Below are 72,089 nucleotides of genomic sequence, written 5' to 3'. Positions count from 1 at the left end.
ACCCTCACCGGATGTGTTTGCACTCTATTTGCTCAAGTGTTTAGGATTGATTCTCTCAATTCTCCCCTAATCATGCTTTCTAAGATTTGTTCTTCTTCTAACAATCAACATATATTTCATGCATGCATACATTTATCATGAGGTCTTTTCTTTAGGTTGTAATGGGGTTAGGGTTAAGGTAGGATGCATATTTGGTTAAGTGAGCTTGGAATTTGAATCTTTGATAAGCTTAAACTTCCCACCTAGCCTATGACATCCTATACAATTAAGTTCTAATCTAACTACCCATTCCTCACTTTTCCACATACTCATGCATTTTCTTTTTCATTTCACAACACTTATGCCTTGATCTTTATTGAGCTTCACGTTGCTTTGGTGCATTTTGTCCCCTTTTTATTTCTTTCTTTTTCTATATTTTTTTTTCTTTTCCATATTGTTTTTCTTTTCTTTTTTTCTTTTGTTTTTCTCATTTTTTTTCTATATACAAGAATCTCAATGCATAAGGTTTTACATTTGATCAATACATGAGTATGTACCCAATTCCCAATATTTTCAATAACAATACAAAATTACCCTTTTATTCACCCAATGTCCCAAGGTTCCCACACTTGAATGATACTCACACACTCTTAGCCTAAGCTAATCAAAGATCCAAATAAGGACATTTATTGTTTTTCGCTTTAAGGCTTGTAATGTGCTAAAATTAAGAACAAATGGGTTAATCGTAGGCTCAAATTGGCTAACAAAGGAATATAAAAGGGTTGGCTATTTGGATAAGTGAGCTAATGAAATGATGGCCTCAATCATATAAATGCATGTATACACAAAATAATGGACATAAAGAATCAAACAAATGAAAGATTACAATCATAAAAAGAGAATAATGCACACAAGAAAGAAAATAAGTGGTTATAAGATGTAACCACACCATTAGGCTCAAATCTCACAAGCTTGTGTTCTTAGCTCAAAACATGATCCACAATATATATATGTGATTCAAGCAAGTTTAATGAAAAATTTTCACTCAAATCAATTAAGGTGTCCTATAGATAGAAATCTTGAAAATTTTCATTATTTTGACTAAGATTATTGTGTATACATATGCAATAAGAATCCTAAAAACCTAAAATGAAATGCAAAAGTGTTGGGATTAGAAGTTTGTCACCCAAGATCGCCGAATGGTCGGACGACCTCCCCACATTTAAAAGTTTGCACCGTCCTCGGTGCACGCAAAGGAGAGCAAGGTGGACGGGTTGCTACAATTGATGAGCTCCTTCAAAAGGTTGTGCGGATGACTTGTTTGTTGCCCCATTTAGAAACTTTCCTTTCCTTCCGTATTGGTGGCCAACCCAAAAGGAAAGAAAGAAAGAAAATGAAGCCTATAACAAAGATATCAAGGCAATTAGAACATAGGCGGGGGCTAATGCCAAATAAGAGTATGATTCCCTACTACATGTTAGCTAAGCATGTGAGTGAGAAAACAATGTAAGCTAAGGCATATCATTAAGCTTGATGCAAGAGTAAAGTTAAAGCATGAAGAGTGTATTGAGCATCAAGTTCAAATGAGAAGAAGTGGGTCATGAAAGACAATATGAGGTCATATCAATGCACAAAGAACACAAGTGCATAAAAGATGAAGCATTGATTTAAAAGGATCATCACCCAACAATATCAAACAAGTCAAGAAGCATCAAAATAATGCAAGAAAGTCTCAACAATTGAGTGTAAGAATCCAACACCATTATTGAAATGACTAAAAAAAATGAAAACATGCTACAAAAACTAAATGAAAATGGGAAGAGTAGAAGTATGCGAATGTGATAAGCAAAAGAAAATGGAAGGGGAGAAAAAAAACTCTTTTTTTTTTACCGACGCGTGCGCGTTATGCGTGCTTACGCGTCGATGTGCATATTGGTTGAAGGATGCGTACGCGCCAGGTGCGCGCACGCGTGCATCGAGTTAGGCCGGAGGCATAATGTCGGCCCAAGTCTGGCACAACTCTCGGGTAAAAGTACCGGGGGTGCAGATTGTGCAATCGACGCCCGCGCGCACAGTGTGCGTGCGCGCGCATTGCCAATTTAAGATCATGTGCGCGTACGCGCCAGGTGCGCGCACGCGTGCACAGACTTGTGCCTTAGGCCCAATGTTCGCACAGTGCAGGCCTAACTCTCGGGTTTTTTTGGCTGGAGGTGAAATTTTGCATCCACGCATACGCGTACAGTACGCATCCGCGTGGGTGGTCGAAAAATGCTCAGGTGCGCGTACGCGTCATGTGCGCGCACGCGTGGATGGTGTTCTGTTTTTCAAAAAATATTTTTCTAAGTTCTTACACCAATCCAAGCCTTTCAATCCTCCAAAGAGCTACCAAAACGCCCTAGAACCTTATTCAACATACTATACTACTAACTAAACTTGATAAAACAATAAAAACAAGAAATTAAACTAATTCTACCAATATTTACAAAAGATAAAAATGAAAATGAGAATCTACCTATAATGGCAACTCAATTCACTTATTAACAAACTAAAAGAGTATGGAAAGAGTTTACCATGGTGGGGTGTCTCCCACCAAGCACTTTTATTTATTGTCCTTAAGTTGGACTTATGGGGAGCTTCTCATCAAGGTGGCTTATGCTTGTATTCATCTTGGAACTCCCACCAATGCTTGGTTCTCCATTGTGCCCCAAGATTCTTCATGGATTGAGCCAAGTCTTGATGGAGTTCTTCACAAGCTTGGGGCTCCCAAAGTTGATCCTCTTCTTGTGATCCGGGGTCCCACACTTTGTTTTCACACCCGTCTTGAGGTTGATCATCGTTATTAGTCCAACCGGGTGGTGAGTAAGGTGAATTCTCTATGAAGTGCCCAACAATCCTCCTAGACCCATCTATTTGAGCACTATTCCCACCTTTGTATTCAACTCTTGAAGTATCAACTAAAATGAGCCTTGATTTGCAACGCCAACCATGAAACATCTTTCGCTTACGCTTCATCCCACAAAGCATCCTAAGTTGACCATCCGTTTCAAGCAAGCCATACTCAAGTGGGACAATAAAGCTAATAGAAATGAATTTTACCCACTCAAGTGAAGGAGTAGATGACAACCTAGGCAAAGATGCTTCCAAAGATCTGGACAAAGCATAACCAACCCTCGTTCTTCTATTTCTAGGGACTTCCACCTTTTCACAAGATCTCTTAATCTCAATCCTTTGTTCAACAATTTCATCAAAACCTTTTCCCTTACTCAAATCATAATAGGGAGGATGAGAAAAATTTACCTCCTCAACGCTTTCAAATCCAACCGGAGAAGGTTCTTCATGCTCAAAGGATTCTTCACCACTAAGACTTGATGCTTGATCTTCATCTCCAAGGGAACTCAATTCTTTCTTTATCCCATCCAAGTCTTCATATGGAATATGCCTTGGAAGGTGTGCACTTTCCTCCTTAGCATCAATTTCAATCATCTTGGAGGGGTTTTCTTCAACTCTATGTTCCCATGGAGGCTCCGTATCTCCTAAGTCTTCTACCACTTCTTCTTTGTCTTCAACAATTAAAGCTTCCTCCAATTGTTCCAATACAAAGCGACTTCCTTCATTTCCCACCGGAGTTTCCAATCTCTCCTTCATGCTATGTTCTTCATTCGATTCTCCACATGTAGCCATGGGAGTTCCTTGAGTGTTCAAGCATTGGGAGGCTAATTGATTTGTTACCGCATCCAAGGCGGCCATGAAATTTTGCACATCCCTTTTCATTTCTTCTTGCCCTTGAACAAGAACACCAAGGGTTTCATCCATTAGAGATTGGGGTGGGTGGAAGGGTTCATCATTTTGGGGGAAGGGTTCATAGTAGGAAGGGGGTTCTTCTTGGTAGAGTTGTGGTGGTTCAATGTTTTCCATTCTTTCCACTTGTTGCACAACACACTCCATGGTTGCTTGAAATTGATCCAAGGCTTCCTTGAGACGATCCCTTGACTCTTGTTCCTCTTGGATAATATGATTAGGATCATGTGGCTCTTGGATCAATGGATATGAGTATTCTTCCATGGGAGGTTGTGGTGGAAAGTAGTATTCATCTTGTGGTTGAAAATTTTCGTTTATTGGAGGTGGTTCATCTTGGTAATAATATGGAGGGGGTGGCTCTTGAAAATATTGATGTTGGCATGGTGGTGGCTCCATATGTGGTTCATATGGTTGTTGGTAGGATGGGTATGGATTAGGGTCATATGAAGGTGGTTGGTGAAAATAGGCTTGTGAGTGTGGTTGAGGCTCATGTTGAGGATATGGTTCATAGGCATATGGTGGTGGTTCTTGAAAGTCACAAGGTGATTCACCATAGCCATTGAATTGATATGCATCATAGAATGGCTCTTCTTCATAGTGCATTGGTGGAGGTTGTTGCCATGAAGATTGATCATATGCATATGGCTCCTCCCACCTTTGATTGTCCCATCCTTGATACACATTCTCATTGAAGTTCTCATTACCTACAACATAGTTGTAATCACACTCATAGCCAAAATGAGAATTCATAATGGAAAGAGAAAATAAGGAACAAAAACTAATAAGAAATAATGAAACAAAATACTAAGACTAGCAAAAACTAGGAAACAATCCAAAAATCAAGCTATTCACAATATTCACATATATACAATAACCAATAACACAACACCATTGCAATTCCCCGGCAACGGCGCCATTTTGACGATTGGATTTTTGACGGTTTAGAATTTCTCAAATAAAATCTCGTTGTAAAGTATAGTTTCTAAACCAATCAATAATCCTTTCATACAAAAAGTTGTTTGTCACTAGTACAAACCCCTAAAATTTATAAACCGAAGTATTCAAACCTCGGGTCGTTCTCCCTAGGAATTACAATAAAGTGTCTTGTTATTGGTTGTGAGTTATATTTGGGGTTTTGATAAGAGGCATGAAAGTAAATGGCAATGAAAGTAAACTAACAACTATAAAAGGCTCTTGGCAAGGCATGAAAATTAGAAGTCCTATCCTAGTTATCCTTCTCAATTGTGATGAGAATTATTCATTGCTACCACTTAGTTAACCCTTACTAAATAAAGGAAAGTCAAGTGGATGAATTGACTTGAGCCACAAGTCCTAGCCAACTCCCAAGGAAAGACTAGCTTTAGTGCACTCCAAACCAATTAGCAATCTCTCCAATTACCAATCAACAAAGGAATTAGATAACTCAAGTGTCACTAATTACTCTACCTAGGCCAAGAGGAACAAAATCTATACTATATCTAGAAGAGGCATTTCAACAAACACATAGAGTGCAATAAAAGTAAACAACATAAATTGCAAGAATTAAAGAGAGATCTAACTACAAAGGCAAGAGATCAACAATAGAAAAGCAAAGAAGAACAATTATTATGAATTACCTCTTATTGAATTAGAAGAGAGTAAAAGGAACAATATTAGATCTATAACAAAATACAAGAACAACATAAAGGAAATTGCAATAAGAGAATGGAAGAAGAATGAATGTAACTACAAGGAATTGAGATGTAGAAGTAGAAGAAAGTGAATCTAAATCTAAATCTAAGAACTAAACCTAATCCTAATCCTAATTCTAGAGAGAAGTGAGAGCTTCTCTCTCTAGAAACTAACTCTAACTACTAAACTATACTAATTGGTAACTAACTTGTAAAGTATGAGAGTATCTTGATTCCCCTTCAATTCTTGGCTTAAATAGCATCAAAAATGAGTTGGATTGGGCCCACAAGGCTTCTAAAATCGCTGGCCACATGTTGCTTTAAGTGAACTAGGTGGCAGCAACGGCGCGTGCGCGTACTTTACGCGTGCGCGCCACCATACGTGTAGCAACTATGGCAAATCTTATATCGTTTCGAAGCCCCGGATGTTAGCTTTCCAACCCAACTGGAACCGCATCATTTGGACCTCTGTAGCTCAAGTTATGGTCGTTTAAGTGCGAAGAGGTCGGCTTGACAGCTTTCCGGTTCTTTCATTTCTTCATGAGTTCTCCAACTTTTCATGCTTCTTTCTTCATTCCCTTGACCCAATCTTTGCCTCCTAAACCTTAAATCACTTAACAAACATATCAAGGCATCTAATGGAATCAAGGAGAATTAGAATTAGCTATTTTAAGACCTAAAAAGCATGTTTTCACTCTTAAGCACAATTAAAGGAGAAGTTATAAAACCATGCTATTTCAATGGATAAATGTGGGTAAAAGGTTATAAAATCCCCTAAAATCACTACAAGATAAACCGTCAAAACGGGGTTTGTCAACGCACAAGATCCTATTGGAGGGTGACGCCAAGCCAGTGGTCCAACCACAAAGGCGGCTGAATCCAGCCATGAAGGAAGTTATGCAGAAGGAGGTCACTAAATTACTAGAGGCTGAGATTATTTATCCTATTTCTGACAGCCCCTGGGTAAGCCCTGTCCAAGTCGTCCCTAAGAAGGGAGGCATGACAGTGGTTCATAATGAAAAAAATGAACTGGTTCCTACAAGAACAGTTACAGGGTGGCGTATGTGTATTGATTATAGAAGGCTCAATACAGCCACCAGAAAGGATCATTTTCCTTTACCATTCATAGACCAGATGCTAGAAAGACTAGCAGGTCATGAATACTACTGCTTCCTGGATGGATATTTAGGTTATAATCAAATTGCAGTTGATCCCCAGGATCAAGAGAAAACGGCATTCACATGCCCATCTAGAGTATTTGCATACAGAAGGATGCCATTTGGCTTGTACAATGCACCTGCAACCTTTCAAAGGTGCATGCTCTCTATCTTCTTTGATATGGTAGAGAAGTTTTTGGAAGTCTTCATGGATGACTTTTCAGTATTTGGAGACTCATTCAGCTCCTGCCTTAACCATTTAGCACTTGTTCTGAAAAGATTGGTGAACGAAATTGCAATCACACTTTTGCAATCCGCACAACTAACCAGCAAGTGCACTGGGTCGTCCAAGTAATACCTTACGTGAGTAAGGGTCGATCCCACGGAGATTATTTTTGTTAAAATGAACTATGTTTATTTTATTAATCTTAGTCAGGAAGCCAATAAGATTATTTGGATTTAATTGTAAGAAGTAAAGTGTCTGGAATTATTAGAAAAATAAAAGAGAATCAAATCGTTACTTGTTGTGCAGTAATAAGAAAGATGTTGGAGTTTTGGAGATGCTTTGTCCTTTGAATTTCTACTTTTTCTTGAAATCCTCTTCCCACACGCAAGGTCCCTTCCATGGCAAGCTCTATGTAGGGTGTCACCGTTGTCAATGGCTACCTCCCTTCCTCTCAGTGAAAACGTTCCTATGCTCTGTCACAGCACGGCTAATCATCTGTCAGTTCTCAATCAGGTTGGAATAGAATCCATTGATTCTTTTGCGTCTGTCACTAACGCCCAGCCTTCAGGAGTTTGAAGCTCGTCACAGTCATTCAATCCTAGAATCCTACTCGGAATACCACAGACAAGGTTTAGACTTTCCGGATTCTCATGAATGCCGCCATCAATCCGGCTTATACCACGAAGATTTTAATTAAAGAATCTTAGAGATACTCATTCAATCTGATGTAGAACGGAGGTGGTTGTCAGGCACACGTTCATGGATTAAGGAATGTGATGAGTGTCACAGATCATCACCTTCTCCATAATTAAGCGCGAATGAACATCTTAGATAAGAACAAGCGTGTTTGAATGGAAAACAAGGTAATTATATTAATTCATCGAGACGCTGCAGAGCTCCTCACCCCCAACAATGGAGTTTAGAGACTCATGCCGTCAAAAAGTAAGTAATTCAGATCTGAAAATGTCATGAGGTACAAAATAATTCTCTAAAAGTTGTTTAAATAGTAAACTAGTAACCTAGGTTTACAGAATATGAGTAAACTAAGATAATTGGTGCAGAAATCCACTTCTGGGGCCCACTTGGTGTGTGCTGGGGCTGGGACTAGAGCTATCCACGAATTAAGGCCTTTCTTGGAGTTGAACTCCAAGTTATAACGTGTTTTGGGCGTTCAACTCCGGATCATGACGTGTTTCTGGCGTTTAACTCCAGACAGCAGCATGTACTTGGCGTTCAACGCCAAGTTACGTCATCTATCTTCACGCAAAGTATGGACTATTATATATTGCTGGAAAGCCCTGGATGTCTAATTTCCAACGCCGTTGAGAGCGCTCCAATTGGACTCTTGTAGCTCCAGAAAATCCATTTCGAGTGCAGGGAGGTCAGAATCCAATAGCATCAGCAGTCCTTTTTTCAGCCTAACTCAGATTTTTGCTCAGCTCCCTCAATTTCAGCCAGAAAATACCTGAAATCACAGAAAAACACACAAACTCATAGTAAAGTCCAGAAATATGATTTTTGCCTAAAAACTAATAATATTTAACTAAAAACTAATTAAAACATGCTAAAATCTACATGAAATTACCCCCAAAAAGCGTATAAAATATCCGCTCATCACAACACCAAACTTAAACTGTTGCTTGTCCTCAAGCAACAAGATAAATAAAATAGGATGAAAAGAAATTAAGAAACAATAATATCTCAGAGTTTCAAGTGAAGCTCAGATTCTAATTAGATGAGCGGGACTAGTAGCTTTCTGCTTCTGAACAGTTTTGGCATCTCACTTTATCCTTTGAAATTCAGAATGGTTGGCATCCATAGGAACTTAGAATTCAGATAGTATTATTGATTCTCCTAGTTTATTATGTTGATTCTTGAACACAGCTACTTTATGAGTCTTGGCCGTGGCCCTAAGCACTTTGTTTTCCAGTATTACCACCGGATACATAAATGCCACAGACACATAATTGGGTGAACCTTTTCAGATTGTGACTCAGCTTTGCTAGAGTCCCCAATTAGAGGTGTCTAGAGTTCTTAAGCACACTCTTTTGCTTTGGATCACGACTTTAACCACTCAGTCTCAAGCTTTTCACTTGGACCTGCATGCCACAAGCACATGGTTAGGGACAGCTTGATTTAGCCGCTTAGGCCTGGATTTATTTCCTTGGGCCCTCCTATCCATTAATGCTCAAAGCCTTGGATCCTTTTTACCCTTGCCTTTTGGTTTTAAGGGCTATTGGCTTTTTCTGCTTGCTTTTTCTTTCTCTCTTTTTGGCATTTTTTTTTCGCAAATTTTTTTTTCACTGCTTTTTCTTGCTTCAAGAATCAATTTCATGATTTTTTAGATCATCAATAACATTTCTCTTGTTCATCATTCTTTCAGGAGCCAACAATTTTAACATTCATAAAATTCAATATAAAAAATATGCACTGTTCAAGCATTCATTCAGAAGACAAAAAGTATTGCCACCACATATAAATAATTAGAATTTTCCTTATTAAGAACTCGAAAAAATTAAATTGCCTCTTTATTCTATAAATCTACTATTTTATTCATGTTTGATGATGATGAGAAAAATAATTTATAACTTAATTGGAAATAAAGCCAAAATAGATATGCTAATTACTACTACACCTATATAACTTCTAAGGTAAAATCCTATAATAATACTATCACAGAGTTAAAGCTAGAATTAGAACTTAACAACCTGTATTTTGGGAAGTGGATGTTCCTCTAGTCTGTGGGGTGCCTTCAAGAATTAATTTCTGACGCTTCAGCTCCCTTAAGTTCACATCCTTGCTCTTCCTGTTCCCTTAGGTGCCATGATCTTAATGAGTTTTAGCTCAGTGATCATGGCAAATCACACCAAACTTAGAGGTTTGCTTGTCCTCAAGCAAAAGAAAGGAAAGGAGAGGAATAGAAGGAGAGGCAGTTTTGAAAAAAAAGATAAGATGAGTTGAAAAAGATATGAGAAGAAATTAAAAAGATTTGAAAAAGAATTGGATTGGAAAAAGATTTGTGTTTATGAATTAAGATACATTTGATATTTTTGAAAAAGGGATTTTAGAAATTAGGGTTTTTAGAAATTAGGATTAAAATTTTTTGGAATTGAAACATGTTTATGCAAGAAATCATGAATTGAAACATAAAAATTAGAAAATTTGTGAAGAAAAACGAATTTTACCTCCTCCCCACCATTCTGGCGTTAAACGCCCAAACGCTGCATGTTTTGGGCGTTTAACGCCCAAATGTTGCTTCTCCTGGGCGTTCAACGCCCAGCAGATGCATCTTTCTGGCGTTGAACGCCAGGAAGTCCTTTGTCACTGGGCATTTTTCTGAACGCCCAAGATGCTGTCAATATGGCGTTAAACGCACAGAAGGTGCTTCTTTTTGGCGTTTAACGCCCAGAAGATGCTCCTTTCTGGCGTTTAACGCCCAGATGGCTACCCTTACTGGCGTTGAACGCCCAGTGGGTGCTTCTTTTGGGCGTTCAACGCCCAAAATGTTTCTTACTGGCTTTTTTTCACCAGTGAACTTCCAAATTCCCCTGTAACTCTGTGAATTTAATCAATTGCTATTTTTACCCTTTAAAGATACTTGGACACATACCTGTAAAAAAAGGAAATTTATTTAATTAGTAAATAAACTTTGTAAATGGCTGGGTTGCCTCCCAGCAAGCGCTTCTTTATTGTCTTTAGCTGGACTACCATTGAGCTCTAATCAAGTCTCAGTTTTGAGCATTCTTGCTCGAAGTTACTTTCAAGATAATGTTTAATTCTCTGTCCATTAACAATGAACTTTTTGTTAGAGTCATTATCCTGAAGCTCTACGTATCCATATGGTGATACACTTGTAATTACATATGGACCTCTCCACCAGGATTTTAATTTCCCGGGAAATAATTTGAGCCTAGAATTAAATAGCAGAACTTTCTGCCCCGGCTCAAAGACTCTGGATGACAATTTCTTATCATGCCATCTTTTCGCTTTCTCTTTGTATATCTTTGCATTCTCGAAAGCATTGAGTCTAAATTCCTCTAGCTCATTTAGCTGAAGTAAACGTTTTTCTCCAGCTAACTTGGCATCAAGGTTCAGAAATCTGGTTGCCCAGTAGGCCTTGTGTTCCAGTTCCACTGGCAAGTGACATGCCTTTCCATACACAAGCTGGTATGGAGAGGTCCCTATAGGGGTCTTGAATGCTGTTCTGTATGCCCACAGAGCATCATCCAAGCTCCTTGCCCAATCCCTTCTACGGTTAATTACAGTCCGTTCCAGGATTCTTTTGAGTTCTCTATTTGAGACTTCAGCTTGCCCATTAGTCTGTGGGTGATATGGAGTAGCTACCCTGTGGCTAACTCCATAACGAACCAAAGCAGAGTAAAGCTGTTTATTGCAGAAATGAGTGCCCCCATCACTGATTAATACTCTAGGGGTACCAAATCTACTGAAGATATGTTTCTGGAGGAATTTTAACACTGTTTTAGTGTCATTAGTGGGTGTTGCAATAGCCTCCACCCATTTAGATACATAATCCACTGCCACCAGAATATAAGTGTTTGAGTATGAGGGAGGGAAAGGTCCCATGAAGTCAATACCCCATACATCAAACAACTCAATCTCCAAGATTCCTTGTTGAGGCATGGCATAACTGTGAGGCAAATTGCCAGATCTTTGGCAACTGTCACAATTAAGTACAAATGCTCGGGAATCTTTATAGAGAGTAGGCCAGTAGAAGCCACATTGGAGGACTCTTATGGCTGCTCGCTCACTTCCAAAATGTCCTCCATACTGTGATCCATGGCAGTGCCATAGAATCTTCTGCGCTTCTTCCTTAGGCACACATCTATGGATTACTCCGTCTGTACATCTCTTGAAGAGATATGGTTCGTCCCAAAGATAGTACTTTGCATCTGTGATCAATTTCTTTGATTGCAGCCTACTATACTCTTTGGGTATGAATCTCACTGCCTTGTAGTTTGCAATATCTGCAAACCATGGCACTTCCTGGATGGCAAAGAGTTGCTCATCCGGAAAGGTTTCAGAGATCTCAGTGAGAGGGAGGGACGCCCCTTCTACTGGTTCTATTCGGGACAGATGATCTGCTACTTGATTCTCTGTCCCTTTTCTGTCTCTTATTTCTATATCAAACTCTTGCAGAAGCAACACCCATCTTATAAGTCTGGGTTTTGAATCCTGCTTTATGAGTAGATATTTAAGAGCAGCATGATCAGTATACACAATCACTTTTGATCCTACTAAGTAGGATCTGAATTTGTCAATGGCGTAAACCACTGCAAGTAGCTCTTTCTCTGTGGTTGTGTGGTGGACGGAATTGTGATTCCTATTTTGTGCCTTTTGGCATCATTGTGAAATTATTCCTTTTAGAAATTGACCTTCTTCACAACTCCGTTCAACTAACCAGCAAGTGTACTGGGTCGTCCAAGTAATAACCTTACGTGAGTAAGGGTCGAATCCACAGAGATTGTTGGTATGAAGCAAGCTATGGTCACCTTGTAAATCTCAGTTAGGCGGATTAAATATTGATTTATGGGTTTCGAAAATAGAAATAAGAAAATAAATAATAAAAAGGATAGAAATACTTATGTATATTCATTGGTAGGAATTTCAGATAAGCGGAATGGAGATGCTGTAGAGCTCTCGGACGCCTGCTCTCCTATTCCTTCTACTCAATCCTTCTTACTCCTTTCCATGGCAAGCTGTATGTAGGGCATCACCGTTGTCAGTGGCTACATCCCATCCTCGCAGTGAAAGCTAATGCTCACGCACTCTGTCACAGTACGGCCAATCACCGGTTGGTTCCCTCCCCTACTGGAATAGAATCCATTGATTCTTTTGCGTTGTCACTACGCCCAGCAGGTTACAAGTTTGAAGCACGTCACAGTCATTCAATCCCAGAATCCTACTCGGAATACCATAGACAAGGTTTAGACTTTCCGGATCCTCATGAATGCCGCCATCTATCTAACTTATACCACGAAGATTCTGTTGGGGAATCTAAGAGATACACATTCAAGCTTGTGTTGCATGTAGAACGGAAGTGGTTGTCAATCACGCACGCTCATAAGTGAGAATAATAATGAGGGTTATCTAACTCATCACATTCATCATGTTCTTGGGTACGAATGAATATCTTGGAATAAGAATAAGAGAGAAATTGAATAAAAGAAAATAGAACTTCATTAATCTTTGAGGTACAGCAGAGCTCCACACCCTTAATCTATGGTGTGCAGAAACTCCACCGTTGAAAATACATAAGCATAAGGTTCAGGCATGGCCGAATGGCCAGCCCTCTCCATGATCAAGTGACCGAATGAATAAAGAGTTTAAAGTGGTCAAAAGATGACTAATACAATAGTTAAATGTTCTATTTATAATAAACTAGCTCCTAGGGTTTACATGAGTAAGTAATTGATGCATAAATCCACTTCCGGGGCCCACTTGGTGTATGTTTGGGCTGAGCCTGATCAATCCACGAGCTGAGGCTTCTCTTGGAGTTGAACTCCGAGTTATGACGTGTTTTGGGCGTTCAACTCCGGATCATGACGTTTTTCTGGCGTTTAACTCCAGACAGCAGCATGAACTTGGCGTTTAACACCAAGTTACGTCGTCATTCTTCGAATAAAGTATGGACTATTATATATTGCTGGAAAGCCCTGGATGTCTAATTCCAACGCCGTTGAGAGCGCGCCATTTGGAGTTCTGTAGCTCCAAAAAATCCATTTTGAGTGCAGGGAGGTCAGAATCCAACAGCATCAGCAGTCCTTTTGTCAGCCTTTTTCAGAGTTTTGCTCAAATCCCTCAATTTCAGTCAGAATTTACTTGAAATCACAGAAAAACACACAAACTCATAGTAAAGTCCAGAAATGTGAATTTAACATAAAAACTAATGAAAACATCCCTAAAAGTAGCTTAAACTTACTAAAAACTATATAAAAACAATGCCAAAAAGCGTATAAATTATCCGCTCATCACAACACCAAACTTAAATTGTTGCTTGTCCCCAAGCAACTGAAAATCAAATGGGATAAAAAGAAGAGAATATACTATAAAGTCCAAAATATCAATGAATATTAATTTAATTACATGAGCGGGACTTGTAGCTTTTTGCTTCTGAACAGTTTTGGCATCTCACTTTTTCCTTTGTAGTTTAGAGGTATTGGCGTCTCTGGGGGAATTTAGAATTTGGGATAGTGTTATTGACTTTCTTAGTTAAGCATGTTGATTTTTGAACACAGCTACTTTTGAGTCTTGGCTGTGGCCCTAAGCACTTTGTCTTCCAGTATTACCACCGGATACACAAATGCCACAGACACATAACTGGGTGAACCTTTTCAGATTGTGACTTAGCTTTGCTAAAGTCCCCAATTAGTGGTGTCCAGAGCTCTTAAGCACACTCTTTGCTTTGGATCACGACTTTAACCACTCAGTCTCAAGCTTTTCACTTGGACCTTCATGACACAAGCACATGGTTAGGGACAGCTTGATTTAGCCGCTTAGGCCCGGATTTAATTTCCTTGGGCCCTCCTATCCATTGATGCTCAAAGCCTTGGATCCTTTTTACCCTTGCCTTTTGGTTTTAAGGGCTATTGGCTTTTTCTACTGCTCCTTCTTTTTCTATATACTCTTTTTAGCTCCATTTTTTTTTTCGAATGCTTCTTCTTTTTCACTGCTTTTTCTTGCTTCAAGAATCAAATTCATGGTTTTTCAGATCATCAATAACATTTCTCTTTGTTCCTCATTCTTTCAAGAACCAACAATTTTAAACACTCATAAACAACAAGATCAAAAGACATATGCACTGTTCAATCATTCATTCAGAAAACAAAAATATTGTCACCACATCACTATAATTAAACTAAATTTACTAATAATTTCGAAAATTATGTACTTCTTGTTCTTTTGAATTAAAACATTTTTCTTTTAAGAGAGGTGAAGGACTAATGGATTTTATTTCATAGCTTTAAGGCATGGTTTACATACTAATGATCATGAAGTAGAGACATAAAAACATAGATAAACATAGCATTAAAAACCGAAAACAGAAAGAAAATAAAGAACAAGGAATGAATCTACCTTAGTGGCGTCTTCTTCTTGAAGGACCCATAATGTTCTTCAACTCTTCTATGTCCCTTCCTTGCCTTTGTTGCTCCTCCCTCATTGCTCTTTGATCTTCTCTTATTTCTTGGAGAGTGAGGGCGTGTTCATGGTGTTCCACCCTTAGTTGTTCCACATTATGGCTCAAATCCTCTAAAGAGGTACTGAGTTGCTCCCAATAGTTGTTGGGAGGAAAGTGCATTCCATGAGGTATTTGTTGATGATGAACTTCCTCATGTTCTCCTTGGGGGCCGTGAGGAACTTCTCTTGTTTGCTCCATCCTTTTCTTAGTGATGGGCTTGTCTTCTTCAATGGAGACATCTCATTCTATGATAACTCCGGCTGAGTAACATAGATGACATATAAGGTGGGGGAAGGCTAGCCGTGCCATGTATGAAGGCTTGTCAGCTATTTTGTAGAGTTCATTGGAGATGACTTCATGAACTTCCACCTCCTCTCTAATCATGATGCTATGAACCATGATGGCCCGATCCACAGTAACTTCAGATCGGTTGCTTGTAGGGATGATGGATCTTTGAATGAACTCCAACCATCCTCTAGCTACAGGCTTGAGGTCCAGTCTTCTTAGTTGGACTGGCTTGCCTTTGGAGTCTACTCTCCATTGGGCGCCTTCCACACATATGTCCATAAGGACTTGGTCCAACCTTTGGTTAAAGTTGACCCTTCTTGTGTAGGGGCGTTCATCACCTTGCATCATGGGTAAGTGAAACGCCAACCTCACATTTTCCGGACTGAAATCCAAGTATTTCCCCCTAACCATTGTGAGATAATTCTTTGGGCTTGGGTTCATACTTTGGTCATGGTTCCTAGTGATCCATGCATTGGCATAGAACTCTTGAACCATCAATAATCCAACTTGTTGCATGGGGTTGGTTATGACTTCCCACCCTCTTCTTTGGATCTCATGTCGGATTTCCGGATACTCATTCTTTTTGAGCTTGAAAGGGACCTCAGGGATCACCTTCTTCTTTGCCACAACATCATAGAAGTGGTCTTGATGGCTTTTGGAGATAAATCTCTCCTTCTCCCATGATTCGGAAGTGGAAGCTTTTGCCTTCCCTTTTCCTTTTCTTGAAGGAATTCCGGTCTTGGGTGCCATTGATAGTGAATGAAAAAAATAAAAAGCTTAGGCTTTTTACCACACCAAACTTAAAATTTGCTCGTCCTCGAGCAAAAAAGAAAAGAAGAGTAGAAGAAGAAGAAGAGAATATTGGAAGAGAGGGAGAAGAGAGGGTTCGGCTATTGTAGGAGAATGTGGGGTTGTGTTGTGTGAAAATGAAGAAGAAAGGAAAGGTATTTATAGGGAGAGGGGGGGTTGGGTTTCGGCCATTTTGGGTGGGAAAGGGTGGGAAATTGAATTTGAATGTAATGGAGGTAGGTGGGGTTTATGGGGAAGAGGGGTTGATGTGAATGGTGAATGGGGTAATTGGGAAGAGGAATTGAGGTGATAGGTGAAGGTTTTTGGGAAGTGTGATATTGAGAATGAGATTTGGATTAAGATAGTGTGATTAGGATTAAAAGGTAAGGTGGGAATATGTTATGTGGGGATCCTGTGGGGTCCACAGATCCTGTAGTGGGGATCCTGTGGGGTCCACAGATCCTGAGGTGAAAAGAAATACCATTCCTTCTCCCTATAGGCATGTAACATGCCTTCATGCATCATTCTGGCGTTCAAACGCTCATATGTGCACGTTCTGGGCGTTAAACGCCCATGTGATGCTTGTTTCTGGCGTTGAACGCCAGTTTCAAGCTTGTTTCTGGCGTTCAGCGCCAGATTGTCCTCTGTGTGCGCATTCTGGCGTTAAACGCCAGGATGTAGCTTGTTTTGGGCGTTCAGCGCCAGAAAGATGCTCTGTTCTGGCGTTGAACGCCAGCCAGGTGCTCCTTCTGGGCGCTGAACGCCGGCCCGTGCGTCCTCCAGGGTGAAAAAATTTTTTCTTCTGTTTTTGACTCTGTTTTTAATTTTTTTTGATTTTTTTCGTGACTCCTCATGATCATGTACCTAATTCAACACAAAAATAACACCAAAACAAAATAAAATAAAATTAGATAAATAAAATTGGGTTGCCTCCCAACAAGCGCTTCTTTTAGTTTCAATAGCTTGACAGTGGCTCTCATGGAGCCACAAGGTGATCAGATCAACTTAAGTGTGGTATTCCCAACACCAAACTTAGAGTTTGGATATGGGGTTTGAACACCAAACTTAGAGTTTGGTTGTGGCCTCATAACACCAAACTTAGAGTTTGACTGTGTGGGCTCTTCTTGACTCTGAACTGAGAGAAGCTCTTCATGCTTACTCTCTTTTGTCACAGAGGGATGGCCTTGTGCCTAAAACACAAGGTAGTCCCCATTCAATTGAAGGACTAACTCACCTCTGTTGACATCTATCACAGCTCCTGCTGTGGCTAGGAAAGGTCTTCCTAGGATGATGCATTCATCCTCTTCCTTCCTAGTGTCTAGGATTATGAAATCAGTGGGGATGTAAAGGCCTTCAACCTTTACTAGCACGTCCTCCACTATTCCATAAGCTTGTCTTATAGACTTGTCTGCCAATTGTAATGAGAACAAGGCAGGTTGTACCTCAATGATCCCCAGCTTCTCCATTACAGAGAGTGGCATAAGATTTATCCCTGACCCCAGATCACATAGAGCTTTTTCAAGGCTCATGGTGCCAATGGTGCAAGGTATTACGAATTTGCCAGGATCTTGTTTCTTTTGAGGTAGAGTCCTCTGAATCCAAGTATCTAGTTCACTAATGAGCAAGGGAGGTTCACTTTCCCAAGTCTCATTACCAAACAGCTTGTCATTCAGTTTCATGATAGCTCCTAAGTATTGAGCAACTTGCTCTTCAGTCACATCTTCATCCTCTTCAGAGGATGAATATTCTTCAGAGCTCATGAATGGCAGAAGGAGATTTAAAGGAATCTCTATGGTCTCTAGATGAGCCTCATATTCCTCAGGATCCTTAATAGGAAACTCCTTCTTGATTGAGGAACGTCCCAGGAGGTCTTCCTCACTGGGATTTTCGTCCTCTTCCTCCTTGGTGCATTCGGCCACTTTGATTAAATCAATGGCCTTGCACTCTCCTTTTGAATTTTCTTCTGTATTACTTGGGAGAGTACTGGGAGGAGTGTCAATGACTTTCTTACTCAGCTGGCCCACTTGTGCCTCCAAGTTTCTAATGGAGGATCTTGTTTCATTCATGAAACTAAAGTGGCCTTTGACAGATCAGAGACTATATTGGCTAAATTAGAATTGTTTTGTTCAGAATTCTCTGTCTGTTGCTGAGAAGATGATGGATATGGCTTACTATTATTCAGCCTGTTGCGTCCACCATTGTTAAAACCTTGTTGAGGTTTTTGTTGATCCTTCCATGAGAAATTTGGATGATTTCTCCATGATGAGTTATAGGTGTTTCCATAAGGTTCACCTAAGTAATTAACCTCTACCATGGCAGGGTTCTCAGGATCATAAGCTTCTTCAGAAGCTGCCTCTCTAGTACTGTTGGATGCATGTTGCAATCCATTCAGATTTTGAGAGATCATGTTGACCTGTTGAGTCAACACTTTGTTCTGAGCCAATATGGCATTCAGAGCATCAATTTCAAGAACTCCTTTCTTCTGAGGTACCCCATTATTCACGGAATTCCTCTCAGAGGTGTACATAAACTGGTTGTTTGCAACCATGTCAATGAGTTCTTGAGCCTCTTCAGGCGTTTTCTTCAGGTGAATAGATCCACTTGCAGAATGGTCTAATGACATTTTCGAAAATTCAGAGAGACCATAATAGAATATATCTAATATGGTCCATTCTGAGAACATGTCAGATGGACATCTCTTGGTCAGCTGCTTGTATCTTTTCCAAGCTTCATAGAGGGATTCACCATCTTTTTGTTTGAAGGTTTGAACATCCACTCTCAGCTTGCTCAGCTTTTGAGGAGGAAAGAACTTATCTAAGAATGCAGTGACAAGCTTATCCCATGAGTCCAGGCTATCCTTGGGTTGTGAATCCAACCATACTCTAGCTCTGTCTCTTACAGCAAAAGGGAAAAGCAAGAGTCTGTAGACTTCAGGATTAACTCCATTTGTCTTTACAGTGTCACAGATCTGCAAGAACTCAGTTAAAAACTGGTAAGGATCTTCAGATGGAAGTCCATAAAACTTGCAGTTTTGTTGCATTAAAGCAACTAGTTGAGGCTTAAGCTCAAAGTTATTGGCTCCAATGGCAGGAATGGAGATGCTTCTTCCATCAAACTTGGACGTTGGCTTTGTGAAGTCTCCAAGCATTCTCCTTGCATTATTATTATTGTTATTTTCTTCTGCCATCTCTTTCTCTTGTTTGAAAATTTCTGAAAGGTTGTTTCTCTTAAAGATGTTTTTGGATTGTTGTAATTTAGCTTCTTTTAATTTTCTCTTCAGAGTCCTTTCAGGTTCTGGATCAATTTCAACAAGAGTGCCTTTATCCCTGTTCCTGCTCATATGAAAGAGAAGAAAACAAGAAAAGGAGAGGAATCCTCTATGTCACAGTATAGAGATTCCTTTATGTTAGTAGAAAAAGAAAGGGGGTAGAAGAATGGAGAAGGGGGTTCGGATTTTAGATGAAGAGAGGTGGAGAGAAGTGTTAGTAATTAAATAATTAAATAGAAGAAGAAAAAAAGAAAGAGAATTTCGAAAATAATTTTAAAAAGGGGTTAGTGATTTTCGAAAATTAGAGATAAATGTAATTAAAATTAAAATTTAAAACAAAAAGAATTTTTTTGAAAAAGAGAGGGAGAATTTTCGAAAATAGAAGAGGGAGAAGTAGTTAGGTGGTTTTGAAAAAGATAAGAAACAAACACAAAGTTAGTTAGTTGATTGAAAAAGATTTGAAATCAAAAGTTTAAAAGATAAGAAGATAGGGAGTTAGATAAGATATTTTGAAATCAAATTTTGAAAAATATAAAATTTTGAAAAGGATCAAATAAAAGATAAAAAGATTTAATTCAAAAATTTTGAAATTATTTACTTCACTAACAAGAAACTACAAGATAAGATTCTAGAACTTAAAGATTGAACCTTTCTTAACAAGAAAGTGACAAACTTCAAATTTTTGAACCAATCACATTAATTATTAGTGAATTTTCGAAAATTACATATAAAGATAAGAAAAAGATTTTGAAAATAATTTGAAAAAGATTTTTGAAATTTTCGAAAATAATAAAAAAATGAAAAAGATATTGAAAAGATAAGATTTTTAAAATTGAAATTTTGACTTGACTTGTAAGAAACAACTAATTTTGAAAATTTTTGACCAAGTCAACCCAAAATTTCGAAAATTTGGAGGGAAATAAGGAGAAGATATTTTTTATTTTTAAATTTTTAAAGAAAAACACAAAAATGACCCAAAACATGAAAATTTTGGATCAAGACACAAGATGCATGCAAGAACACTATGAATGTCAAGATGAACACCAAGAACACTATGAAGATCATGATGAACATCAAGAACATAATTTTGAAAAAAAAAATTTTGATGCAAAGAAAACATGCAAGACACCAAACTTAGAAATATTTAATGCATGGAAAATATGAATGCAAAAATGCACATGAAAAACAAGAAAAGACATAAAACAAGAAATCATCAAGATCAAACAAGAAGACTTATCAAGAACAACTTGAAGATCATGAAGAACACTATGAATGCATGAAATTTTCAAAAAATGCAAGAAAAATTTTTAAAAGCATGCAATTGACACCAAACTTAAAAATTAACACAAGACTCAAACAAGAACCACAAAATATTTTTTTGATTTTTATGATTTTATGATTTTTTTGTATTTTTATTATTATTATTTTTTTTTTTCGAAAAACATTTTTGGAAAAACGAAAAATAAAAGAAAAATTTTTGAAAAAGATTTTGAAAAGAAAATTACCTAATCTGAGCAACAAGATGAACCGTCAGTTGTCCATACTCGAACATCCCCAGCAACGGCGCCAAAAACTTGGTGGGCGGAATTGTGATTCCTATTTTGTGCCTTTTGGCATCATTGTGAAATTATTCCTTTTAGAAATTGACCTTCTTCACAACTCCGTTCAACTAACCAGCAAGTGTACTGGGTCGTCCAAGTAATAACCTTACGTGAGTAAGGGTCGAATCCACAGAGATTGTTGGTATGAAGCAAGCTATGGTCACCTTGTAAATCTCAGTTAGGCGGATTAAATATTGATTTATGGGTTTCGAAAATAGAAATAAGAAAATAAATAATAAAAAGGATAGAAATACTTATGTATATTCATTGGTAGGAATTTCAGATAAGCGGAATGGAGATGCTGTAGAGCTCTCGGACGCCGGCTCTCCTATTCCTTCTACTCAATCCTTCTTACTCCTTTCCATGGCAAGCTGTATGTAGGGCATCACCGTTGTCAGTGGCTACATCCCATCCTCGCAGTGAAAGCTAATGCTCACGCACTCTGTCACAGTACGGCCAATCACCGGTTGGTTCCCTCCCCTACTGGAATAGAATCCATTGATTCTTTTGCGTTGTCACTACGCCCAGCAGGTTACAAGTTTGAAGCACGTCACAGTCATTCAATCCCAGAATCCTACTCGGAATACCATAGACAAGGTTTAGACTTTCCGGATTCCCGTGAATGCCGCCATCTATCTAACTTATACCACGAAGATTCTGTTGGGGAATCTAAGAGATACACATTCAAGCTTGTGTTGCATGTAGAACGGAAGTGGTTGTCAATCACGCACGCTCATAAGTGAGAATAATAATGAGGGTTATCTAACTCATCACATTCATCATGTTCTTGGGTACGAATGAATATCTTGGAATAAGAATAAGAGAGAAATTGAATAAAAGAAAATAGAACTTCATTAATCTTTGAGGTACAGCAGAGCTCCACACCCTTAATCTATGGTGTGCAGAAACTCCACCGTTGAAAATACATAAGCATAAGGTTCAGGCATGGCCGAATGGCCAGCCCTCTCCATGATCAAGTGACCGAATGAATAAAGAGTTTAAAGTGGTCAAAAGATGACTAATACAATAGTTAAATGTTCTATTTATAATAAACTAGCTCCTAGGGTTTACATGAGTAAGTAATTGATGCATAAATCCACTTCCGGGGCCCACTTGGTGTATGTTTGGGCTGAGCCTGATCAATCCACGAGCTGAGGCTTCTCTTGGAGTTGAACTCCGAGTTATGACGTGTTTTGGGCGTTCAACTCCGGATCATGACGTTTTTCTGGCGTTTAACTCCAGACAGCAGCATGAACTTGGCGTTTAACGCCAAGTTACGTCGTCATTCTTCGAATAAAGTATGGACTATTATATATTTCTGGAAAGCCCTGGATGTCTACTTTCCAACGCCGTTGAGAGCGCGCCATTTGGAGTTCTGTAGCTCCAGAAAATCCATTTTGAGTGCAGGGAGGTCAGAATCCAACAGCATCAGCAGTCCTTTTGTCAGCCTTTTTCAGAGTTTTGCTCAAATCCCTCAATTTCAGTCAGAATTTACCTGAAATCACAGAAAAACACACAAACTCATAGTAAAGTCCAGAAATGTGAATTTAACATAAAAACTAATGAAAACATCCCTAAAAGTAGCTTAAACTTACTAAAAACTATATAAAAACAATGCCAAAAAGCGTATAAATTATCCGCTCATCATTGTGTAATTCTTCTGTGCGTCATTTAAAACACGGCTGGCATAGTAAATGACGTGCAGAAGCTTGTCATGCCTTTGTCCCAACACTGTACCAATGGCATGGTCACTGGCATCACACATTAATTCAAATGGTAATGTCCAGTCTGGTGCAGAGATGATTGGTGCTGTAACCAATTTAGCTTTCAGAGTCTCAAATGCCTGCAGACACTCTTTATCAAAGATAAATGGCGTGTCAGCAGCTAGCAGGTTGCTCAGAGGTTTGGCGATTTTTGAAAAATCCTTTATAAACCTCCTGTAGAATCATGCATGCCCCAGAAAGCTTCTGATTGCCTTAACATTGGCAGGTGGTGGTAATTTTTCAATTACCTCTACCTTAGCTTGATCCACCTCTATTCCCTTGTTCGAGATTTTGTGCCCAAGGACAATTCCTTCAGTCACCATAAAGTGACACTTCTCCCAATTTAAAACTAGGTTAGTCTCTTGGCATCTCTTTAGAACAAGTGCTAAATGGTTAAGGCAGGAGCTGAATGAGTCTCCAAATACTGAAAAGTCATCCATGAAGACTTCCAGGAATTTTTCCACCATATCAGAGAAAATTGAGAGCATGCACCTCTGAAAGGTTGCAGGTGCATTGCACAGGCCAAATGGCATCCTTCTGTATGCAAATACTCCAGATGGACATGTGAATGCCGTTTTTTCCTGATCCTGGGGATCTACTGCAATTTGATTATAACCTGAATATCCATCCAGGAAGCAGTAGTATTCATGACCTGCTAGTCTTTCTAGCATCTGGTCTATGAATGGTAAAGGAAAATGATCCTTTCTGGTGGCTGTATTGAGCCTTCTATAATCAATACACATACGCCATCCTGTAACTGTTCTTGTAGGAACCAGTTCATTTTTTTCATTGTGAACCACTGTCATGCCTCCCTTCTAAGGGACGACTTGGACAGGGCTTACCCAGGGGCTGTCAGAAATAGGATAAATAATCCCAGCCTCTAGTAATTTAGTGACCTCCTTCTGCACAACTTCCTTCATGGCTGGATTCAGCCGCCTTTGTGGTTGGACCACTGGCTTGGCGTCATCCTCCAATAGGATCTTGTGCATGCATCTGGCTGGGCTAATGCCCTTAAGATCACTGATGGACCACCCAAGAGCTGTCTTGTGTGTCCTTAGCACTTGAATTAGTGCTTCCTCTTCCTGTGGCTCTAAGGTAGAGCTTATGATTACAGGAAAGGCATCACCTTCTCCTAGAAATGCATATTTCAGGGATGGTGGTAATGGTTTGAGCTCAGGTTTGGGAGGTTTCTCCTCTTCCTGAGGGATTTTCAGAGGTTCTACTATTCTCTCTGATTCCTCCAGATCAGGCTGAACATCCTTAAAGATGTCCTCTAGCTCTGATTCGAGACTCTCAGCCATATTGACCTCTCTTACCAGAGAGTCAATAATATCAACACTCATGCAGTCATTTTGGGTGTCTGGATGTTGCATGGCTTTGACAACATTCAACTTGAACTCCTCCTCATTGACTCTCAAGGTTACTTCCCCTTTTTGGACGTCAATGAGGGTTCGGCCAGTTGCTAGGAAAGGTCTTCCTAGAATGAGAGTTGCACCCTTGTGCTCCTCCATTTCCAGCACCACAAAGTCAGTAGGAAAGGCAAATGGCCCAACCTTGACAATTATGTCCTCAATCACGCCTGATGGGTATTTAATGGAGCCGTCAGCAAGTTGAAGACATATCCTGGTTGGTTTGATTTCTTCAGTTAAACCAAGCTTTCTGATAGTAGATGCAGGTATTAGGTTGATACTTGCCCCAAGATCACATAAAGCTTGCTTGGTACAAGTACCCTCTAATGTGCATGGTATCATAAAGCTCCCAGGATCTTTAAGCTTCTCAGGTAAGCTTTTCAGAATGACTGCACAGCATTCTTCAGTGAGGTAAACTTTTTCAGTTTCCCTCCAATCCTTCTTATGACTTAAGATCTCTTTCATGAACTTAGCATAAGAGGGTATTTGCTCAAGTGCTTCTGTAAACGGAATCTTTATTTCAAGAGTCCTGAGATAGTCTGCAAAGTGGGCAAATTGCTTATCCTGTTCCGCTAGGCAGAGTTTTTGAGGATAAGGCATTTTGGCTTTGTATTCCTCAACCTTAGTTGCTGCAGGTTTATTACCTACAGAAGTGGGTTGGGAAGCCTTTTTAGAAGGGTTGTTATCAGCACTTGTATGTGAATGATCCCCCACTGGCATTTGAATGCTAGGGGTGGAAGCTGGAGTGGCGTTAGACGCCACCTCCTTATTTGTTACTGGCGTCTGAACGCCAGAACCATGCACCCTTTGGGCGTTCAACACCGGATTCATGCTTGTTTCTGGCGTTGAACGCCAGGAATGAGCATGGGCTGGGCGTTCAGCGCCAACATTATTCCTCTATGGGCGCTGATTGTCCTCAGAGGGATTTTGAGTAGCCATATGTTCATTTCTTGGCTTCCTGTTGCTTTGAAGTGAGGTATTTAATATTTTCCCACTTCTTAATTGAACTGCTTGGCATTCTTCTGCTATTTGTTTTGATAGTTGCTTTTCTGTCTGCTTTAATTGTACTTCCATATTCCTGTTAGCCATTCTTGTTTCCTGTAATATTTCCTTGAATTCGGCTAGCTGCTGAGTTAGAAAGTCTAATTGCTGATTGAATTCATTAGCCTGATCCACCGGACTGAGTTCAGCAATTACTGTTTTAGCTTCTTCTTTCATGGAAGATTCACTGCTTAGGTACAGATGTTGATTTCTGGCAACTGTATCAATAAGCTCTTGAGCTTCTTCAATTGTTTTTCTCATATGTATAGATCCACCAGCTGAGTGGTCTAGAGAAATCTGAGCTTTTTCTGTAAGCCCATAGTAGAAGATGTCTAATTGCACCCATTCTGAAAACATTTCAGAGGGGCATTTTCTTAGCATCTCTCTGTATCTCTCCCAGGCATCATAAAGAGATTCATTATCTCCTTGTTTGAAGCCTTGGATGCTTAGCCTTAGCTGTGTCATCCGTTTTGGAGGGAAATAGTGATTCAGGAATTTTTCTGACAGCTGCTTCCATGTTTTTATGCTGTTCTTAGGCTGGTTATTTAACCACCTCTTAGCTTGATCTTTTACAGCAAATGGAAATAGTAATAATCTGTAGACATCCTAATCCACTTCCTTATCATGTACTGTGTCAGCAATTTGCAAAAATTGTGCCAGAAACTCTGTAGGTTCTTCATGTGGAAGACCAGAATACTGACAGTTTTGCTGCACCATGATAATGAGCTGAGGATTCAACTCAAAGCTACTAACTCCAATGGAGGGTACACAGATACTACTCCCATATGAAGCAGTAGTGGGGTTAGCATAAGACCCCAGAGTCCTCTTGGACTGTTCATTCCTACTTGCTTCCATGATGGAATACAAGGGATAATATATATGTTGATTTTTTTTTAAATAAAATAAAAAAATGAAATAAATAAAAGAAATTGGAAATATTTTGAAATTGAAATTTGAATTTTTATATAAAATTTTCGAAAAATGAAGTTCAAAATTAGTTAGAAAATATAATTTTTTTTGAATTTTGAATTTTGTGATGAAAGAGAAAAACACACAAAAGACACAAGACTTAAAATTTTTAGATTTAATGCTCCTTATTTTCGAAACTTTTTGGAGGGAAAACACCAAGGAACACCAAACTTAAAAATTTTAAGATCAGGACACAAGAAAAACTCAAGAACACCTTGAAGATTCACAAGAACACCAAGAACAAAAGGAAGAACACCAAACTTAAAATTTTTAGAAAACTTTAAGAAAATTTTCGAAAATTATGAAAAGATTAACAAGAAAACACCAAACTTAGAGTTTGGCACAAGATTAAATCAAGAAAAATTATTTTTGAAAAAAAAAGATTCCAAAGAAGATACCCAATTGTCAAGAACAACTACCAATGCTCCAACCAATTGGGCAGTAACTTCAATGTTGATTTTAAAAATGTATCATATTTATGGATAACAATATAAATTTTTGAAAGTTAATGTTTTGAAAAAGCACAAGAAAAACAAGAAAAGACACAAAACAAGAAAAACTTGAGATCAAACAAGAAAAATAAACAAGAACAACTTGAAGATTAATGAAGAACAAAGAACACAAGTCGAAAATTTTAAAGAAAAATATAAAATATGCAATTGACACCAAACGTAGAACAAGACACTAAACTCACGAAAATTAGCAATTAATTAAGAAAAATAATAAATTTTGAAAAGAAATTTTTGAAAAGAAACTATCCTATCAAGACTTAATGACTCTATAACAATAACAATAAAAATAAATTATTCCTAATCTAAGAAATAAAATAAACCTTTAGTTGTTCAAACTCGAATAATCCCCGGCAACGGCGCCAAAAACTTGGTGCACGAAATTGCAATCACACTTTTGCAATCCGCACAACTAACCAGCAAGTGCACTGGGTCGTCCAAGTAATACCTTACGTGAGTAAGGGTCGATCCCACGGAGATTATTTTTGTTGAAATGAACTATGTTTATTTTATTAATCTTAGTCAGGAAGCCAATAAGATTATTTGGATTTAATTGTAAGAAGTAAAAGTGTCTGGAATTATTAGAAAAATAAAAGAGAATCAAATCGTTATTTGTTGTGCAGTAATAAGAAAGATGTTGGAGTTTTGGAGATGCTTTGTCCTTTGAATTTCTACTTTTTCTTGAAATCCTCTTCCCACACGCAAGGTCCCTTCCATGGCAAGCTCTATGTAGGGTGTCACCGTTGTCAATGGCTACCTCCCTTCCTCTCAGTGAAAACGTTCCTATGCTCTGTCACAGCACGGCTAATCATCTGTCGGTTCTCAATCAGGTTGGAATAGAATCCATTGATTCTTTTGCGTCTGTCACTAACGCCCAGCCTTCAGGAGATTGAAGCTCGTCACAGTCATTCAATCCCAGAATCCTACTCGGAATACCACAGACAAGGTTTAGACTTTTCGGATTCTCATGAATGCCGCCATCAATCTGGCTTATACCACGAAGATTCTGATTAAAGAATCTTAGAGATACTCATTCAATCTGATGTAGAACGGAGGTGGTTGTCAGGCACACGTTCATGGATTGAGGAAGGTGATGAGTGTCACGGATCATCACCTTCTCCATAATTAAGCGCGAATGAACATCTTAGATAAGAACAAGCGTGTTTGAATGGAAAACAAGGTAATTGTATTAATTCATCGAGACGCTGCAGAGCTCCTCACCCCCAACAATGGAGTTTAGAGACTCATGCCGTCAAAAAGTAAGTAATTCAGATCTGAAAATGTCATGAGGTACAAAATAATTCTCTAAAAGTTGTTTAAATAGTAAACTAGTAACCTAGGTTTACAGAATATGAGTAAACTAAGATAATTGGTGCAGAAATCCACTTCTGGGGCCCACTTGGTGTGTGCTGGGGCTGGGACTAGAGCTATCCACGAATTAAGGCCTTTCTTGGAGTTGAACTCCAAGTTATAACGTGTTTTGGGCGTTCAACTCCGGATCATGACGTGTTTCTGGCGTTTAACTCCAGACAGCAGCATGTACTTGGCGTTCAACGCCAAGTTACGTCGTCTATCTTCACGCAAAGTATGGACTATTATATATTGCTGGAAAGCCCTGGATGTCTAATTTCCAACGCCGTTGAGAGCGCTCCAATTGGACTCTTGTAGCTCCAGAAAATCCATTTCGAGTGCAGAGAGGTCAGAATCCAACAGCATCAGCAGTCCTTTTTTCAGCCTAACTCAGATTTTTGCTCAGCTCCCTCAATTTCAGCCAGAAAATACCTGAAATCACAGAAAAACACACAAACTCATAGTAAAGTCCAGAAATATGATTTTTGCCTAAAAACTAATAATATTTAACTAAAAACTAATTAAAACATGCTAAAATCTACATGAAATTACCCCCAAAAAGCGTATAAAATATCTGCTCATCAAAGATGCCAAGCGACCAACCTAGTTTTAAACTGGGAAAAATGTCACTTTATGGTGACTGAAGGGATTATCCTTGGGAATAAAATTTCAAACAAGGGAATAGAGGTGGATCAAGCTAAAGTTGAAGTAATTGAAAAATTACCACCACCTGCCAATGTTAAGGCAATCAAAAGTTTTCTGGGGCATGCAGGATTCTATAGGAGGTTTATAAAGGATTTTTCAAAAATTGCAAAACCTCTGAGCAATCTGCTAGCTGTTGACACGCTATTTGTGTTTGACACAAAGTGTCTGCAGGCGTTTGAGACCCTGAAAGCTAAGCTGGTCACAGCACCAGTTATTTATGCACCAGACTGGACATTACCCTTTGAACTAATGTGTGATGCCAGTGACCATACCATTAGTGCAGTATTGGGACAGAGGCATAACAAGCTTCTGCATGTCATTTATTATGCTAACAGTGTTTTAAATGATGCCCAGAAAAATTACACAACCACAGAAAAAGAATTACTTGCAGTGGTTTATGCCATTGACAAGTTTAGATCCTACTTGGTAGAATCAAAAGTGATTGTGTACACTGACCATGCTGCTCTTAAATATCTACTCACAAAACAGGATTCAAAGCCCAGGCTCATAAGATGGGTGTTGCTTCTGCAAGAGTTTGATATAGAAATAAGAGACAGAAAAGGAATAGAGAATCAAGTAGCTGATCACCTGTCCCGGATAGAACCAGTAGCAGGAGCATCCCTCCCTCCTACTGAGATCTCTGAAACCTTTCCGGATGAGCAATTGTTTGCTGTTCAGGAAGCTCTGTGGTTTGTAGACATTGCAAACTATAAGACACAAGGTTCTCCTTTTGTAACCATGGAGAGGAAGCATAAAAAGCTTCTCTCACTGCAGAGTCAACCAAAACCCCCACAGTCCAACTCTAAGTTTGGTGTTGGGAGGCCACAACCAAACTCTAAGTTTGATGTTGGGAGGTCCCAACCTTGCTCTGATTATCTGTGAGACTCCATGAGAGCTCACTGTCCAGCTAAGGACAATAAAGAAGCGCTTGCTGGGAGGCAACCCAGCCATTCTCAAAATTTAATTTTATTTGTTTTTGCTAATTAATTTTTACAGGTATATGTCAAAGTATCTTCAAAAGGTAAAATAGCAATTGATTGGATTCACATAGTTACAAGGGAATTTGGAAGCTCACTGGCGTAAAAAAGCCAGTAAGAAACATTTGGGCGTTGAACGCCCAAAAGAAGCACCCACTGGGCGTTCAACGCCAGTAAGGATAGCCATCTGGGCGTTAAACGCCAGAAAGGAGCATCTTCTGGGCGTTGAACGCCAGAAAGAAGCACCTTCTGGGCGTTTAACGCCAGATTGACAGCGTCCTAGGCGTTCAGAAAAACGCCCAGTGACAAAGGACTTCCTGGCGTTCAACGCCAGAAAGAAGCAACAGCTGAGCGTTGAACGCCCAGGAGAAGCAGCAATTGGGCGTTAAACGCCCAAAACAAACAGCATTTGGGTGTTTAACGTCAAAATGGTGGGGAGGAGGTAAAATTTATTTTTCTTCACAAATTTTCTAATTTTTATGTTTCAATTCATAATTTCTTGCATAAACATGTTTTAAAATATCATCCTTCAATTCCAAAAATTTTAATCCTAATTTCTAAAAACATTAATTTCTAAAATCCCTTTTTCAAAAATGTCAAATGTATCTTAATTCATAAACACAAATCTTTTTCCAATCAAAATCTTTTTCAAATCTTTTTCAACTCATCATATCTTTTGGATTTCGAAATTGCCTCTCCCTCTATTCCTCTCCTTTCCTTTCTTTTGCTTGAGGACAAGCAAACCTCTAAGTTTGGTGTGATTTGCCATGATCACTGAGCTAAAACTCATCAAGATCATGGCACCTAAGGGAACAGGAAGAGCAAGGATGTGAACTGAAGGAACTAAAGCATCAGAAGCTATTCCTTGAAGGACCAAGCACCCCACAGACTAGAGGAACATCCACTTCCCAAAATACAGGTTGTTAAGTTCTAATTTTAAGCTTTAACTCTGTGATAGTATTTTTATAGAAATTTACCTTAGAAGTTATATAGGAGTAGTAGTAATTAGTATCTCTATTTTGATTTTATCTCCAATTAAGCTATAATTTATTTTTCTCATCATTATCAAACATGAATAAAGTAGTAGATTCTTAGAATAAAGAGGCAATATTTTTTCGAGTTCTTAATAAGGAAAATTCTAATTATTTATATGTGGTGGCAATACTTTTTGTCTTCTGAATGAATGCCTGAACAGTGCATATTTTTTATATTGAATTTTATGAATGTTAAAGTTGTTGGCTCCTGAAAGAATGATGAACAAGAGAAATGTTATTGATGATCTGAAAAATCATGAAATTGATTCTTGAAGCAAGAAAAAGCAGGGAAAAACAAGCTTGCGAAAAAAAAGTGAAAAAATATTACAAGGAATCATTGGATCAAGAAAGGGAATAAAAGCCAACAGCCCTTTAAAACCAAAAGGCAAGGGTGAAAAGGATCCAAGGCTTTGAGCATCAGTGGATAGGAGGGCCCAAGGAAATAGTTCCAGGCCTAAGCGGCTAAATCAAGCTGTCCCTAACCATGTGCTTGTGGCATGCAGGTCCAAGTGAAAAACTTGAGACTGAGTGGTTAAAGTCGTGATCCAAAGCAAAAAGAGTGTGCTTAAGAGCTATGGACACCTCTAACTGGGGACTTTAGCAAAGCTGAGTCACAATCTGAAAAGGTTCACCCAGTCATGTGTCTGTGGCATTTATGTATCCGGTGGTAATACTGGAAAACAAAGTGCTTAGGGCCACGGCCAAGACTCATAAAGTAACTGTGTTCAAGAATCAACATACTACACTAGGAGTATCAATAATACTATCTGAATTCTGAGTTCCTATGGATGCCAATCATTCTGAATTTCAAAGGATAAAGGGAGATGCCAAAACTGTTCAGAAACAAAAAGCTACAAGCCCCGCTCATCTAATAAGAATCTGAGCTCCACTTAAAAACTCTGAAATATTATTACTTCTTAATTTCTTTTCATCCTATTTTATTTATCTAGATGCTTGAGGACAAGTAACAGTTTAAGTTTGGTGTTGTGATGAGCGGATATTTTATACGCTTTTTGGGGGTAATTTCATGTAGATTTTAGTATGTTTTAATTAGCTTTTAGTAGAATATTATTAGTTTTTAGGCAAAAATCATATTTATGGACTTTACTATGAGTTTGTGTATTTTTCTGTGATTTCAGGTATTTTCTGGCTGAAATTGAGGGAGCTGAGCAAAAATCTGAGTTAGGTTGAAAAAGAACTGCTGATGCTGTTGGATTCTGACCTCCCTGCACTCGAAATGGATTTTCTGGAGCTATAGAAGTCCAATTGGCGCGCTCTCAACGGCGTTGGAAAGTCGACATCCAGGGCTTTCCAGAAATATATAATAGTTCATACTTTGTGCGAAGATAGACGACGTAAACTGGCATTCAACGCCAGTATCATGCTGCTGTCTGGCGTCCAGCGCCAGAAACAGGTTACAAGCTGGAGTTCAACGCCAGAAACAGGTTACAACCTGGTGTTGAACGCCCAAAACAGCCCCAAGCACGTGAGAAGCTTAAGTCTTAGCCCCAGCACACACCAAGTGGGCCCCAGAAGTGGATTTCTGCACTATCTATCATAGTTTACTCATTTTCTGTAAACCTAAGTTACTAGTTTACTATTTAAACAACTTTTAGAGATTTACTTTACACCTCATGACATTTTAGATCTGAATTATATACTCTTTGACGGCATGAGTCTCTAAACTCCATTGTTGGGGGTGAGGAGCTCTGCAGCGTCTCGATGAATAAATGCAATCACTTATATTTTTCCATTCACATATGCGTGTTCCTATCTAAGATGTTTATTCGCGCTTAATTAGGGAGAAGGTGATGATCCGTGACACTCATCACCTTCCTCATTCCATGAACGTGTGTCTGACAACCACCTCCGTTCTACATCAGATTGAATGAGCATCTCTTAGATTCCTTAATCAGAATCTTCATGCTATAAGCTAGATTGATGGCGGCATTCATGAGAATCTGAAAAGCCTAAACCTTGTCTGTGGTATTCCGAGTAGGATTCCGGGATTGAATGACTGTGACGCGCTTCAAACTCCTGAAGGCTGGGCGTTGGTGACAGACGCAAAAGAATCAATGGATTCTACTCCAACCTGATTGAGAACCGACAGATGATTAGTCGTGCTGTGACAGGGCATCTGGACCATTTTCACTGAGAGGATGGGAAGTAGCCATTGACAACGGTGACACCCTACATAGAGCTTGCCATGGAAGGAACTTTGCAATTATGTTATTGAGTTGAATATTACATTGCAGGGATTCAGAGGACAAAGCATCTCCAAAACCCCAACATATTCTCCATTACTGCATTACAAGTAATTAATTCACGCTCTTTTATTTTTCTAAAAATTTCAACTGATAATTTTAATTGAAATCCTGACTAAGAATAATAACATAAACATAGCTTGCTTCAAACCAATAATCTCCGTGGGATCGACCCTTACTCACGTAAGGTATTACTTGGACGACCCAGTGCACTTGCTGGTTAGTGGTACGAGATCATAAGAAATTTTGATTTTGATATTGGGATTAAGATTTCGTGCACCAGTAACCCAAAAGGTGAAACGCCACCCCAAAAGGTGTCAAACCAAAGAAACCTAAAGCACTTACATAAAGGCCGTAGAGCAACCTCCTCCAAACAAAGGTTGAAAAACAACATGAGCAAAGTCAAATCATTCAACACAATAGCATTAAAGACTCAAAGGCTGCCTAAACGACATCCCATGAGTTTAAAGTGTTTGTTGTTAAAATAAAGTTGCTAGGAAGCAACTAAATATCAGAGTCAACCCCAAGAAATTACAAAAAGCTAACAAGTTCAACAAAGTCCACAAGTCGGACCATACCAAATACAAAACAAAGATATAAGGAAATCATCAAGGATCTGAAATCGCATCGGCAGCGGCACCCTTAGGAAGAGGAGGCACGGTCGAGATTGGGGTAGCATTGACAACTCCATCCGACCCAGTCAGAACCTCGATATCAGGCTCGGGCTCAAGAGGGACCACCTCAGCAGAAGGGGTCATAGAGGCTGAAGCTCCAGCAGACTTGACCGATGGCACAAGGGAAGGACCCTAATCCTCATCATCGGGGGCAGGCACAATCTTGCCATCCTCCACCACGTTGTCCATACTAAATAAGGTGAGGTCAAGCTTGGGAGCAAGAACCCGGACATGGGCCTTTAAATTCTCATACATCTCGGTCATGCTGCTCACCATATGCCCCTGAAGCTCGACATAATCATCCTGGGCGGATTGAAGCCTCTCCCTAGTCTCCAAGAGCTCACCATATGTATGGGTATAGCTTTCTTTGTACTTTTTAGCCGCCTCCTCAGCCAGATTGGCTGCTATAGTAGCTATAGACGTCTCCTTCTCAACATCAAGCTCCAGTTTAGCTACCCTAGCATCCATCTCGTCTTTCAAAGCCTTAATTGTGTCAAACCCAAACTTGGCGTCCTCCATAAATGCCTTGGTCACACAAACTGGGGACTCCTGGACAACTCGAGACAAGGCACACCAAGGTTGGCCATCCGAATACTATTGCTTATTATGAAGTCAAGATGGTGAAGGATCGACACATCGTCAGTCGAAACCTGGCCGTGAGGAGCAATCAACTCCATGGCAAAGGCCACACCATCAAACTCCTTGTTATCCAAGCTGTAAGTCCCTACAGTCTTTTGCTTTTTTGGAGGGGGACCAGCAGTATGGGAGGAAGCAGCACCAGAAGTCGTTTGAAGAGGATCGGAAGGAACTGTCTGAACTCGTGGTGTCGGGATGATCTTCCTCAGACCCTGACTCAGCTTGTGGATTCTTGGGGGGCAACTAGTCCAAAGAACCCTCCCCCAACGTCTTGTTTAACAGATTCTGGGCAGCCGCCACCTTCTTGGCCTTCTGAAAAGACTTCATAAAATCTGAAGATTTCATCATTTTTGAAAAGGAAGCCAAGAAAACAATTACAATAATAGATAAAGGCAAAAATCCCAAGTCGATACCAAAGGACACTTTTCACAAAAGAAGAGCTCGGGTACTACCTAGCTTGGCACGGAGGAGAGAAGGATCTCCTAGAAATCTCTTTGTATCCAGATGAGGAGGCTCCCCCCAGTGCTCCTCTAAAACATTCACAAAAGCTTGTTCCACCTCATCTAAACTCTCCCAAGGATATTTATGGACTATAGGCTCGTTTTGCCACCACAAAGGAAAGGTCGGCTCATTCTTTTCATCTAGAAAGAAAGGACGAGCGCCCTCAACAGCTAAGACCTTAAAGTAGTAGTTCTTAAAGTCCCAAAAGGACTCATCAAACATCGAAAACACTTTCTTCCCCTGGGTAGCGCGAAAGGAGATCCAAGAAAGATCTTCATGAAGGCCCAAGTATTCAGATGAAGCTGCGAGGGGGCCACATTACAGTTCCACAAGAGCTCGATTTCAAAGGAAGTAAAAGGAAGGGTAATATTCAACTGGGAAAAGAAGTAATCGTAGGCATAGAAGAAGGGGCGCTATTCCCGACCTAAGGGAGGGAAGCTAACCCTCTCCTTAGGGTCATGCGATACTAATTCATAATTCTTCTCATCCTCTCTAAGCTCACAGATCATATGAAATCGCCTAAGTCTCTCATAGTACTCAGGGTCAGCTATGGTAACACACATCAGAACTATAGAGTCTAGCCAATCGGCCATACTAGCAGGGACCTAGGTGGAAAACTCAACAATGTTCTTACGGGAAGACAGATAGCAACTACACCTACAGTAAGAAAAAAGAAAATGGGTCACTACCAAACAACTCGGACAAAACTGGAAAGAGAAGGAACAACCAATGAACAATAGGTACGGCAACAAAAGGGCACCCCAGGATCTACAAAAGCAAGAAATCATCAGCAAAAACCTAGGGGCACCCTTTGGAGGCAACAACACAGAGTACAGAAAATATCGCAAAAACATACAACCCTAGACCTCCTAAACAAGAGTAAAACTCCTACGTTTCCCCAAAACAAGACAGCAGAGGTAAAGCAAGATCACAACTTTGATCAAAACAAGGACAAGCAATCTTCCAGAAAAGTTTCAATATTTTTAAAGAAAACGCAATAAAAGATCGAAACTTTGTGTGAAAAGACAAGAATGCAACAATAAAGCACATATAAAGATGACTATTGAGACACAGAAGAAAAAAGGAATACCAACCTGGGATAAAGAGGGAGTGAGCACGATGAATGTGAAAATAGAAACACGAGCAACCCACACCAATGAGCACTTTGAAAAGGAAAGAAGGAAGCTTAGAGGAAAGAAATCAGAGGAGCAAGAGCCAAAAGAAGAGAAATTCTTTTTCAAAGTTTGAGACAGAAGGGAGAAAGAAACTAAAACTAAGAGCAAAACCTCTTCTTTTGATTTCAAACAAAGTTTAAAGAGGGGAAAAAAATGGCAAAACAAAAGGAAAGCTCAATCAATAGGCATTAAAACCGCGTGCATATTCCCAAGAAAGTAACCCCCTCGAGAAACAAACATGGCAGTAAAGGAGCGAAAGCAAAAACCGCTTCGCATTTAAACACAACATAAAACTCATGAACGAAAGAACAGATTGGACCGAGATGCTTGAGCATGACTTCTCCAAAGAGATCGAAGCTCAAAAAGCACGACCTCATGGAAAGGTCTGAGCTCAAGCAGGGGCACTGTTCATACCCTGGGTTGAGCTATACGATCCGGGTTGGACGAAGGCACGAATGACCAACCTCTTAAAAGGTCGGCTCGTCATCGACCTCTTCCTAAAGATCTCGGCCAAATCACCAGAGGCCCAAAGCAAGCCCAAAGCAGAAGGTCATAGCCCACTTGAAGGCGGTTGGCCAAAAGATAGATGATCTCACCCACAAAAAGATAAGATAAGATAACAAACTTATCTCAAGGGAGGTCACTCAACACTACTATAAATACACTAGTGCACCCAGGTATATCTCACACTCTGATTCTACACAAAAAACCTGCCTACAGCCCGTGCTAACTTAAGCATCGGAGTCTCTTGCAGGTACCACCACCCTCTGGTGACCAAGAATCAGTAGAATCTCAAGATCCAGTAGGTCGGACCCAACAGCTCCGACCACACCCAAAGATCTCGTCTGAGATCGACTTTCAGTTTCAGGTAACCCTCGAAACACTAACCATCATCATGATTAAGCTCATTCAACCCCAATCTCATTCTTCAACATCATGTTATCAACATTAACATTACAATTCATCAACAACCCAAATCATTAATTCATCATAATTCATCAAAAATCATCATTCAACAACTCAACAACCAATTCAATTCAAACCTATCCTATGGGTCATGATACACGAAATCGTGAGTTCACACTTTTCTCACAACTCCGCATAGCTGACCAGCAAGTGCACTAGGTCGTCCAAGTAATACCTTACGTGAGTAAGGGTCGATCCCACGGAGATTGTCGGCTTGAAGCAAGCTATGGTCATCTTGTAAATTTCAGTCAGGTAGATTCAAATGGTTATGAGGTTTTGATGATAAAAAAAGAAATAAAACATGAAATAAGATAGAAATAAAACATGAAATAGAACATGCAATTCATTGGTGAGAATTTTAGATAAGCGTATGGAGATGCTTTGTTCCCTCTAAGCCTCTGCTTTCCTATTGTCCTCATCCAATCATGCGTACCCCCTTCCATGGCAAGCTGTATGTTGGTGGATTACCGTTGTCAATGGCTATCATCCGTCCTCTCAGTGAAAACATGTCCGCTACGGTTGCCCGCATGGCTAATCAGCTGTCAGTTCTCGATCTTGTTGGAATAAAATCCATTGATCCTTTTACACACTGTCACTGCGCCCAACAGTCATGAGTTTGAAGCACGTCACAGTCATCCGACTTTCTAGATCTCAAGAATGCTGCCAATTAACTCTAGCTTATTCCACGAAGACTCTAATCTCACGAAATGGATGGCTCTATTGTTAGGAGAGGCAACCATACGTCGTGGACTAGGAGGCCAAGAGATACGCACTCAAGCTCTTGCAGATAGAACAGAGGTGGTTGTTAGGCACGCGTTCATAAGGGAGGATGATGATGAGTGTCACGGATCATCACATCCATCAGGTTGAAGTACGAGTGAATATATTAGAACAAGAAAAGGCGTGAATTGAATAGAGAAACAATAGTAATTTTTATTAATTCATGAGGAACAGCAGAGCTCCACACCTTAATCTATGAGGTGTAGAAACTCCACCATTAAAAATACATAAGTGATGACGGTCCAGGCATGGCCGAATGGCCAGCCCCCAAAATGTGATCAAGAGATCAAAAGTGATCCTAAGATAGTCTCAAAAATGATCAAAAGATATGAATACAATAGTAAAAAGTGCTATTTATACTAAACTAGTAAACTTGGTTTACAGAAAATGAGTAACTAAGTGTAAACAGTGCAGAAATCCACTTCCGGGGCCCACTTGGTGTGTGTTTGGGCTGAGCATTGAAGCTTTCACGTGCATAGACTCTTCTTGGAGTTTAAACGCCACTTTTGGTGCCAGTTTGGGCGTTTAACTCCAGCTTTGGTGCCAGTTCTGGCATTTTACGCCAGAAAAGGGTCTCTGGTGGGCGTTTGGACGCCAGTTTGGGCAATCAAATCTCGGGTAAAATATGGACTGTTATATATTTCTGGAAAGCCCAAGATATCTACTTTCCAACGCAATTGAGAGGGCACCGATTCGGCTTCTGTAGCTCAAGAAAATCCACTTCGAGTGCAGGGAGGTCAGAATCCAACAGCATCTTCAGTCTTTTCTCAGCCTCTGAATCCGATTTTTGCTTAGGTCCCTCAATTTCAGCCAGAAAATACCTGAAATCACAAAAAAATACACAAACTCATAGTAAAGTCTAGAAATGAGATTTTTGCATAAAAACTAATAAAAATATACTAAAAAGTAACTAAAACATATTAAAAACTATGTAAAAACAATGTCAAAAAGCGTATAAATTATCCGCTCATCACAACACCAAACTTAAATTGTTGCTTGTCCCCAAGCAACTGAAAACAGAATAGGATAAAAAGAAGAGAATATAATATAAATCCCAAAGTATCAATGAAGCTTAGTTCAAATTAGATGAGCGGGGCTAGTAGCTTTTTGCTTCTGAACAGTTTTGGCATCTCACTTTATCCTTTGAAGTTCAGAATGATTGGCATCTATTAGGAACTCAGAATTTAGATAGTGTTATTGATTCTCCTAGTTCAGTACGTTGATTCTTGAACACAGCTACTTTATGAGTCTTTGCCGTGACCCTAAGCACTTTGTTTTCCAGTATTACCACCGGATACATAAATGCCACAGACACATAACTGGGTGAACCTTTTCAGATTATGACTCAGCTTTGCTAAAGTCCCCAGTTAGAGGTGTCCAGAGTTCTTGAGCACACTCTTTTTGCTTTGGATCACAACTTTAACCACTAAGTCTCAAGCTTTTCACTTGGACCTTCATGCCACAAGCACATGGTTAGGGACATCTTGATTTAGCCGCTTAGGCCAGAATTTTATTCCTTTGGACCCTCCTATCCATTAATGCTCAAAGCCTTGGATCTTTTTACCCTTGCCTTTTGGTTTTAAGGGCTATTGGCTTTTTCTGCTTGCTTTTTTCTTTTTCTTTCTTTTTCTTTTTCGCCATTTGTTTTTTTTTTCGCAAGCTTTGTTATTCACTGCTTTTTCTTGCTTCAAGAATTAATTTCATGATTTTTCAGATTATCAATAACATTTTTCTTTGTTCATCATTCTTTCAAGAGCCAACAAATTTAACATTCATAAACTTCACTATCAAATTTTTGCACTGTTCAAGCATTCATTCAGAAAACAAAAAGTATTGCCACCACATCAAAATAATTAAACTAATTTCAAGATAAAATTTGAAATTCATGTACTTCTTGTTCTTTTGTAATTAAGAACATTTTTCATTTAAGAAAGGTGAAGGATTCATGGAATTATTCATAGCTTTAAGACATAGACACTAGACACTAATGATCATGTAATAAAGCTAAAACATTGACAAACATAAAGCATAAAAATCGAAAAATAGAAAAACAAATAACAAGGAGATTAAAGAACGGGTCCACCTTAGTGATGGCGGCTAGTTCTTCCTCTTGAAGATCTTATGGAGTGCTAGAGCTCCTCAATGTCTCTTCCTTGCCTTTGTTGCTTGACAAACCCCAATTTGATGATTTATCTTGTATTGAATTTAGGGGATTTTATCACCTTTTACCCACATTTATTCAATGAAATAGCATGGTTTTGTATATTCTCCTTTAATTGTGCTTAAGAGTGAAAACATGCTTTTTAGGTCTTAAAATAGCTAAATTTAATTCTCCTTGATTCCATTAGATGCCTTGATATGTTTGCTAAGTGATTTAAGGTTTAGGAGGCAAAGATTGGATCAAGGGAATGAAGAAAGAAAGCATGAAAAGTTGGAGAACTCATGAAGAAATGAAAGAACCGGAAAGCTGTCAAGCCGACCTCTTCGCACTTAAACGACCATAACTTGAGCTACAGAGGTTCAAATGATGCGGTTCCAGTTGGGTTAGAAAGCTAACATCCGGGGCTTCGCAACGATATAAGATTTGCCCTAGTTGCACCGAAGATAGGGACGCGTACGCGCACTATACGCGTACGCGTCGTTGTGCCACCTAGTTCACTTAATGCAATCCGTGGGCCAGCAAATTCTCAAGCCTTGTGGGCCCAATCCAACTCATTTCTGATGCTATTTAAGCCAAGGATTAAAGGGGAATCAAGATACTTTTACCAGATGTTAGTTACCATTAGTTTAGTTTAGTAGTTAGAGTTAGTTTCTAGAGAGAGAAGCTCTCACTTCTCTCTAGAATTAGGATTAGGATTAGGTTTAGTTCTTAGATTTAGATTTAAATTCATCTTCTTCTACTTCTATCTTCTTAATTCCTTGTTGTTACATTCATTCTTCTTCCATTCTTTTATTGCAATTTTCTTTATGTTGTTCTTATGCTTTGTTGTGGATCTACTTTTGTTCCTCCTCTTCTCTTTCAATTCAATTAGAGGTAATTCATAATAATTGTGTTCATTTGATTTGTTGTTGTTTAATTCCTTGCAATTGAGTAGTGTAGATTTACTTTTCTTGCAATTTTACTATGCTTTCCTTTTATGCCTTCCAAGTGTTTGATGAAATGCTTGGTTGGATTTTAGAGTAGGATTTTATACTCTTGGCTTGGAAAGGTAACTTAGGACCTCTTGAGTTACTAATGTCCAAGTGATTGATGATTGGGAGCCATTGACTCTAGTTCTCACTAATTGAATTAGTGGAGAGTTAGGACTTATGGACTAGGATTGATATAGCTCATTTGACTTTCCTTTACTACTAGTTAGAGGATGATTTAATGAGATTAATCCTTGCCAATTCTCATATTGTGGTTAGTGATTAGGATAGAGATCCTTGACCACCAACCTTTGCCAAGATCTTTATAGGCCTTAGTTTACTTTCTTGTCATTTATCTTTCATGCTTCTTATCAAAACCCCAAAATAACTCACAACCAATAACAAGACACTTCATTGTAATTCCTAGGGAGAACGACCCGAGGTCTAAATACTTCGGTTTATAAATTTTAGGGGTTTGTACTAGTGACAAACAACTTTTTGTATGAAAGGATTATTGTTTGGTTTAGAAACTATACTTTACAACGAGAATTCATTTGTGAATTTTAAACCGTCAAAAATCCAATCGTCAAAATGGCGCCGTTGCCGGGGAATTGCAATGGTGTGATGTTATTGGTTATTGTATATATGTGAATATTGTGAATAGCTTGTTTTTTTAGATTGCTTGTTAGTTTTTTGCTAGTCTTAGTATTTTGTTTCATTATTTCTTATTAGTTTTTTTTGTTTCTTATTTTCTCTTACTATCATGAATTCTCATTTTGGCTATGAGTGTGATTACAATTATGTTGTAGGTAATCAGGACTATAATGAAAATGTGTATCAAGGATGGGACACTCAAAGGTGGGAGGAGCCATATGCTTATGATCAATCCTCATGGCAACAACCTCCACCAATGCACTATGAAGAAGAGCCATTCTATTATGCATATCAATCCAATGGCTATGGTGAATCACCTTGTGACTTTCAAGAACCACCACCATATGCCTATGAACCATATCCTCAACATAACTCTCAACCATACTCACAAGCCTCTTTTCACCAACCACTTTCATACGACCCTAATCCATATCCATCCTACCAACAACCATATGAGCCATATGGACCACACATAGAGCTACCACCACCCCAACATCAACATTTTCAAGAGCCACCCCCTCCATATTATTACCAAGATGAACCACCTCCAATATATAAAAATTTTCAACCACAAGATGAATACTACTTTCCACCACAACCTCCCATGGAAGAATACTCATATCCATTGATCCAAGAGCCACATGATCCTAATCATATTATCCAAGAGGAACATGAGTCAAGGGATCATCTCAAGGAAGCATTGGATCAATTTCAAGCAACCATGGAGTGTGTTGTGCAACAAGTGGAAAGAATGGAAAATATTGAACCACCACAACTCTACCAAGAAGAACCACCTTCCTACTATGAACCCTTCCCCCAAAATGATGAATCCTTCCAACCACCCCAATCTCTAATGGATGAAACCCTTGGTGTTCTTGTTCAAGGGCAAGAAGAGATGAAAAGGGATGTGCAAAATTTCATGGCCGCCTTGGATGTGGTAACAAATCAATTAGCCTCCCAATGCTTGAACGCTCAAGGAACTCCCATGGTTACATGTGGAGAATCAAATGAAGAACATAGCATGAAGGAGAGATTGGAAACTTCGGTGGGAAATGAAGGAAGTTGCTTTGTATTGGAACAATTGGAGGAAGCTTTAATTGTTGAAGACAAGGAAGAAGTGGTAGAAGACTTAGGAGATGTGGAGCCTCCATGGGAATATAGAGTTGAAGAAAATTCCTCCAAGATGATTGAAATTGATGCTAGGGAGGAAAGTGCACACCTTCCAAGGCATATTCCATATGAAGACTTGGATGGGATAGAGCAAGAATTGAGTTCCCATGGCAATGAAGAGCAAACATCAAGTCCTAGTGGTGGAGAATCCTTTGAACTTGAAGAACCTTCTCCCAGTGCATTTGAAAACGTTGTGGAGGTAAACTACTTTCACCCTCCCAATTATAGTTTGATTAAGGGAAAAGGCTTAGATAGTATTAATGAACAAAGGATTGAATTAGAGAAATCTTGTGAAGAGGTGGAAGTCTTTAGAAATAGAAGGATGGGAGTGAAATACGCTTTATCAAGATCGTTGGAAGCATCTTTGCCTAGGTTGTCATCTACTCCTTCACTTGAGTGGGTAAAATTCATTTCTATTAGCTTTATTGTCCCACTTGAGTATGGTTTGCTTGAAACGGATGGTCAACTTAGGATGCTTTGTGGGATGAAGCGTAAGCGAAAGATGTTTCGTGGTTGGCGTTGCAAATCAAGGCTCATTTTGGTTGATACTCCAAGAGTTGAATACAAAGGTGGGAATAGTGCTCAAATAGATGGGTCTAGGAGGATTGTTGGGCACTTCATAGAGAATTCATCCTGTTCACCACCCGGATGGACTAATAATGATGATCAACCTCAAGATGGGTGTAGAAACAAGATATGGGATCCCGGTATACATGAGGATCAACTTTGGGAGCCCCAAGCTTGTGAAGAACTCCATCAAAACTTGGTGCAACAAATAAGAAGCCTTGGGGCACAATGGAGAACCAAGCATTGGTGGAAGTTCCAAGATGAGTACAAGCACAAGCCACCTTGAGAGGAGCTCCCCATAAGTCCAACTTAAGGACAATAAACAAAAGTGCTAGGTGGGAGACACCCCACCATGGTAAAATCCTTCAATTTTCTCTTTTGTACATATTGGTAGAACTAGTTTAATTTCATGTTTAGATTAGTTGGTTGAGTTTAATTAGTATTTTAACATGTTAAATAAGGTTTTAGGGTGTTTTGGTAATAGCTTGGAGGTTTGGAATGCTTGGATTGGTGCAAAAACGTATCAAAAATTTTTGAAAAACAGAACACCATCCACGCGTTCGCGCACATAACGCGTACGCGCACCTGAGCATTTTCCGACCATCCACGCGGACGCGCACTGTACGCGTACGCGTGGATGCAAAATTTCACCTCCGGCCAAAAACCCGAGAGTTAGGCCTACACTGTGCGAACATTGGGTCTAAGGCACAAGTCTATGCACGCGTGCGCGCACCTGGCGCGTACGCGCACATGATCTTCAATTGGCAATGCACGCGCACGCACACTGTGCGCGCGCGCGTCGATTGCACGATCGATCCACACTCCTGGTACTTTTACCCGAGAGTTGTGCCAGACTTGCGCCGACATTATGCCTCCGGCCTAACTCGATGCACGCGTGCGCGCACCTGGCGCGTACGCGTCCTTCAACCAATATGCACATCGACGCGTAAGCACGCATGACGCACACGCGTCGGTAAAAAAAAAAAAAAAGAGTTTTTTTTTCTCCCCTTCCATTTTCTTTTGCTTATCACATTCGCATACTTCTACTCTTCCCATTTTCATTTAGTTTTTGTAGCATGTTTTCGTTTTTTTTTTTAGTCATTTTAATAATGGTGTTGCATCTTCCTACTCAATTGTTGAGAAATTCTTGCATTATTTTGGTGCCTCTTGACTTGTTTGATATTGTTGGGTGATGAAACTTTTAAATCAATGCTTTATCTTGTATGACTCTTGTGTCTTTGTGCATTGATATGACCTCATATTGTCTTTCATGACCCACTTCTTCTCATTTGAACTTGATGCTCAATACACTCTTCTTGCTTTAACTTTACTCTTGCATCGAGCTTAATGATATGCCTTAGCTTACATTGTTTTCTCACTCACATGCTTAGCTAACATGTAGTAGGGAAGCATACTCTTATTTGGCATTAGCCCCCGCCTATATCTTTGTTATAGGCTTAATTTTCTTTCTTTCTTTCCTTTTGGGTTGGCCACCAATACGGAGGAGAAAGGAAAAGCTTTTAAATGGGGCAACAAACAAGTCATCCGCACAACCTTTTAAAAGGAGCTCATCAATTATAGCAACCCATCCACCTTGCTCTTCTTTGCATGCACCGAGGACGGTGCAATCTTCAAGTGTGGGGAGGTCGTCCGACCGATCTCCATGGGTAACAATTTCCTTTTCAACACCAAATTTTTATTTTCTTTGTTAGATTAGATATTGCATTGCATGATAGGTTGCATGTTAGTTAGAATTTGTACATATTTTACCACTTCTCTTTCTTATTAGGACTACTTGGTTAGGATGATGATTTCTTTCCCAAGAAACCATTTTAGGGCAACCTACCAATTTGAAAAAGAAAATTTGTTAAACTTGCTTGAAAGAATGTATTTTGGAACATGGTTTTGAGCTAAGAACACAAGCAAGTGAGATTTGAGCCTAATGATGTGGTTACATCTTATAACCACTTATCTTTCCTTCTTGTGTGCATTATTCTCTTCCTATGATTGTAACCTTCGATTTGTTTGATTCTTTATATCCATTATTTTGTGTATTCATGCATTTATATGATTGAGGCCATCATTTTATTAGCTCACTTACCCAAATGGCCTTACCTTTTATCTTCCTTTGTTAGCCAACTTTGAGCATACGCTTAACCCACTTATTCTTATTTTAGCACATTACAAGCCTTAAAGCGGAAAACAATGAATGTCCTTTATTTGGATCTTTGATTGGCTTAGGCTAGTGAGTGTGAGTGTCATCCAAGAGTGGGAAGACTTTGGGACATTGGTTGGGATAAAAGGGTGTTTGTGTTTTGTATTTTTATATTGGGGAATTGGGTACATGCTCATGTATTGATTAAATGTATAGACCTTATGCATTGATGTTCTTGTATATTGTTTGAAAAAAAAAAGAAATAAAAATTAAAAAAAAAAGAAAAAAAAGAAAAAGAAAAGAAAAGAAAATGTATATAGAAAAAAGAAAGAAAAAGAAAAGCAATAAAGGGGACAAAATGCCCCAAAGTGAAGCTCAATAAGAATCAATGCATAAGTGTTGTGAAATGAAAAGAAAATGCATGAGTATGTGAAAAAGTGAGGAATGGGTAGTTAGGTTAGTACCTAATTGTATAGGTCATTATATAGGTTAGGTGGGAAAGTTTAAGTTAATCAAAGATTCAAATCCTAAGTCCACTAGCCATATATGATCCTACCTTGACCCTAGCCCCATTACAACCTAAGGAAAAGACCTCATGATAATTGTATGCGTGCATTGAATAATTGTTGATTGTTAGATGAAAAACAAATCTTGGAACGCATGATTAGGGGAGAATTGAGAGAATCAACCCCAAACACCGAGTGACTAGAGTGCAAACACTCCCGGTGAGGGTTCGATGCTCAATTCCTTGATTCCCGGCTTTCATGAGCGTTCTTCTCGCAAGTCTATTTGAACTTCATTTCCACACTTGAATTGGTAGGCATCATGAATCGTCATATGACCTTAGCCCTACCCGTTTATACATGCACTTGGAGGATTGATTTATTTTTAACCAAGTAGGTAAAACCATTTTGCATTTAGTTGCATATAGTTTAGGTTGCATATAGCTCATTTACATAGAATAAATGTTGATGCCCTTTGCTTTCTCTTGGCTTAAGCATGAGGACATGCTTGGTTTAAGTGTGGGGAGGTTGACAAACCCCAATTTGATGGTTTATCTTGTATTGAATTTAGGGGATTTTATCACCTTTTACCCACATTTATTCAATGAAATAGCATGGTTTTGTATATTCTCCTTTAATTGTGCTTAAGAGTGAAAACATGCTTTTTAGGTCTTAAAATAGCTAAATTTAATTCTCCTTGATTCCATTAGATGCCTTGATATGTTTGCTAAGTGATTTAAGGTTTAGGAGGCAAAGATTGGATCAAGGGAATGAAGAAAGAAAGCATGAAAAGTTGGAGAACTCATGAAGAAATGAAAGAACCGGAAAGCTGTCAAGCCGACCTCTTCGCACTTAAACGACCATAACTTGAGCTACAGAGGTCCAAATGATGCGGTTTCAGTTGGGTTAGAAAGCTAACATCCGGGGCTTCGCAACGATATAAGATTTGCCCTAGTTGCACCGAAGATAGGGACGCGTACGCGCACTATACGCGTACGCGTCGTTGTGCCACCTAGTTCACTTAATGCAATCCGTGGGCCAGCAAATTCTCAAGCCTTGTGGGCCCAATCCAACTCATTTCTGATGCTATTTAAGCCAAGGATTAAAGGGGAATCAAGATACTTTTACCAGATGTTAGTTACCATTAGTTTAGTTTAGTAGTTAGAGTTAGTTTCTAGAGAGAGAAGCTCTCACTTCTCTCTAGAATTAGGATTAGGATTAGGTTTAGTTCTTAGATTTAGATTTAAATTCATCTTCTTCTACTTCTATCTTCTTAATTCCTTGTTGTTACATTCATTCTTCTTCCATTCTTTTATTGCAATTTTCTTTATGTTGTTCTTATGCTTTGTTGTGGATCTACTTTGTTCCTCCTCTTCTCTTTCAATTCAATTAGAGGTAATTCATAATAATTGTGTTCATTTGATTTGTTGTTGTTAATTCCTTGCAATTGAGTAGTGTAGATTTACTTTTCTTGCAATTTTACTATGCTTCCTTTTAGCCTTCCAAGTGTTTGATGAAATGCTTGGTTGGATTTTAGAGTAGGATTTTATACTCTTGGCTTGGAAAGGTAACTTAGGACCTCTTGAGTTACTAATGTCCAAGTGATTGATGATTGGGAGCCATTGACTCTAGTTCTCACTAATGAATTAGTGGAGAGTTAGGACTTATGGACTAGGATTGATATAGCTCATTTGACTTTCCTTTACTACTAGTTAGAGGATGATTTAATGAGATTAATCCTTGCCAATTCTCATATTGTGGTTAGTGATTAGGATAGAGATCCTTGACCACCAACCTTTGCCAAGATCTTTATAGGCCTTAGTTTACTTTCTGTCATTTATCTTTCATGCTTCTTATCAAAACCCCAAAATAACTCACAAACCAATAACAAGACACTTCATTGTAATTCCTAGGGAGAACGACCGAGGTCTAAATACTTCGGTTTATAAATTTTAGGGGTTTGTACTAGTGACAAACAACTTTTTGTATGAAAGGATTATTGTTTGGTTTAGAACTATACTTTACAACGAGAATCATTTGTGAATTTTAAACCGTCAAAAATCCAATCGTCAAAATGGCGCCGTTGCCGGGGAATGCAATGGTGTGATGTTATTGGTTATTGTATATATGTGAATATTGTGAATAGCTTTTTTTTAGATTGCTTGTTAGTTTTTGCTAGTCTTAGTATTTGTTTCATTATTTCTTATTAGTTTTTTTTGTTTCTTATTTTCTCTTACTATCATGAATTCTCATTTTGGCTATGAGTGTGATTACAATTATGTTGTAGGTAATCAGGACTATAATGAAAATGTGTATCAAGGATGGGACACTCAAAGGTGGGAGGAGCCATATGCTTATGATCAATCCTCATGGCAACAACCTCCACCAATGCACTATGAAGAAGAGCCATTCTATATGCATATCAATCCAATGGCTATGGTGAATCACCTTGTGACTTTCAAGAACCACCACCATATGCCTATGAACCATATCCTCAACATAACTCTCAACCATACTCACAAGCCTCACCAACCACTTTCATACGACCCTAATCCATATCCATCCTACCAACAACCATATGAGCCATATGGACCACACATAGAGCTACCACCACCCCAACATCAACATTTTCAAGAGCCACCCCCTCCATATTATTACCAAGATGAACCACCTCCAATATATAAAAATTTTCAACCACAAGATGAATACTACTTTCCACCACAACCTCCCATGGAAGAATACTCATATCCATTGATCCAAGAGCCACATGATCCTAATCATATTATCAAGAGGAACATGAGTCAAGGGATCATCTCAAGGAAGCATGGATCAATTCAAGCAACCATGGAGTGTGTTGTGCAACAAGTGGAAAGAATGGAAAATATTGAACCACCACAACTCTACCAAGAAGAACCACCTTCCTACTATGAACCCTTCCCCCAAAATGATGAATCCTTCCAACCACCCCAATCTAATGGATGAAACCCTTGGTGTTCTTGTTCAAGGGCAAGAAGAGATGAAAAGGATGTGCAAAATTTCATGGCCGCCTTGGATGCGGTAACAAATCAATTAGCCTCCCAATGCTTGAACGCTCAAGGACTCCCATGGTTACATGTGGAGAATCAAATGAAGACATGCATGAAGGAGAGATTGGAAACTTCGGTGGGAAATGAAGGAAGTTGCTTTGTATTGGAACAATTGGAGGAAGCTTAATTGTTGAAGACAAGGAAGAAGTGGTAGAAGACTTAGGAGATGTGGAGCCTCCATGGGAATATAGAGTTGAAGAAAATTCCTCCAAGATGATTGAAATTGATGCTAGGGAGAAAGTGCACACCTTCCAAGGCATATTCCATATGAAGACTTGGATGGGATAGAGCAAGAATTGAGTTCCCATGGCAATGAAGAGCAAACATCAAGTCCTAGTGGTGGAGAATCCTTGAACTTGAAGAACCTTCTCCCAGTGCATTTGAAAACGTGGAGGTAAACTACTTTCACCCTCCCAATTATAGTTTGATTAAGGGAAAGGCTTAGATAGTATTAATGAACAAAGGATTGAATTAGAGAAATCTTGGAAGAGGTGGAAGTCTTTAGAAATAGAAGGATGGGAGTGAAATACGCTTTATCAAGATCGTTGGAAGCATCTTTGCCTAGGTTGTCATCTACTCCTTCACTTGAGTGGGTAAAATTCATCTATAGCTTTATTGTCCACTTGAGTATGGTTTGCTTGAACGGATGGTCAACTTAGGATGCTTTGTGGGATGAAGCGTAAGCGAAATGTTTCGTGGTTGGCGTTGCAAATCAAGGCTCATTTGGTTGTGAGTGGGTAAAATTCATTTCTATTAGCTTTATTGTCCCACTTGAGTATGGTTTGCTTGAAACGGATGGTCAACTTAGGATGCTTTGTGGGATGAAGCGTAAGCGAAAGATGTTTCGTGGTTGGCGTTGCAAATCAAGGCTCATTTTGGTTGATACTCCAAGAGTTGAATACAAAGGTGGGAATAGTGCTCAAATAGTGCTCATTTTGGGAACTTCTACTTCCTCTCCAATCATGATACTATGGATCATGATAGCCCGATCCACAGTTACTTCAGACCGGTTGCTAGTAGGAATGATAGAGCGTTGGATGAACTCCAACCATCTTCTAGCTACAGGCTTAAGGTCAAGCCTTCTTAGTTGAACCGGCTTGCCTTTGGAGTCTCTCTTCCATTGAGCTCCTTCTACACATATGTCCTTGAGGACTTGGTCCAATCTTTGATCAAATTTGACCCTTCTAGTGTAGGGGCGTGCATCTCCTTGCATCATTGGCAAGTTAAATGCCAACCTTACATTTTCCGGATTGAAATCTAAGTATTTCCCCCGAACCATTGTGACTTTGGGTTCGGGTTTATACTTTGATCATGGTTCTTTGTGATCCATGCACTAGCATAGAACTCTTGAACCATTAAGATTCTGACTTGTTGAATGGGATTGGTGAGAGTTTCCCATCCTCTTCTCCTAATCTCATGTCGGATCTCCGGATATTTGCTCCTTTTGAGCTTGAAGGGGACCTTGGGGATCACCTTCTTCTTGGCCACAACTTCATAGAAGTGGTCTTGATGGACCTTTGAGATAAACCTCTCCATCTCCCATGACTCAGAGGTGGAAGCAACTGCCTTCCCTTTTCCTCTTCTTAGAGGTTTTTCTGGCCTTAGGTACCATTAATGGTTTTGGAAAAATAAAAAGCAACGCTTTTTCCTACACCAAACTTAAAAGGTTTGCTCGTCCTAGAGCAAAAGAAGAAAGAAAGGAGGGGAAGAAGAAGAAATAGAGGAGATGGATGTGTGTAGGAATTCAGCCAAGGGGGTAAAGTGTTAGAGATATGTGAAATGGAAGGTGGTAAGGAGGGTTATTTATAGGGTAAGGGAGAAAGGGTAACCGTGTGGAGAATGGGTAGGTTTGGGAGGAAAATAGTTTGAATTTGAATGGTGAGGTAGGTGGGTGTTGGGGAATAGTGTTATGGAAAGGTGTGAAGAAGTGGGAGAGTGAGGTGGGTAAGTGGGGATCCTGTGGGGTCCACAGATCCTGAGGTGTCAAGGATTTTTCATCCCTGCACCTTTCTGGCGTTAAACACCCTCTATGTGCCATTCTTAGCATCTAGACACCGGGCTGATACCCTTTTCTGGCGTTTAAATGCTAGTCTGCCTGCCCTTTTCTGGCATTTAAATGCCAGTCTGCCTGCCAGTTCTGGCGTTTAAATGCCCAGAATGGTGCCAGGATGGGCATTTAAATGCCCATTTTTCTACCTTTACTGGCGTTTAAATGCCAGTTTGCCTGCCAGTTCTGGCGTTTAACGCCTATAATGGTGCCAGCCTGGGCGTTAAACGCCCATTATGCTATCCTTACTGGTGTTTAAACGCCAATAAGCTCTTCCTCCAGGATGTGCTATTTTTGATGTTGTTTTTGATTTTGCTTTAATTTTTGCAGTTGTTTTTGTGACTCCACATGATCATCATCCTAAAGAAAACATAAAATAACAATGGAAAACTGGTGCACGAAATTGTGATCTCTAACAATGGCATTCAACTTGGTATGCGCATCTACTAACTCAGCACTTTCTTCACAACTCCGCACAACTAACCAGCAAGTGCACTGGGTCATCCAAGTAATAAACCTTACGTGAGTAAGGGTCGATCCCACGGAGATTGTTGGTATGAAGCAAGCTATGGTCATCTTGTAATTCTCAGTTAGGCGAATAATAAATGGTTATAGAGTTTTCGAATAATGATAATAATTAAACAGAAAATAAAGATAGAAATACTTATGTAAATCATTGGTGGGAATTTCAGATAGGTGTGTGAAGATGCTGTGCTCCTTTTGAATCTCTACTTTCATATTGCCTTCATCCAATCCTTCTTACTCCTTTCCATGGCAAGCTGTATGTAGGGCATCACCGTTGTCAATGGCTACATCCCATCCTCTCAGTGAAAATGGTCCAAATGCTCTGTCACAGCACGGTTAATCATCTGTCGGTTCTCGATCATGCCGGAATAGAATCCATTGATTCTTTTGCGTTTGTCATCACACCCAACAATTGTGAGTTTGAAGCTCATCACAGTCAATCAATCCCTGAATCGTACTCGGAATACCACAGACAAGGTTTAGACTTTTCAGATTCTCATGAATGCCGCCATCAATTCTAGCTTATACCACGAAGATTCTGATTAAGGAATCCAAGAGATATGCGCCCGGTCTAAGGTAAAATGGAGGTGGTTGTCAGTCACGCGTTCATAGGTGAGAATGCTGATGAGTGTCACAGATCATCACATTCATCATGGTGAATTGCAATGAATATCTTAGAACAGGAATAAACTAAATTGAATAGAAAATAGTAGTAATTGCATTAAAACTCGAGGTACAGCAGAGCTCCACACCCTTAATCTATGGTGTGTAGAAACTCCACCGTTGAAATGGTCCAGGCATAGCCGAATGGCCAGCCCCCATAAACGTTATCAAAGGATCATAAGGTAATCCAAAAATAATCCAAAGATGTCTAATACAATAGTAAAATGTCCTATTTATACTAGACTAGCTACTAGGGTTTACAGAGGTAAGTAATTGATGCAGAAATCCACTTCTGGGCCCACTTGGTGTGTGCTTGGGCTGAGCTTGAGCTTTACACGTGCAGAGGCATCTCTTGGAGTTGAACGCCAAGTTGTAACGTGTTTTTGGCGTTCAACTCTGGTTCGTGACGTGTTTCTGGTGTTTGACTCCAGAATGCAGCATGGAACTAGCGTTGAGCGCCAGTTTGCGTCGTCTAATCTCGAATAAAGTATGAACTATTATATATTGCTGGAAAGCTCTGGATGTCTACTTTCCAACGCCATTGAGAGCGCGCCATTCAAAATTTTGTAGCTCCATAAAATCCATTTCGACTGCAGGGAGGTCAGAATCCAACAGCATCTGCAGTCCTTTGTTAGCCTTTTATCAGAGTCTTGCTCAGGTCCCTCAATTTCAGCCAGAAAATATCTGAAATCACAGAGAAACACACAAACTCATAGTAAAATCTAGAAATGTGAATTTATCATAAAAACTAATGAAAACATCCCTAAAAGTAACTAGATACTACTAAAAACTACCTAAAAATAATGCCAAAAAGCGTATAAATTATCCGCTCATCAAAAACAAAATGAAAGAGTAATTAATATAGATAAATAAAATTGGGTTGCCTCCCAATAAGTGCTTCTTTAATGTTAATAGCTTGACAGCAGAGCTTCCCCGATGCTCAGAACATGACTATGGCCTCCCAACACCAAACTTAGAGTTTGAATGTCGGGGCTTTGCTTGACTCTGCATGGAGAGAATTGAATGAAGCTTTTTATGCTTCTTCCCTATGTTTACAGAAGAAGATCCTTGTGCCTTAAACACAACCTTTGCTGTGGCTAGGAAGGGTCTTCCAAGGATGATGGATTCATCCTCATCCTTTCCAGTGTCTAGGATTATGAAATCAGCAGGGATGTAAAGGTCTTTAACCTTTACCAAGACATCCTCTACAAGCCCATAAGCCTATTTCTTTGATTTGTCTGCCATCTCTAGTGAGATTCTTACAGCTTGTACCTCAAAGATCCCTAGCTTCTCCATTACAAAGAGTGGCATGAGGTTTACACTTGACCCTAGGTCACACAGAGCCTTCTCAAAGGTCATGGTGCCAATGGTGCAAGGTATTAAGAACCTTCCAGGATCCGATTTCTTTTGAGGTATCTTCAGTTGAGCCAAGGCATTTAGTTCATTAATCTGCAATGGAGGTTCATCCTCCCAAGTCTCATTACCAAATAATTTGGCATTCAGCTTCATGATTGCTCCTAGATACTGAGCAATTTGCTCTTCAGTAGTAACTTCATCTTTTTTAGAAGAAGAATATTCTTCAGAGCTCATGAATGGTAATAGAAAGTTCAGTAGAATCTCTATAGTCTCTAGATGAGCCTCAGATTCCTTTGGTTCCTCATGAGGGAACTCCCTAGTGGTCAGTGGACGTCCCATGAGGTCTTCCTCACTGGGAATCACTGCTTTTCCCTCCTCTATAGGTTCAACCATGTTGGACGTGTAGATGGCCTTGCACTCTCTTTTTGGATTCTCTTCTGTATTGCTTGGGAGAGTGCTAGGAGGAGTTTTAGTAACTCTTTTACTCAACTGACCCACTTGTGCCTCCAAATTTCTAATGGAGGATCGTGCCTCAGTCCTGAAACTGAGAGTGGCCTTGGATAGATCAGAGACTATGTTTGCTAAGCCAGAGATGCTATACTCAGAATTCTCTATCTGTTGCTGAGAAGATAATGGAAAAGGTTTGCTATTGCCAAACCTAATTCTCCCACCATTATTGTTATTGAAGCCTTACTGAGGCTTTTGTTGATCCTTCCATGAGAAATTTGGGTGATTCTTCCATGAAGGATTATAGGTGTTTCCATAGGTTTCTCCCATGTAATTCACCTCTTCTATTGTAGGATTCTCAGTGTCATAAGCTTCACCTTTAGAGGAGGCATCTTTAGCTTGCACTCTAGTCAGACTCTGAGAAATCATATTGACTTGATGAGACAATATTTTGTTCTGAGCCAATATGGCATTCAGAGTATCGATCTCAAGAACTCCTTTCTTCTGAGTCGTCCCATTATTCATAGGATTTCTTTCAGAAGTGTACATGAACTAGTTATTTGCAACCATTTCAATGAGTTTCTGGGCTTCTGCAGGTGTTTTCAGATGAAGAGATCCACCAGTAGAGTAGTCCAATGACATCTTGGATAACTCAGACAGACCATCATAGAATATACATATGATGCTCCATTCTGGAAACATGTCAGAAGGACACCTTTTGGTTAATTGCTTGTATCTTTCCCAAGCTTCATAGAAGGATTCACCTTCTTTCTGTCTGAAGGTTTGGACATCTACTCTGAGCTTACTCATTTTTTGAGGTGGAAAGAATTTGGTCAAGAAAGCATTGACCAGCTTGTCCTAAGAGTTCAGGCTTTCTCTAGGTTGTAAGTACAACCATGTCCTAGCTCTGTCTCTCATAGCAAAGGGGAAAAGCATAAGTCTGTTGACCTCGGGATCAACCCCATTGGTCTTAACAGTATCACAGATCTGCAAGAATTCAGATAAGAACTGATGAGGATCTTCTGATGGAAGTCCGTGAAACTTGCAGTTCTACTGCATTAGAGAAACTAATTGAGGCTTAAGCTCAAAGTTGTTTGCTCTAACGGCAGGAATTGAGATGCTTCTTCCATAGCATGAGGTTTATTATATTATCTTTTTAATTATTAGATGGTTAAAATTTTAAATGTATACTGTATAGTTAATTTTAAAAATATTAGATAGATAAAAAATCTAAAATCTAAAAATTTATTTTTAAAATAAGGTCTTATTTATGTGAGTTTTTAAAATAACCTCTAAAATCCAATGATCAATGTGTGCGCAATTCTCTACAATCATTTTAATAAGTTTTAAATCATTTTTTAATTTAAAATTATTAATAGTATTTAACCTAATTTATATTTATAAAATTAAATTTAAAATTTTAATATTTAAAATAAATTATATAAAATTATTATTAGTTTTTAATTATTAAAATTTTTAATTTAAAAAAATATTTAAAATAATAAAAAATACATAAAATTCTTAATTATTTAAAACTCAAATGATTAAAACTGTGACCATAGACCCCTTTAGGTCACCCTCCAAAACCGTAACCATAAACCCTTTTATGCCACCCTTCCAAAAAACTGTGACCATAGATCTTTTTTGGTCACTGTAAAAAACCCTGACCATAGACACCTTTAGGTCACCCCCAAAACTGTGACCATAGACCCTTTTAGGCCACCCTTCCGAAAAATCGTGGCTATAGACCTTTTTTGGTCACTGTAAAAAATCGTGACCATAGACGCTTTTAGGCCAGCCCCAAAACCGTGACCATAGGCCCCTTTAGGTTACCCCCAAAAACCGTGACCATAGACCCTTTTAGGTCACCCCCAAAGTCGTGACCATAGGCCCCTTTAGATCACCCACCAAAACCGTGACCATAGACCCTTTTAGGTCACCCTTTTTTGAAAAACTGTGACCATAGCCCCTTTTTAGTCACTGAAAAAAACCGTGACCATAACTCCCTTTAGGCCACCCCCCAAAACCGTGACCATAGACCCCTCTAGGTCACCCCCTAAAACCGTGACCATAGACCCTTTTAGGTCACCTTTTTTGAAAAACTATAACCATAGCTCCTTTTTTGTCACTGTAAAAAACCGTGACCATAAACCCCTTTAAGTCACCCCCAAAACCGTGACCATAGACCCTTTTAGGCCACCCCCCAAAACCGTGACCATAGACCCCTTTAGGCCACCCCTTCAAAGCTGTGACCATAGACCCTTTTAGGTCACCTTTTTTTGAAAAATCGTGACCATAGACCCCTTTAGGTCACCCCTTAAAACCGTGACCATAGACCCTTTTAGGCCACCTTTTTTTAAAAAACCGTGACCATAGGTACTCTGTGGTCACCCTTTCTAATAAAACCGTGACCATAGCTTTTTTTTGTCACTCTAAAAAATCGTGACCATAGAGGGTCTATGGTCACGGGTTTTTTTACCGTGACCAAAAAAACCGTGGCCATAGACCCAAAATGTTGTAGTGAGTTGACCATCCATCTCAACTAAACCATATTCATGTAGAATAAGAAAGCTAAGTGATATGAATTTTACCCACTTGAAAGAATGAATGGATGGTGATGGATTAAGGAGAGGTGGTTCCAACAATCTAGACAAAGTAATTTCCACTCCCGTCCATCCTTTTTGAAGATCTTCAACCACTTGATAAGCTTCTTCAAATTCAACCTCTTTCTCACCAATTTCTTTGAATTCTTTCCCATCACTCAAGTCATAAGTCAGAGGTTGAGTAAATTCTACGTCAACTTCTAATTCCAATTCAATGGGGGAAATTCAATAAACTCAAGGAAATCAAGCGCTGATGCAAAATCGTCATCACTAAGAGAACTTATTGCTTGCTCCATTTCTTCCATTTCTTCACTCATAATTACCTTGGAGGTTGCACACCCTCCTCAACATCACTTTCGAACTCAACAGAAAAGGGATCTACAACTTTAAATTCTTTTTTGCATTCCACATCTCCTAAGTTTTTGACCACTTCTTCTTCTTCTTCTTCAATGATTTTGGTTTCCTCCACTTGTTCTAATACAAAGGGCCACTCCTCATCGTCCACTTGAGTTTTCAACCTCTCTTTCATACTACACTCTTCAATTTATTCTCCATATTTAGCAATGGGAGTGCTTTGAGTGCATAAACATTGGGAGACAAAGTTAGTTACTACCTCAGTTAAGATAGCCATGAATTGTTCTTGCCTCCTTTATTTGAGCTTCATGTTGCTATTGAAGAATGGTATGAAATTTCCTTTGCTCTTGGAGAATGGTGCTAAGGATGTCATCCAATGGAGGTTGGGGGTGGAGATGAGGATTCACTGTTTGGGAAAAAGGGTTCATAATATAAAGGTGGTTCGTATTGGTGAGAATATTGAGGTGGTGCACAAGGAATTTGTGGTTCTTGAAAGTATTTATGTTGGAATAGGGGTGATTCTATGGGTTTTCTTTCATAATGGCCACAAGGGTGTGGCACATGAGGTTGATGGTATGATGGGTGTCAGTTGTAGAAAGGTATTTGGTAAGAAGGGGCTTGTGAGTATGGTTGAGAGCAATGTCGAGGACTTGGTTCATATTGGTGAGCACTATAGGGTGGATTACTATCATTGTTGAACGGAGGAGATTGATACGAATACCATGAAGTCTGTTTATGAAGTTCAAATTGGCTTCCAATCCCATAGCGTCTACCATCATTAAAGCTTAAATTTCCTGCAACATAGTTGTAACCGGACTCATAGCCAAGAGGGTGAGAATTCATAATGACAAGAGAAAACAAAACAAACACTAATATGAAATAATGAAAACAAACTCCTAAAACTAACTAACAAATAAGCAAAAAGCAAACATATTCACATTATTCACATATATACAATAACCAATAACAAGTGCACATTTGCAATTTTTCAGCAACACCGCCAAAAACTTAATGTGAGGTGATGAGCGGATATTTTATACACTTTTTAACATCACTTTCATATAGTTTTTAGTAGTTTTTATTTAGTTTTTATTGAGTTTTTATAGGTTTTAGTGTTAAATTCAAATTTTTGGATTCTACTATGAGTTTTTGCGTTTTTGGGCAACTTCAGGTATTTTCTAGCTAAAATTGAGGAGCTGGAGCAGAAGTCCAATTCAGAGATAGAGAAAGCACTGCAGATGTTGTCCAGATCTGACCTGTCTGCATTCGGAAGAGATTTTCTGGAGCTACAGAAGTCCAAATGGAGCGCTCTCAGTGGCTATGGAAATCCGACTTCTAGAGCTTTCCATCAATGTATGATAGTTTATACTTTACTTCGGATTAGAAGGCCCAAAACTAGCATCCAATGCCAGCTTCCTGCACCTTTCCAAGTGTCCAGCGACCAAAGAGCAGAGCTCAGCATCCAAAGGCCTAGAGAGGAGCCCCTAGCTTGCATTCCACGCGTAAGGAGCCTCAATGCATGTGGATCTCATCAAAGCTCAGTCCAAACACTTACCAAGTGGGCCCAGAAATAGATTTTATCACTAATAGACTGTTTTACCTATACTAGTCATCTGTTTCTTATTTAAGGGATTAACTTTATGTAATTCAGACATGATGCACACTCTCCGATTTAGGAGAGATTCATTTATGTTTCACCATTATTTTTATTTTCAGTATGTGTTTCTAAACCCGAGGTTGAGGGGAAGAGCCCAGCTGAGTCCTATGAATTAATAAAAGTACTATTTCTTCTTCTTCGATCCGTGTCTGATCTATCTCTAAGATGTTTATCCCAATCTTCATCGTGATGAACAGGACAATCTGACAAATTGGCTCTGTTCATCACATTAAGATGAACATTCCTGACAAATACCTGCGTCTACTTGGGTTTGTGTGAATACTTGAACGGACAGCACGAACCAACAGTTATGGATTCGCATCTCTCAGACGGTTAATCCAAAATTTCATTGGGGACTTCTCAAAACATCAGTTCAGCCGATCTTCGGGGAGATTAAGGTCTCTGTGGTATAGGCTAGATCCAAGAAGTAGCATTCTCTGATCCAAAAGATTCGACCTTGTCTGTGGAGTTTTGAGTAGGATCACCAAGAGAATGGATTGCTATGCGCTTCATCCTCCATTGGATTGAATACCAAGGGCCCTAGCGTTCATTCTATAGTAGAGAATATCAAAAACCATTGGCATGGCTTTGATTACTTACAGCCTGCCATAAAAGAAGATCATTCACAAGCAAAGAAGACGGTAGTACCAGAGTTACTTCAGAAAGACAAAGCAACTCCAACTCTCAATCTAATCCTATCATCTATTCCTATCCCTTAAAACACATGCTTCACACATTCAACATAAAACCTTCTGATTCTGCCTGACTAAGACTTGTAAGACAACCATAAGCTTGCTTTAAGCCTCAATTCTCGTGAGATCAACCCTGACTCGCTCAGGTATTACTTGGACGACCCAGTGCACTTGCAGGTACTGCTGCTGTTGTACGAAATAGTGTGGGCTTTGCGTACACGCGCACCATGAGGGAAATCGTTGGTTCGAAATTTTTACAAAATAATTCTGTTGAAGTATACATCCAAATCAATAGATAACTCTCAATCAAAGTTTAATTTGTTTATCACTTAAGTCAAACCAATAAAAACCGAGAGTATTTAAACCTTGGGTCGTCTCTCAAAGGAATTGCAGAAAAGTGTGCATATTATTGGTTTTGAGAATTTTGGGAGTTTTTAGTATGATGAACAAGAAAGTAAAGTTACAACAAAGGAACTATGAATGTGATGAAAGGAAAATTGGTTGGTAAAGAATTCACAAATAAATTCCCGTTGCAAGTATAGTTTCTAAACCAACAAACAGTCCTTTCATACAAAAAATTGTTTGTCACAAGTACAAACCCCAATAAAAATATAAACCGAAGTATTCAAACCTCAGGTCTTTCTCCCTAGAAATTGCAACAAGATGTTCCTGTTATTGGCTATGAAGTATATTTTGGGGTTTTTGTAGTAAGAGACAAGAAATGTAAATGACAAAGGAAATGGACTAACAATTAAGAAAGCTCTTGGCAAGGTATGAGAATTAGAAATCCTATCCTAATTATCATCTTCAAGTGTGACAAGAAGAATTGTCTATTGCTCCACTTAGTTAACCTCTAACTATGAAGGAAAGTCAAGTGGATATCAACTTGAGTCCACAAGTCCTAGTCAAATCTTAGTGAAAGACTAGCTTTAGTGGAATTCAAGTCAATTAGCAACTTCTAATCATCAATCAACAAAAGAGTTTGATAACTCAAGTGTCACCAATTACTCAACCAAAGCCAAGAGGAGAAAGATCTAGCTCATAACTAAAAGAAGCATTTCATCAAACACATAAAAGGCAATAAAGGTAAACAACATGAATTACAAGAATTAAAGAGAGATCTAACTACAAAGACAAGAGATCAATCATAAAAAATCAAAGCAAACATGAAAAGACATGGAAATCATAAATTGCATTGAAAGGGAAATGGAAATTTACATAAGAATTCATAAACTACAACTAACAATACAAAGAAACTACAAGAGATGTAGAATGCTACAACTACAAGAGAACAATTAAAGACGGAAAAGGAAAATTGAAAGGGAAGAAGTAGTAGATCTAGATCTAAAACTAAGAACCCTAATCTAGAGAGAGGGGAGAGCTTCTCTCTCTAGAAACTAACTAAAGCATCATGAAAACTAAACTAAAACTCACTAACTAACTAATTGGTTCATCCCTCTTCAATCCTTGGGTTAAATAGCATAAAAAATAAGTTGGATTGGGCCCAAAATGCTTCAGAAATCGCTGGCCACGAAGGTTTCCAATCTCTCCTTCATGCTATGCTCTTCAACCGACTCTCCACATATGGCCATGGGAGTTTCTTGAGTGCTCAAGTATTGGGAGGCCAATCGATTTACCACCTCATTCAAGGCGGCCAAGGATTCTAGTGCCTCCCTTTGCATTTCTCTTTGTTCTTGAAGTAGCAAAGTGAGAGAATCATCAATCGGGACTTGGGGTGGATAGAAGGGTTCATTAATTTAGAGAAAGGGTTCATGATAGGAAGGTGGTTCTCCTTGATCGGGGGTGGCGGTTGAAAGTAAAATTCATCTTGTGAGTGGAAATTTGCATAGAGTAGAGGTGGTTCCTCTTGGTCATAGTATGGAGGAGGTAGTTCTTGGAATTTTTGATATTGTGGTGGTTCCATGTATGGTTCATATGGCTCAAAAGGTGGTTGGTATGGTAGATATGGATTAGGGTCATATGGAGGTGTTTGGTGAAAAGGTGCTTGTGAGTATGGTCGATGGCTATGTTGAGGATGTGGCTCATAGGCATATGGTGGGGGTTCTTGATAGTCATAAGGAGATTCACCATAGCCATTCAATTAGTATGCATCATAGAATGGCTCTTGTTCATAGTGCCTTGGGGGAGGTTGTTACCAAGAGGATTGATCATATGCATATGGCTCCTCCCACCTTTGATTATCCCATCCTTGGTGCACATCCTCATTGTAGCTCCCATCCACTACAACATAGTTAGGACCAAAGTGAGAATTCATGATAGCAAGAGAAAATAAAATCAAAAGCTAACAAGAAATAATGAAACAAAACTCTAAAACTAGCAAAAACTAACAAGCAATCCAAAAATCAAGCTATTCACAATATTACCATATGTACAATAACCAACAAGAAACGCACATTTGAAATTTTCCGGCAATGGCGCCATTTTGATGAATGGAAAATTGATGGTTTAGAATTTCACAATAAGATCTTGTTGCAAGTATAGTTTCTAAACCAACAAATAATCCTTTCATACAAAAAATTGTTTGTCACAAGTAACAAACCCCTAAAATTAATAATCGAAGTATTCAAACCTCGGGTTGTCTCTCAAAGGAATTGCAAGGAAGTGTTCTTGCTATTGGTTATGAGGTGTATATTTTGGGGTTTTGGATGAGTAACAAGAATAGTAAATGGCAAGAAAGTAAATGAACTCAAATGTAAAAGGCTCCTGGCAAGGTATGAGAACTAGAAGTCCTATCCTCATTATCTTCCTCAATTGTGACAACAATTGTTCATTGTTCCCACATAGTCAACCTCTAACTATGGAGGAAAGTCAAGTGGATGATACAATTTGATTCCTTAAGTCCTAGTCAACTCCTAAGGAAAGACTAGCTTTAGTGGAATTCAAATCAACTAGCAACTTTCGATTATTAATCAACAAAAGAGTTTGACAACTCAAGAGTCACTAATTACTCTACCAAAGCCAAGAGGAGATAAATCTACACTAGTATCCTTCCAAGCATTTTATCAAACACTTGGAAGGAATAAAAGAAAAGTAAAATCAAATTGCAAGAAATATAGATCTACAATTACTAATTGCAAGGAATTAACACAACAATTCAAATCAACAATAAAAGGAATCAAAATCAAATTGCATTAAAAGAAAATAGAAGAATAAGAGTGCATCAATATAAAAGTGAAGAATTACAAGAATTAAAGTACAAAACTAGAGAGAGAGGAAAGGTAGAAGAATAAGAATTGATAAAGGAAAAGTAAATCAAAGCATGAATTAAACCTAGATCTAAGAAATCCTAATCTACCTCTAACCTAATTCTAGAGAGAAGAGAGAGCTTCTCTCTCTAGAAACTAACTAAAGCCTGAACTAAACTATAACTAACTTCATGATTGATCCCCCTTCATTCCTTGGGTTTAATAGCATCAGAAGTGAGTTGGATTTGGACCTGGGAAGCCCAGAAATTGCCCCTAGCGGATTCACTTTAATGAGGTCACGCGTACGCGTCGCTTCGCATTTTTGCTTCTACATGTGCGCATCATGTACGCGTACGCGTCGCCATGCGACTTCATATTCCACGCGTGCTCATTTGCTGTACTTGCGCGTCGATCTCAGCATCCCAAATCCTTGGTTTTCCATGATTTCTCCACTTTGCATGCTTTTCTCTTCATTCCTTTGATCCATTCCTAGCCTTTTCAACCTGAATTCACTTAACAAACACATCAAGGCATCTAGTGGAATCAAAGGTGCATTAAAATTAATCAATTAAAGGCCTAAAAAGCATATTTTCACACTTAAGCACAAATTAGGAGACAATCATGAAACTATGCTATTTCATTAGATAAATGTGGAAAAAGTGGAGAGAATCTACCTAAATTAGGCACAAAATGTACCACGAAATAGTGGTGCATCAGAATGCTAAAAGACACTCATGGTAAGGATAAGATTCAAAGTTTCCTATCCCAGATCATTGACCATAACATGGTAATTACAAAGGGTTAATTCCACTTAGTTATACTCTAACATCGGAGGGTGAAGTCAAGTAGACATAATTGATTTAAAACCATCTAACAATCCTAAATTACCAATCACATTGGATATCAATGACATCAAGGAACCAAAGTCCTCAATCTCAAGGCAAGAGTGCTAAAATCTACTCTAAAATTAAAAGGAAAATTTTAACAAACACTTAACATGCATAAAAGTAAAATATAGCAAATTGCAAGAATTATAAAAACTGCAACTACCAAAACAAGAAGGCAACGATAACCAATCAAATAAGCAACATTAAACATGAAATATCTCAAATTGTATTAAAAGGAAATTGAAATTAACAAGAGTGCATAAGATCAAAAGCAACAAAATAAAGGAAACAAGTGCAAGTAAGAGAACAAAGACGTAATAACAAGAAATTGGAAGGAAAACTAAATCAAAACAAGCATCAAAATCTAAATCTAAGAGGAATTAACTAAATCTATTCTAATTTTAGAGAAAAGAGAGAGCTTCTCTCTCTAAAAAATGACCTAAAACATCTTCTAAACTAAACCTAATTGCTCTCTCCTCGTTCTTTCTTGAATTTGGCCTCAAATACATCAGAAATGAGTTGGATCTGGACTTGAAGAGGTCCAAAATTGGCAGCCACATTTTCGTTAAGTGAGTCACGTTCTTCGTATCACGCGTACGCGCAAGGCATGCGTATGCGCAATTAGGCAGAATTCCAAAACTTCATTTCCTCATGAATTCTCCACTTTTACATGCTTTTTTTTTCATTTCTTCAATCCAATCTTTGACTTCCAAGCCTGAAATCACTTAACAAATACATCAAGGCATCGAATGGAATTAAAGTAAATTAAATTTAGCATATTAAGGGTCTAAAAAGTATGTTTTCAACCTTAAGAACAATTTAGGGAGAAATTATATAATCGTGCTATTTTAATGAATAAATGTTGAAAAATTTAATAAAATTCACCTAATTAAAGCAAATAAATACCATGAAATTTGAATTTATCACGGGGCAGACTTTCTCGGCAGGTTTCGCTGGTTGGGCAGGCTTCTCCATAGGGCTCGTCTTTTTTTTTAATTGGAAATGATAATTGAAGATGTTCTAAGTTATAATTTGGATTATATTCTATGTTTGATTTATTAGAGACTTGAAAATGTTTAATTATATGTTTTGGACGATATTTATTTTATTTTTTACACTGTTGGTTTTATTATTTTGTTTCAAAAAACTTAGTTTATGATTATGTTATTACATATTTAGAATTATAAAGACTTTAATGTTTGTGAATTTATAAATTATAATTTTCTATATCTTTAGAAATTATAAATTTATTGAAATGGTTTTAAAATTATATATATTGTTTAATATTTAATAATTTATTTAAAAAAAAGAGAATTGGCGGGATTAACCCACCAACCTGCCTTAGGTAGAGCAGAAAAAGAATTTAAGGCCACCTCACTAGATGGGGAGGGACGAGCTTTTGACAGAATAGGACGGACTAACCCGTTTGCCATTCCTAATTCTACTAATTTATAATCGAGCTTATTCGTAAAGCACAAACTTAATTTTCCATAATTTCACGAATTAGCTTGAATAACAAAAGCATATTTTATAATTTTATATAAATAAAGACTTATATCCTTATTAATTATAATTTATCTCCCTCTATTATAATTATTTATAAAAGTTATATATCTATATATGTGTATAAAATATAAAACATATATTAATATAAATGATGATAACAAGTTATATATATATAATTGAATTAGTTCATGAGTTAATAAGCTGAGTTTACTTATATTCAAACTTAGCTTATTTAATGTATGAGTTTAAATTCAAGATCAAATTTAACTTACAAACTCATAAACTCAGCTTATTGAGTTGTTCATGTGTCAAATTTAAATTAGTTCATAAATTTACTTGACTCACTTTTATTCCTAACTATAACTAGTCAACGTGAACAATTTTTATCTTTGGTCAATATGATATCTAAAATTAGTTAATCAAATTTAATTGAATCAAAATTAGCTAACACCAATCAAAAGTGGAAACTTAATTGATGATATTCTTAAAAATCATTTATTTATTCAATTTTATGGACCAAAATATCATTAGCTCTAAAGTATTTGTTTTAAAAACTGTACTACATGTATATTAAAATTAGTTGCTAAAGTTCGCCACTAGTATAAAATACATGTTAAAACATAAATATATATTAAAAATAAATTAAATCTCACATGTATTTATATACAAATACATTGATTACTAATTTTAGTGGTTGATTTTAATGTACAAATAATATTTTTGTTCTCTTAATTTTCAAATCTTTTTAATATGTCTGTATATTTTTTTCTCTCCTAGTAATAGAATCTAAAACAACTTACCTTTCACCATCACTACAAGAAATAAGAGATTTAGTTACAGAAAAAACTGTGGCTAAAATTCATAAAAACTATAGTAATCATATATTGACCATAAAAGAATATTTGTGGTTAATAAGAGGGTTGTATTTTCAATTTTTTACGGTTTTAGAATTATTAGCCATAGATTTAAACACCATGGAGACCTTTAAAAAATCATAATTTATATATCATTTTTCACATTTAATATCGTGGCAAAATAAAAATAATCGAATCAAACATTATAATTCTACCACACATTATTCATAGCTAATTTGTATAGGTCGAGTTTTTCAGCCACTACTTTTTTTATAGTTAATGTTGGGTTATTTAGTTACATTATTTTTGTGAATAGCTCATATTATTTTTCTACATACCATCTGTGGTTAATTTGTACTAATTAATCATATTTTTTCTGTAGCAAATTATTTCTTTTTTAGAATTTGTAGCTTTTATTGTCATTTGATTGTGGTTAATTGAACCATTTTAATATATTAAAATTATATTAATATATATAATATTAATAACAAAAATTTAATTTTAAAATACATCAATTAGATATCTACTGTACTAAAAAGAAAGACATAATATTAAAAGTTTATTATTTATATAGATGAAATAATAATAGCAATTCAAGTTTAAAATTTTATATAATACGATATAAAAAAATTTCTAAAGTGTTCTAAAGTAAATATACATAAATTTTCAACTAATACTTATTAAATGCATCAATTAAGTGTGCGACATGTGATAAACCACTAATTTATGGTTTATCTTATACTAAATTGAGTGGATTTTATTAATTATTCTTAAACTTATTCATATAAACTGCATGGTTTTACAAACCCTTTCTAATTTTGTATTATGATGAAAAACATGTTTCCTAAGTCTTAAAATTGTCAATTTTTAATTCTCCTTTATTACCATTCGATGCCGTGATGTGTTTGTGAAGTGTTTTCAGGATTACAGGGCATGAATGGCTCAAAGGATGAAGAGGAGGCATGTCAAAGTGGAAGGAACACAAGAAACCAAAGAAATTAGAAGCGAGAAGTGACGCATGCGCATGAATTGGCGCATCTTACATCAACGCGTACGCGTGACAAGCGCAAAATTTCAGCAACGCGTACGTGTGGCCGATGCGTATGCATGACAGAGCGTCACGTGCTGCACTTATCAGAACTCACTGGGGACGATTTCTGGGCTGATTTGGACCCAGTTTCAAGCCCAAGAATGCAGACTAGAGGCAGGGGTGTAGTTGAGACAGAACATACTTTCATTTACTCTTTAGTTTTAGTTTAGTTTTTGAATTCTGGAGAGAGAAATACTACTTCTCCTAGGGTTGTTAGCATTTTTTTTAGTTTTGCTTTCGGATTGGATTTTGAGAGCTGCTACTACCTCCAATTGAAGTCGTCATCTCTATAGTTTGCTTTTCTAATAACTCAATTACTCTTTTTATTTAATTGCCTTGTGCTCATATTTTGAATTCTATTAATGTAATGAATTATTTTTACATTTAATTATATTGCTTGTTTAATCCCTTTTAATTAATTGTTAGTATCAATTTTGATTTTATTAATTTATTATAATTACCATGTCTTTTATTTACTCTTTGTACATGTTTGTGAAAATGACATTCATGTCAATAGAGTAGATATTCCAACTTGACTTGGGAGTTGATTAATTGGAACCCTTTGAGTTAGAATACTCAAGTTTTAATTTTCAATTGGGAATTGCTGGCTAACTAAATCTTCACTAACTCTAGTCCTTCCCTAGGAAGTGACTAGGACTTATGAATCAGAGTTAGTGTTTCTTACTTGACTTTCCTTTATTAGTTAGAGGATAACTAAGTGGAAGCAATAACCTTTTACTATTATACTTGGAAAAATCAACAAAGATAGGAACTCCAATTTTCACTCCCAGTCAAGCCCTTTTATTTTAAATACAGAACATCTCTTGTTATTTGCTCATTGTGTTAATTTCTAGCTATTTTTTTCCATTTTCAAACATAAAAAATATTCAGAAAAATCCTAATCAATAATTTGCATCATTGTATCAACTCTTTGAGAAACGACCCGAGATTCTACTCCCAGTTATTTACTTTTAATTGTGACACATTTTTAAATTGATAGTGAAATTTTCGTCGGTTAAAACTGTACTTGTAACATTATCTTTATCAGAATTTCTTAACCGGCATTTTTTCGTCCATCAGCATGTCACTCGATAAAGTAGTTATTTCATCAGTTGAAGACTCCACCAGTTGCAAATCTCAAAACATGTTTAAACTTATTAAATTCTACCAGAGATACAACATTATTAAAATTATATACACACCCTACATTCTCAACACCAAAAATCTTTTCAATTACATCATTCGCATGAGCAAACATTTGAAAGAAACTCCTTCAACTGTAACTTGCTCTTGATGTTTAGGAAAATGATCTAATATTTGATCCTATACAAGAAATAAAATTAAATTAGTGTATATAAATATAGTAGAAAACAAACATAGGTAGACACAATACTAGAAATTAAACAAGTAGCGTACTATAACAACTTAAAATTATTGTCAATGACCAATTTAATATGGAAAAAATATTGAAATATCTAAAATATATATTCTTACTTCAATGTAGTTTTACTATTTTTCATATTTTTTTACTGACATTAAATTTTATCATGATTTTTTTATCTTTTTCAAATGCTAAATTTCGTCATTTTTTAGTTGGTGATTTTTTCAGTAAAAATGTCTATAACTAAATACAAAATTAAAAAAAATAAATTAAATAAATAAATTCACAAAATAATATAAAAGAATCTAGATTATTTATACCTTTGACGTTTGCAATTAAAGGATGTTTATAATTTTTTCTTGTAATATCAGCCTATCACAGTCATTCTTCATCTTTATATTTAAAGGTCCATTATCTACTTAGTTGATCTTTATTTTATCTAAATACTCTGTAAATTTTGTATTGTTGTCGATATCATATACTTATCGTAATTTTTCTAGAAATACTCTTAAACTCTTCTGTTTTTTCTTCCTGAGGAAATAAATATTCGATAAATAAACTAGCAACTAAAATCAAAATGAGAAAGAAAAACAATAAAAGTTTTGGTAGTGTGCTTAACAAGAGAGGGCAATGGATTCCACGATCTTATAATGTTTGGATTATTAAATAATTTCAATAATAAACATATTTTTTAAATTTTTTAATAATTATTAAATAGTCTTTATTTAATTTTAATTACAAATTAATCTTTTATATATTATTTAATTATAAAATTTATTCTCTATTTTATAAATTATTTTATTATTCATCTATCATGTTTATTAATAATTAGAAATAAAAATAACAATGAAATAGTTCTTTCATTAATCGTGACTTCTATAAATATTTTGGCAATGCGAATCAATGAATTTTTTATTCCTTGATCCGTTACATCCATAAAAACTAGAAAAATTGAAAATATAATACAATCAATTAAATTTTGCATGACATATGAATTTTTTCAAAATTTTCTCTCATTTTACCTTTTATCTACCAAATGTATTTTTTATTTTACTTTTAATACAATAGTATTCATTTATTCACTTTTAATGATGAAATACGATTGAAAATTTTATTTTTAATTTTGAGCATGTATATTTTTTGTTTTTAATTTTGTTATAATAATATAACGCAAAACAGAATTAAGATTGTAAACGAAAATTTAAAATAAAATAAAAATAGTTAATTTATTTATCATCCAACAATGAAATCAAGAATCATGTAAAATAAAATATGACCTAATAAAATGAAAGATATTATGAACGATGAGTTGATTCATTAAAATAGAAGTAGTATAATAAATAATTAGTACTAAATGTTAACCAATTGATATTGTATAGGACAAATTTAATTTATCTTTACATAATAATATATGAAAACAAATGGTAAAACTAATATTTATCTTAAAAAAATAATTATAAAAGAAATGATTAATGCTATATACCAATTAAATAATAGTATAAATAAAAAGTTTAATTTATAGAGAAAAGGATAAATAGGTTCATAACTTTTTGTCCAACGGACATTTTTGTATCTGACCATTGAAAAATATTTGTAAGTCCCTAACCTTCACAAAACTTAGACGGATTAATCCCTCCGTCCAAGACCCAACGAAAAAGTCTGACGTAACTCTCGTAATGCTTGTCACGCATACGTGTGAGTCACGCGTACGCGACGCTATGAATTCAACAAATCCTCATTTCTTCATGAATTATCCACTTTACATGCTTTTTTTCCATTTCTTTTAAGTCATTCTTGCCTTCAAAACTTTAAATCACTCAAACAAACATATCAAGGCATCGAATGGGAGAAAAGTAAATTAAATTTAGCCCTAATCCCATTACAACCCTTGAAAAGACCTCTTGATATGTGTATCCATACATTGAATATATGTTGATTGGTAGAAAAAGAGCAAGCCTTAGAAAGTAATATTAGTAGAGAATTGAAAGAATTGACCCTCAAACACTAGAGAGATTAGAGTGCAAACACTTCTGGTGAGGGTTCGATGCTCAATCCCTTGTTCCTTGCTTTCACGAGCTTTCTTCTTGCAAGTATATTTATACTTCATTTTGAGATTTGAATGAGTGGAATTCATAAATCATCATACTATCTTAGGTCTACTTGTTCATATATGTTCTTGGAGATTGATTCATTTTAACCAAGTAGGTAGACGCATTTTGCATATTAGTTGATGAACCACAAGAGTTTAGCACGAGGACATGCTAATGTTTAAGTGTGGGAAAGTTGATGAACCACTTTTTCCATATTTATTTACTAAAATAGCATGGTTTTGTGAATTTCTCCTAAGTATGCTTAGTGATGGAAAACATGTTTTCTAGGCTATTAAATTGGAGAATTCATGAAGAAATGGGAATTTATTAAATTCATGGCGACGCGTACGTGTGACTGATGAGCGGATATTTTATACGCTTTTTGGGGGTAATTTCATGTAGATTTTAGCATGTTTTAATTAGTTTTTAGTACAATAGTATTAGTTTTTAGGCAAAAATCATATTTCTGGACTTTACTATGAGTTTGTGTGTTTTTCTGTGATTTCAGGCATTTTCTGACTGAAATTGAGGGAGCTGAGCAAAAATCTGAGTTAGGCTGAAAAAAGACTGCTGATGCTGTTGGATTCTGACCTCCCTGCACTCGAAATGGATTTTCTGGAGCTACAAGAGTCCAATTGCCGCTCTCTCAACGGCGTTGGAAAGTAGACATCCAGGGCTTTCCAGCAATATATAATAGTCCATACTTTGTACGAAGATAGATGACGTAATTTGGCGTTGAACGCCAAGTACATGCTGCTGTCTGGAGTTAAACGCCAGAAACACGTCATGATCCGGAGTTGAACGCCCAAAACACGTTATAACTTGGAGTTCAACTCCAAGAAAAGCCTCAGCTCGTGGATAGCTTTAGTCTCAGTCCCAGCACACACCAAGTGGGCCCCAGAAGTGGATTTCTGCACCAATTATCTTAGTTTACTCATTTTCTGTAAACCTAGGTTACTAGTTTACTATTTAAACAACTTTTAGAGACTTATTTTGTACCTCATGACATTTTTAGATCTGAACTTTATACACTTTGACGGCATGAGTCTCTAAACTCCATTGTTGAGGGTAAGGAGCTCTGCAGCGTCTCGATGAATTAATGCAATTGTTTCTATTTTTCCACTCAAACGTTTGTATGCTCGTATCTAAGATGTTCATTCGCGCTTAATTATAGAGAAGGTGATGATCCGTGACAGTCATCACCTTCGTCAACTCATGAACGCGTGCCTGACAAACACCTCCGTTCTACATCAGATTGAATGAGCTTCTCTTAGATTCTCTAACCAGAATCTTCGCGGTATAAGCTAGAATTGATGGCGGCCATTCTTGAGGATCCGGAAAGTCTAAACCTTGTCTGTGGTATTCCGAGTAGGATTCCGGGATTGAATGGCTGTGACGAGCTTCAAACTCGCGATTGCTGGGCGTGATGACAAACGCAAAAGGATCAATGGATCCTATTCCAACATGATCGAGAACCAACAGCTGATTAGCGGTGCTGTGACAGAGCATCTGGACCGTTTTCACTGAGTGGATGGGAGGTAGCCACTGACAATGGTGACACCCTATATACAGCTTGCCGTAGACGTGCTTTACAAACAATTGAGTTGAATATTACATTACAGAAATTCAGAGGACAAAGCATCTCCAAAACTCCAACATATTTCCCATTACTGCACAACAAGTAACGATTTTATTCTCTTTTATTTTTCGAATCTAATAATTCTAACTGATAATTTTAATT

General features: G+C 37.9%; 1 non-coding gene across 1 annotated transcript; it reads left to right on the top strand.

Moving 5' to 3' along the window:
• Positions 1–54,728: 54,728 nt before the first annotated feature.
• On the top strand, positions 54,729–54,832 carry LOC130984059 (small nucleolar RNA R71). Its single transcript, XR_009088018.1, has one exon. It is a non-coding gene; the product is annotated as a small nucleolar RNA R71 (small nucleolar RNA).
• Positions 54,833–72,089: the final 17,257 nt, after the last annotated feature.

The sequence above is a fragment of the Arachis stenosperma genome, chromosome 5, assembly GCF_014773155.1.
Source record: "Arachis stenosperma cultivar V10309 chromosome 5, arast.V10309.gnm1.PFL2, whole genome shotgun sequence".
NCBI lineage: Eukaryota > Viridiplantae > Streptophyta > Magnoliopsida > Fabales > Fabaceae > Arachis > Arachis stenosperma.
Note: the sequence above shows the minus strand (reverse complement) of the source record. Positions and strands in the feature narration are given on the sequence as shown.